Below are 68853 nucleotides of genomic sequence, written 5' to 3'. Positions count from 1 at the left end.
AAGTGGCCTCAATGGCCAACAGGGACTAGACCTCTATCTTGCTTTTCATTGTCTGCGGCATAGAGAACCTCTGCCTGAAGCAGCAGGGAAAGAAGAAAGTGGCTGTAGGAAGAGGTGTTGGCACAGGCTGGGAGTGGGGAACTCCAGTGGATGGGTTTGAGGCAGCACACACAGCCAGTGACAGGGCCCAGGACTGGTGTACATGGGCTGTTCATCTGGGTGTGTGCAAGGGACAAAATGTGTACAGAAGATGACCCTGGGGCCCTTTTCCCACCAGCTGCCTGAGGGCATGGGGAAGCTCTCCAAGCTTCCTGCAGTGCTGGAAATGCCAGCAGGTTTCTTTTATTACTGACTTTGCACCAGGGATGTCAGGAAATGACCAGACCCACTGTCAGCAGAAAGCTGGAACATGCCCAGGGGAGGGGGTTGTGGGTGGGTGTAGTTAAGCAAAGCATCCCCACTACAGGGATTTTCCTGTCTGTGCACCTGATTCCTGAGGAATTTAACCCTGATGCTCCTCCATGCACTGCACCCTCATGGCTTTACAAGCCCACCATGGACCTGGGCGGTCTGGTGGGCCAGGGAACAGCATCAACAGGGCAAAGCAGCAGCTGTGACATCCTCTATCAAATCAGGTCTGTGGTGTCTCCAGAGCAATCTGTCCCACAGGGCAGGCAGCACCTGGAGGGGACCCTGAGATAGGATAGAAAACTGCAGCAGGCAGATGGGAGCTGGAGGCAGCACAGGGGCAGAGCCCCACAGACAGGCCCCTCTGGGCACTAACACGCTGTGCTGCTGGGATTGCTGCAGCTGCAGAGGAGAGAGGGGTTCCACCTCCAAAGGGGCTGGACAAGGCACTTTGGGACTTCTGGTTGTTCTTTTTTCTGTTTGCTTGTTTCTCCATTAGAACACAGAGGACACCTCACAGCTGCTGCTGCAGCCACCGAATCCTTTGCCCAGAGGGCTGAAGCACGGCGCAGGCAGCACCTCGCAGGGGACTGTGCCATCCCAACCCAGCCGCTGTTCTGGGGGTTCGGGGTTGTCCTTTCCCAAGCTCTGGGCTGCTGCTGGCATTGGACTCTGCTCAGCTCCTTTTGCTCTTCGGGGTGTCGTACTTCCTCTTGCTCGAGTACCAGAGCAGCAGGGGGATCCCGATGGAGGGCAGGGTCATCACGCCAAATGCCACCCAGTCCAGCTAGAGGGAGAAATTGTTAAGAGAAAAGTCAAAACAATCCAGGCCAGAGGAGTCTTAGAGCAATGAGGTCAGAGGAGGAGAGTGAGGGGAGACCTCACACTGTCTGCAGCTTCCTCACACAGGGAAGCAGAGGGGCAGGCGCTGACCCCTGCCCTAGGTGACCATGACAGGACCCCAGGGAGCACCCACAGCTGTATCAGGACAGCCTATATTAAGGCTGGATATTAAGAAAAGGCTCTTTCTCCCAGACGATGGTCTCCCAGGCACTGGAAGAGGCTCCCCAGGAAAGAGTCACAGCACCGAGCTTGACAAGAGCTCAAGGAGTTTGGATAGGGCTGACAGGCGCATGGTTGGGATTCCTGGCATTGTCCTCTGCAGGGCCAGGAGTTGGACTCCACAATCCTTGTGGGTCCCTTCCAGCCTAGGAGGCTCTAGGATTCTACTCTCAGATTTTCTGGCTCAAATGCCACAGCGCAGCTCCTCCACCAGCGGGCGGCGGGGCAGCGCAGGAGGCGTGTCCTGCGCAGGCGCGGAGTCCCTGCGTCTGCACGGGCCTGGACTCCATTTCCCAGGGGGCATAGGGCCCCCGTGAGGCGCGCTTCGGTGCGTCATTTCCGCCGCGGTGGTGCTGCCTCGTCCTTGCGGCGTTGGCGGCGGCAGAGGCGGTGAGGGGCGGTGAGGGCCGGGGCCCGGGGGCCTCGGGACGGAGCGGGGGCGCTGGGGGGCGGCTGTAGGAGCGGGTTGGGCCTGGGCTCCGAGGGGGCGGGAAGGACCGGCCGGTTTCTGGCGCTGGAGCGTCAGAGTCGGGGTGTTCCGGGGGCAGCGGTGGGTGAGGCCGGGCGGTTCCCCGTTGGAAAGTGTCCCTGAGCCCCTCTGGGCCCCTGGGTGAGTGGGCAGGAGCAGCCTGGCTGCATGCGCTGCTGGGCTGCGCAGGGCAGGGCTGGGGAAGGAAGGGGCTCCTGGCACCCCCACTGGGACGGGCTGGGCAGGCGGGTCGGTGCCAAGCCCAGGAGGTTCAGCGAGGCCAAGGGCAGGTGCTCCACCTGCACTGGGGCAACCCGAAACGCAAACAGACGGGAAGAATGGATGGAGAGCAGCCCTGAGAAGGATTTGGGGGATGGGTTGACAAGAAGCTCAGCATGCCGTGGCAACGTGCACTGGGGGCCCAGAAAGCCAACACTGTCCTGGGCTCGTCCCCAACAGCGTGGGCAGCGTGTGAAGGGGAAATTCTGCCCCTCTGCTCTGCTGAGACCCTCCCCTGCAGAGCTGCCTCCAGCTCTGGGTCCCCAGCACTGGGAGGACGAGGAGCTGCTGGAGTGAGTCCAGGGGAGGCCACGGAGATGATCCAGGGGCTGCAGCCCCTCTGCTCTGGAGACAGGCTGGGAGAGCTGGGGGTGTTGAGCCTGGTGAGGAGAGGATTCCAGCAAGACCCTAAAGCCCCTTCCAGGGCCTACAGGGATTCCAAGTGAGTTGGAGAAGGACTTTGGATGAGGGCCTGGAGTAACAAAATAAGACTTGCTGCTGCCAGAGAGCAGAGTTAGATGGGATATTGGGAAGAAATTGGTCTCTGTGAGGGAGGTGAGTCACTGGCACAGGTTGTCCAGAGAAACTGGCTGCCCCATCCCTGGAAGCATCAAAGGCCAGGTTGGATGGGCCTTGGAGTGACTTGGTCTAGTGGAAGGTGTTCTTGCCCATGACAGGGGGTGCAATTGGACGTCCTGTCCAACCCCAGCCACCCTGTGACTGTGGAGTCCAGAGGCCCTGACATTGAAGCACTTTTTGCATTTAAAATCCCCATCAAATGGGGCTGGTCACATCTGTAGTGTTCCTGTTGTCTCCTTGTCCTCTCAGCAGGGTGGCTTCAGAGGCACTGTGTTTGGGTAAGATGGGCCACGTGGCCTGAAGCAGGGACTTGTGCAGGAGATCATAAAAGCCACTGGAGGGAGTTGGTGGTTCCTCAATGGGTGGAAATAGGGAAGAAAAAATGTTGGAAGTGAGGAGCTGTGCTTTTGAGAATAACTAATTCTGTTGTGTTGCCAGGCTTTGCAAGGGCAATTAACCATTAGTTGCTAAAACTGATGAAATTGTTAATTACCAAAGCTTTTGCACTGGAAGAGGCTCAGTGATCTGAAAGCTTTGCCCATTACTGAGATGTGCAGGGCCAGGGGTTGGACTTGATAATCCTTATGGGTCCCTTTCAACTCAGGATGTTCCATGATTCTGTAAAGGGCAGTGATACTGTCCAGGGCTTTGAAAGGGGAGAAGACCATCAACTTTTCTTCCTTGGCTGTAGGTCTGGGACACTGCTGTGCCAATTCTTACATCCTCACAGGCAAGTGCTCAGAGATTTCAGATGATCAGTGACATTCCATTTCCTTGCGTTTCTAGATGAAGCTCCCACTTCTTGCCGTGTTTGCCCTGGTGTCTGTGGCTCGCTGTGAGGATGGCGCCAGGCTCCTGGCCTCCAAATCCCTGTTAAACAGATACGCAGTGGAGGGCAAGGACTTGACTTTGCAGTACAACATCTACAATGTTGGCTCCAGGTAAGCCCTGTCCAGGCTTCAGTACTGACTACAAGCAAATGTTCTCATAGTCTCCCAATGTGTGGCTGCAGGGTACAAGGTGATTTCTGAGCTCTATGATATGTGATATCCCTCTAACTCGGAGCTTTCCAGCAGTGCCTGAAGGAAATTTACCTATTCCTTCCTCTTCCATTGTCCCTGCTTTCGCCTCATGGCTGCTCAAGCTGTCAGTCCAGCATGGTATAGTTCCTGTGGTGTCCTGTGACACTGCTCCCCCTGCATGCAGCTCACAAAGCTCTTGGCTTTGTGAAAATTCCTTTTGCTATCAGGACTTAACTAAGGACCCGACAAAGATAGAACAGAACTTCCACCATGCTGGTAAAAAGCTTCAGGCCAGAATGAAAAGCTGATTGAACAAAATATAGGACACTATTAAAGTGCTTTGGGATTTTGGTTTTAGATTTTTTTAAGGCAGAATAATGCATGCTGAATGCAGTACTGCTAAGAGAAGAATATGTGGTGCTGTAATGTTGGATTAATACAACATTAATGAGCTCCTGTAATTTTATATGTGCGATTTGGTTATTTTTTAGGCCAACATGTGTATCCATGGAATGGTATCTGAAGTTCAGCAAACTGCCAAATCCTATTGCGGAAAAAAATGGTGTTTTTCCTGTCATTGTTGTTGTTTCTCTCAGCTTTGCCTTCCTCCCTCTGCAGTCTCCCTGTAAGATACCTCAACTCTCCTCCCCGTCTTCTACCAGTGACATTTCATCTCTCAAAAATTAGTTCTTCTTCTTGGTCAAGATGGAACTGTCAGTGTACTTTGCTGCAGAGCCTGTGAAGCAGATGGCAAAGCTTAAGATTCCTGTCTCATCCCTCTCTTTGTTGTGTTTAGCGCTGCCCTAGATGTGGAACTGTCGGATGATTCCTTCCCCCCAGAAGATTTTGGCATCGTCTCTGGCATGCTCAGTGTCAAGTGGGACAGGATTGCTCCGTATCTTTTAATGTTTTGAAATTTCTCCCAACTCTCTTTCTTGCCCCTGAGCATCCTGCAGCTTTGTCCTGTTTTCATCTGCTTTCCCTGAAATTCCTTCCAGAGCCTGGACAGGATGCCACATCCAAACCCCTGCTCTTCTGGATGGTGCAGTGTAAAAATAAAGTTCCTTGCAGACAGGCCCAGGTCCTGGCGTAGTTCCTCTGCCTGTGGAGGAGCAGCTGGTTCAGCCTCAGGCAGGTCTGGCTGTCTGTGAGCATGAGCACTCAAATTTGTCAGCAGCACTGACTTTTGCACGTGGCACCTGGTTGCTCTTTCCCGTCTCCTCACTTTTCTTCCTGGGACGAAATACAGCAGTGTTCCTTAACGTCCAGCTCCCAGAGCGAGCAACGTGTCCCACACCGTGGTTCTACGGCCTCTCAAGGCTGGGTACTTCAACTTCACCTCTGCCTCCATCACGTACCTGGCTCAGGAGGGTGCCCCGGTGGTGGTAAGTGGCTGATTTATGGGATCCCTGCAGATACACCTGGCGGCGCTCCTGGAGGTGCATGGCTGGGGATGATGCATGTCCGTGTGCTCTCCCCCTGCCCAGTTGTGGAGAGAGGAGGAGAGGTGGCAAAGCCTGTCTTTTCCCTGCCTTTTCCAGGCTGGCTTCACCAGTGCTCCCGGACAGGGAGGAATCCTGGCTCAGCGTGACTTCGACAGGAGGTTCTCCCCTCACTTTGTAAGTACTTTCAATTGGCAATGGAGAAGTGCACCACGGCAGCTGCAGCTCAGTGTGGTGGCTTCCTGCTTGCACGTGGTGTGTGTGGCTTGCCCTGCAGTCGCCTGGAGAGCTCCAGTGGGAGCTGGAGTTAATTCCTATCAGTTCTCCAGAGGACTGTCACAGAAGCAGCTGAGTTTCCATCCCAGCTCCCTGTGTGAAGGAGCTGCGCTGTGGCATTTGAGCCAGAAAATCTGAGAGTAGAATCCTAGAGCCTCCTAGGCTGGAAGGGACCCACAAGGATTGTGGAGTCCAACTCCTGGCCCTGCAGAAGACAATGCCAGGAATCCCAACCATGCGCCTGTCAGTCCTATCCAAACTCCTTGAGCTCTTGTCAAGCTCGGTGCTGTGACTCTTTCCTGGGGAGCCTCTTCCAGTGCCTGGGAGACCATCGTCTGGGAGAAAGAGCCTTTTCTTAATATCCAGCCTTAATATAGGCTGTCCTGATACAGCTGTGGGTGCTCCCTGGGGTCCTGTCATGGTCACCTAGGGCAGGGGTCAGCGCCTGCCCCTCTGCTTCCCTGTGTGAGGAAGCTGCAGACAGTGTGAGGTCTCCCCTCACTCTCCTCCTCTGACCTCATTGCTCTAAGACTCCTCTGGCCTGGATTGTTTTGACTTTTCTCTTAACAATTTCTCCCTCTAGCTGGACTGGGTGGCATTTGGCGTGATGACCCTGCCCTCCATCGGGATCCCCCTGCTGCTCTGGTACTCGAGCAAGAGGAAGTACGACACCCCGAAGAGCAAAAGGAGCTGAGCAGAGTCCAATGCCAGCAGCAGCCCAGAGCTTGGGAAAGGACAACCCCGAACCCCCAGAACAGCGGCTGGGTTGGGATGGCACAGTCCCCTGCGAGGTGCTGCCTGCGCCGTGCTTCAGCCCTCTGGGCAAAGGATTCGGTGGCTGCAGCAGCAGCTGTGAGGTGTCCTCTGTGTTCTAATGGAGAAACAAGCAAACAGAAAAAAGAACAACCAGAAGTCCCAAAGTGCCTTGTCCAGCCCCTTTGGAGGTGGAACCCCTCTCTCCTCTGCAGCTGCAGCAATCCCAGCAGCACAGCATGTTAGTGCCCAGAGGGGCCTGTCTGTGGGGCTCTGCCCCTGTGCTGCCTCCAGCTCCCATCTGCCTGCTGCAGTTTTCTGCAGGGTATTGTTAAGAATGTGTTCAGTCTCCTGTGAAAATTTAAAAAGTTTAATAAAGGACAATATGAGACAAGGACAAGCAAAGGTTGTTACAGCTGTGTGTATCTTGGTACTCAGCCAAGAGTGCACTGTTACTTTCAGGGATACCCCTTAAATACCTTCCCCTTACCTCAACCTGTTCCATATTTATAGACCCTTATGCATATCCATATTCCCTTATTGCAGCGTGCGCCGTGGTGGGCGGCTGCGGCAGGGACTGTTCCCTGCGAGCTCTGCAATTCCCACCTATCGGCAGGTCTGGCGCAGGGACAGACAGCGATGACACGGGTCTTGGTGTAGAAAAGATGGATTTATTCCTGGGCTCCCAGACAGACTTGGGGCGGTGAACAGAAGTTTTTAGACAGCAGCTCAGGAGGAGGGTGTAGGAAAGTGAACCAGTGAGGATATGGTAAGGGAGGAATATAAGGTGGGGCAAATAGCTTATGAGCCTTATCAGGGAAAATGGGGAGGGGAATAATACACAGTAACAAATGGGGCCTCGAGGGCAACAAAACAGACAGAACTGGAGAAAGGGATGGGATAGGGATAGGGATAGGGATAGGGATAGGGATAGGGATAGGGATAGGGATAGGGATAGGGATAGGGATAGGGATAGGGATAGGGATAGGGATAGGGATAGGGATAGGGATAGGGATAGGGATAGGGATAGGGAGGATTGACAACTTGGAAGGGAGGAGGTTAGGGAATGGCTTGGGAAAATTGGCAACTGGGAAAGGGAGGGGATTAGGGAGGAGAACAGGACAAACATGGATTCAAAGCAAAACACACCACAACACCTCATGCATATACATATTCCATGAACTAGTGTACATGGCCCCTCCTTGGGTCTGCCTTTTTAGAGCATGCGTGTTTCTGGGCTGTGGTTTTGGCTCCTCTTTATCACTTCCAGTTTGGGCTTTGGTCCACAATGCCTTCAGCCAGTGGGTGGTGGTAGTTGGTAGATCTGTAGAGGTGTCCTCATCCTGTGTTCATTGGATGTTATCCCATCCAAGCAGCATTTTAACACAAGCATACTTGTGTCAGCTATTGCACTACTATGTCTAAGCTTAAGTAATAGCAGAAATACAAACTATACCTTTATAACAAAGTTGTTTTACACATAATAGAATCTATTTTAATTAATATTTATCAAAAGCCAATATTATAATATGTATCTATAACAATATCATATCTCAGGGTTACCTCCAGGTGCTGCCTGCCCTGTGGGACAGAGATTGCTCTGGTGACATCACAGACCTGATTTGACAGAGAGGATGTCACAACTGCTGCTTTGCCCAAAGGGGCACTAAAGGACGTCCCTGTTGATGGTGTTCTCTGGGTGGCCATGATGTATTTTGTTGAGCAGAGGACTGTGTTCCTGTTATTCTTTTTTGTTGTTCTGCATATGGTTGAGGTGTGTAGAGGTATTGAGGATTTTGTAATATAAAAAGAACACCATGACAGTACCCACCCTGTGTTTTGGTTTAGAGAAAATTCTAGGAGAAATATGTTCTAAACTGATTGTTTTTGTCAAAAGAGATAGGGCTTCAGTAAGTCCTCTTTCTTCTGTCAGTGAGAGAAATGGATACCTGGGGATGAGAGAACCCCCTATTTATTAACAGAAAAAACAGAATCGACAAAAAAAAAAAAAAAAAGAAAAAAAAAGAAAAAAAAAGAAAAAGAAAAAAAGGGAAAAAATAATTTGAATCTCAGACCCCGCCTTGCTATGTTGGCTGAGAGGCAGAGGTCGTGACTGCGCTTCTTTGTCTATGAGGACGGGAGCAGAAAAGTGTTCATAGAAGCTGGGAACCTGTTGGATTTCTGGCGTGGGTCTTCTTGCAGCAGCTAAAGTTGGTCGATTTTAATGTTCTTTCTCGTGTCGGTTCAGCTCCTCTGAGGCTTCGGGTCCGGGGCAATCCCGCCGGCTCCCCCGAGCAGCCGAGAAAGAAAAAAGACAGGCCGAAACAAAGAAAACAAATCGCTGAGAAGTTCCCGATACAGCCTCCAAGCTAGGGGAAAGGAAAGGGAAAAAAACTCTAGTAGCAAAAAACCCCAAACCAATCCAGCAAAAGGAGCAATGTAGCGTCGCGGTCCACCCGGAGCACCCACAGAGGGAGTTAGAAAAGAGCCCGCCCAGGAGCTCCGAACTGCCCACCACACCCTCTGGCTCCATATTAAAGCTACAGCATTCATTTTCTGGGCATAAAGCCGAGGTAAGGGAATAAAGCATCATCATAAAATCACCCCATGACACGTTGCTTGTACCAATGCTCTCAAAGCCAGTTGCCTGCAGAGTGCAGTGAGATGTAAATCTCTTCGGCCAGGCTCACAACAGGGGACTTCTGCTTCCATGGGCTCTAGTAGATCAGTCAAGTGATAATGAAGTAACAAGGTAACAGACTGCTTTTATTTGGAAGGGACTTTAAAGACTATCTAGGTCCAACCCCCTTCCACTAGACCAGGTTGCTCTAGGTCTTCTCCCAAGCTGGCTTTGAGCACTGCCAGGAATGGGGCAGCCCCAGCTCCTCTGGGCTACTGCCTCATCATCTTCACAGAGAGGAATTTCTTCCCAATATCTCATTCTCTGGACTCACCCCAGAGCGGGAGGAAGCTGTAACAAGGAGTGTCTCCAGAACAGACCAGAGGGGCAGAATTTCCCCTTCACACACTGCCCATGCTGTTGGGGATAAGCCCATGACAGTGTTGGCTCGCTGGGCCCCCAGTGCACATTGCCACGGCATGCTGAGCTTCTTGTCAACCCATCCCCTAGATCCTTCTCAGGGCTGCTCTCCATCCATTCTTCCCATCTGTTTTCATTTCGGGTTGCCCCAGTGCAGGTGCAAGCACCTGCCCTTGGCCTCGCTGAACCTCCTCGGCTTGGCACCAACTCCCGCCTGCCCAACCCGTCCAAGCGCAGGGATTAAACACAGACACAGCCTGAAACAATGTATTTATTTTGAGGCAAAGAGAATTTTCAGTCAGTAACCCTCACCCCGTAAGCAGTGCAGTGTTACCAACAGCCACTGCCTTTTCTCCATACCCAGGGTATTTTCCATCCCTCCCAGACTTCAAACAAACTTTTCCAGGCTCATCCTTGAGACCAGGCCACTGTGTTGAGCTCCTCCCCATGTCAAGGTCAAGGCAGTTGGTTCTCCTCTGTGAAGACGCAAGCTCTCACTCCTGGGCTGCCTCCGCCGCTGCAGGCTGCTTGCTTTGGTTGTCACCCTTCTTTTTGTGCCCCGAAACAATGTCGTCAATACGGAGGAGGAGAACTGCAGTCTGCAGAGAAACCCCACACCCAGAGCTCATCTGGAGCTCATCACAAAAGACAAAACCCGACCTGCCCAGCTTTCACACCACACAACCAACCAGCCTGGGTTGAAATGGTTCTTTCAGCATAGGAGAAAGGAATGGTGTCTCACAGGCCTGTGGGAGCAGCAAGGGGCTGCTTTTCCACCACCCTGGAAACAAGGACACCCATTTTTTCTTGTTGACTGACATAGAAGTGATACAGTATCCCTTCAAGGAACAGTCTTTGATCTAACACCAGCAAGGTAATGGCAGGATCTGTAATGAGAAGGGCAGCCCCAGCCAGCCAAAGGGATAAAGCTCCCACGACCACTGATGATTTCAGCATGTTGCTGGCACAGGATTGCTCACGCACAGCTTCCTCTGGCACTGGAAGCAGTGAGAGCACTCTGCACTGTTTGCAGGAAAAGGTGAGATGAAATATGATGAAATTCAGCTGCAGGATCAAAAGCCCTGGGAAAACCTGAGTCTGGGCTCCTACAACCCTCATTATCCCATCTCTAGCAACAACGAGCTTGGACACCAGCATGCCCTGCACTGGGTGTGATGCCCACCCAAACACCCCAGCATACAGGGAAGGATGTCCTCCTCTCCCAGATGATACCCACAGAGACTTTGAAGTTTCCACCTCTCCTTACCTCCACGGCTGTTTTGTAGGTCTGAAGTTTGACAGCCAAGGGCTCCCAGATCCCCAGCTCCTTCATGTCAACCAGGGCTCCAGTCTCCCCATTCACCCCCCATGTCTGGCTGCCTTCCTGAGTGTGCTTGGCCTGGAAGCAGAAAGACAGGTCACCACCAGTGGGGTGAGATGGCAATTTCCCCTCTGGAGTCTCAAACTATGGGCTGAGGAAACTGTAACAGGTCAGTAGAATATTCTTGGGTTTGGAGTTTATACAAGAACATGTTACTGATTACACAAAGGCACTGCTCTGAACAGTGCCTCATCCGAGAAGCTGGGTAAAACAGGCAAGGGCTGACTCTCTCCTGGTGCCCCTGGCACATGCCTTACCCTGAGTGAAGTCAGAACACGGATTGTACTGGCACCACAGTTCTGGATCAGCGTCCGGGGAATGACTTCCAGAGCCTGGGCCACTGCACGGTAAGGCCACTGCTCCACGCCTGTCATGCCCTTGGACCTCTCTGTCAGTGCATGGGAAACGGCCATTTCAGTGGCTCCCCCGCCTGGCACCAGCTGCGGGTCCATGAGGACATTGCGGCACACCTGCATGGCGTCCTGCAGGTTGCGCTCCACCTCCTGCAACACGGACAGAACCACAAAACTGTTGAGGCTGGAAAGGCCTCTAACATAATCAAATCCAAACAATCCCCCAGCACTGCCAAGGCTGCCACTAAACCAAGTCCCACGGTGCCACATCCATACATTTACTAAATCCCTCCAGGGATGGTGACTCCACTACTGCCCTGGGCCCTGTGCCAGTGCCTGACCACACTTTCCATGAAGAAATTTCCCCTAACATCCAATCTAAACCTCCCCGGTGCAACTTGAGGTCACTTCCTTTTGCCCCATCACTTGTTTCTAGTGGGCTAGACCCTTCTATCAGGCAGTACTAAATAGGAAGCAATAAGGTCCTCACTGAGCCCCCCAGCTCCCTCAGCTACTCCTTGTGCTCCAGACCCTTTTTCAGCTCCACCGCCCTTCTATTACCTGGAGCACCACAGCAGCTGGAAGTCCAGCCCAGTCTGCTGGCCATGACTCACCATGAAGGTGGCTGGCACAGGAGGTGAAGCAGCCCATGTACTCACCGCTAGGATTTCCTTGCTGGCTCCCCGCAGGATGATGGTGCAAGCCTTAGGATCTTTGCAATCAGTGATGAAAGCAAAATACTCATCTCCTATTTTTTTCACTTCAAAGAGCCTGGCACCCGTTCCCACATCCTCCTCCCGGAGCTCATCGGTGCGACTGACGATGCGAGCTCCACAGGCCCTAGCACACCAAAACAGACACTCACAAATCAGAACTGAGAAAGAGTGAGATCAGAACAATTCTGTGTCACACACAGAGGGAATGGGCTCCAGACAGGAGCCAACACCTACCTGGCAATCCGGTTGTTGTCAGTCTTCCGCACTCTGCGGATGGTGGTGATGTTGGCTCTCATCAGGTAGTGCTGGGCCAGGTCTGAAATCAGGTTTGTGTAGTTTCAGTAATTAATCAGCAGTATCATGACAAACTTCATCTGTTATCAATTATCAATCTAGTTATTTTGCTTTGAAGCAAAAGGGATTACAGGAGAAAAGCACCTAAAGGTAGCTTTTTAAACCAGGCTGCAAGGCAAAACAGTAGCACAGCTCTCGAGGGGTTAAGATTCATCTTCACTTGTATTTTGGTATCTTTCCCAAATGCTGGAAAAGCAAAGTATTATAGTAGGAGTCTACTTTCACAAAGCAACATCAAGGATGAACTTCAATACCTGCAGTGTACATCTCTTTGCTGGTGTACACCAGGTTTGGGAGTAGTTGTATTAGTTTGCTGTTGTGGTTTTTTTTTAATTTGGTTGGGTTTTTTCTAAGTTCATGAGCAGTGCAATTAACACGATGAACCTCACTGAGATGAATTCAACACAAAGGATTGCATGTGCCATTACCAGAAACTCCTTTTTCTGTGATGACCAGATCTGGCTTGACTCTTATCAGATCCTCGCACATCTGCTGAATGTACTCTTCCTCCATCTGCAGGATTCGGGCAAAGTCTTCCTCCCGAGTAATTTCAATGTCAGTCTGTACAAAAGAGGTGTAAACAGCTTAGGGTGCTCATTTCAACCTTCACCATATTAGACACACCTCTCCCAGCTTCAAGCAGCTCAATTCCTCCAGTATAACCAGGGAAAGAGTCAGGGATGAAAACCACTGATCAAATAAACTGTGATGCTGTGCCAGTTGAGCATTAACCTTAGCTCAAGCTCAGAAATATTTCTTTTGCTCTTGACCAACACTTAAGATACACAAATCACTGTAGCTGCTTCAATGAGTCAAAACCCTGTAGCCTCACTCCTATTTTTTCTGGAGCCCACAGCAGAATTAGCCCCCACATTCAACAGGCCTCTGAAGGCAGAAAACCTTACACCACCTGCAATTTTATCAAGCCACCTGCTTTTGTTAGTTTTAATCATTATAAATCAAGACCTGCAGATGTCTCCAGGAGGACTCACTTTACCTGGCTCTCTCCTTTCTTGTACTCCAGTGAACAATCCAGAAGGACAATACGTGGATTCTTAATAAGGCGACGCATTCTGGGATGGGTTACATCTTTATTCACCATAATTCCACGCAAAACGCATGAGTCTTCACTAAAACCACCTGGAATCTGACAGACGCAAGGGAGAAAATCAGGTGAGTCAGTTTAGTCTACAAAAACTTGTGTATCTGAAAGTATCTCCTGAAGCAGTCCCACATCTAGAAAAGGGAAAACATATCCCAAGTAACCACAGTGCATCCAGATCACTATACAAGTTTAATTTTAAGCACACACTGACTTAGATTTTAAGTGGGAAGCCATAAAAGAACTTAAACTTTTAATGTTCTATCGTCTGGCAACATGTTTCATTTTCCATCTTCCAAATCCAACTGAAATTATATTTTTGACAAGTACTCTAAAAGAGTTGAAACAGCAGTCACTGTTAGCATTGTAAATGAGTATGGCAGACAACACTGACTGAAATACCTTCAAGGATTATGTCTGTGGACTGCAGAGAAGTAACACAAAATTCTTCCCAACACACCCTACAATAAACTAGCTCAGAACAAGAAAGGAACATAAAGATAAAAAACAGTTCAAGACAATCTCACCTTTTCTACTTTTGCATATTTTTTAATATCAATTTCTTTTCTGCCATTTTCTTCAAACTCCACAGTCTTAACAGCATCAAGAGCAATGCTACAGGCCAAGTCAGACCAGCGGTTTATTGCCTTGGTGTTTATCGCACTCTTAATTATTTTAAGCATCATCTCTTTATTGTTCACATCCACTGGAGTGCTGATAAAGGAAAAACCAAAACGCAAAATGGCTCTTAATTGTAAGCAACAATCTAACCCTTTTGACTCCCTCTCCAATTTTGCTAAGTTGTATTTGACTAGCACAATTGCCTGAAGGACCAACTCGAAGCAGCAGAGAAAGTCCCCATCCCTCCTCTAACTTCCACCAGCCCATACTTACCCAATTTTCTTTAGAATACTGATCATGTCATCAAGAGCCTTACGATAAGCCCAGATGATCACAGTTGGGTGCATCTGCTGCTCAAGAAAGTGTTCAGCAACAGAGAGCATCTCTCCAGCTAAAAATAAAATTTAAAATAAATCAAAATCCCCCAAGTAAGTTAGCAGGATAATCAACAGTCAAGAAAGGAGAGCACATACCAGAAAAAATATATCTTCTATCAATGCAGAGAGCTCTAACATCACTTACACATTTCTTTACACTTAACTGTCGTTATCATGGGGAAAGAACAACTTTTCAAAGCGTGGAGCTGATCATGTTAGGGTGTCATCAACCTAGCATGCTCTGGCACAGTAAAAATCCCCCCTCCATTTCAAGGTTAATAAATAACTAAGATGTGTCTCATCATGGGCTGTACTTGCAAAAAAGGGAGAACTTCAGGCTTTATGCAAAGTGTTTTGAGTCTGTCTCCTTACCAAGAATTATGACAGATGTGGTCCCATCTCCAACTTCCTCATCCTGAGTACGGCTGATCTCTATCATTGATTTTGCAGCTGGATGCTGGACTTGAATCTATGTAGGAGCAAGGGGGCATAGATTTGTCCCAGAATATTAAAGCAGAAACGTTCACGTCACTCAATGGAACACATACCACACCTTTAATACAATCAACAGCATTCTGTCCAACAACAGCAAGGCTTTCTTCCTTTTTGAGACCAAAACCAAACCCTTGTATTTGACAGTATTGTGCCTCTTCATTGTTTTTCAGGCATTTCAGTTTTTAGGATGTTTTTTTACCAGCTCTTGCACCAGACAGACAATAATGATTTCTAGGTCTTGTCATGTGGCATTGTGAACACCATCTATTCAAAAGGTCTCAATGCAGCTGCTAATAGCTCCAATTACCAAAGAATTTGCATCAGTCTTGTAAACACTCCATGAAAACATCCCACTCTAGGATCAAACCTACATTTCCGCAGAGCAAGAATACTTGCCGAATATGTTTCTCTGCAGTGAGAACCTTTCTTGGAGCAGCTGGCTAGCACTTACTGGCTGTCAGGACAGGTGGGGAGATCACACAGCTCCACTGTCACTCAAGATTCAGGCACATACTGACACTATTAAGCAAGAAAATCCTTTAGGAGAAACTTACTTCTCTAAGAATAGCATTGCCATCGTTGGTCATCACAATCCCACCCATGGGGTCCAAAAGCATCTGCAACCACAAGAGAACCAACACTTGATTGCTCTGTCCCATGGGTCTCACTTCTAGTCAGCTGCAGCACAAATTCTTACCTTCATCATTGCTCTTGGTCCTAAACATGTTCGGATAATGTCAGCAATAGTCTAGGAGGAAACAAAGAAATGAGGTAATACAGGAGGGCATCAAAAAATCTAAAAAACTCCCATAGTGAAATCAACAGCCCCTGCAAAATTTAAGTCATCCAACAACTCTGCTGTGGTTGACATGCCATGGTTAAGAATTGTATGGAAATGAGAATATGCGGATTATCAAGACACTGGAACCACACTAAATTACTATCTCAGTCAGATGTCAAAATAGAGGCACTTTCAGACTTTGTGGAGAAAGGGGGTTTGGATGGCTAAATCCCTCCATGGTTATTGACAGGGTACCCATTACATGAACAATGCAGACATTTCGGTTTTATACAGAATTTTTATGTACTAGTATAAAAATCTTCTGCTAACATATAAAGTTATTTTCTATGTTGCTTCTTCTTCTACCCTATATTCATATCAAATAGAAAAAATGTGCTTCACATTCAGTTTGTCCCTCTTTAATACATAAATACACACACACACACAGAGAATCAGAACAGCTTGAGAATTTGGTACCTTTGCAGCAGTGATGTTTCCTGTCTGGACTTTTCTTCCAGACTCACGTTTTGTATTCTGACCTAAAGGATACAGAAAAAATAAAATGTATCAAGTACAATCAAGTACAAAACAACAAGGATGCAGTCACCTCTCAGTCACGCATTCAACATGTGACTGGTTTGAAATTCAAAGTTTACAATACAAATACTGCAGTCATGATAGATTGATAGACATTGATGGAAAACTGTCAGTGAAAAACAACATTCCCTATTATAACAGAGCTCCTTGTTAGCATCCTGAGACAAAGCTTTGCAACCCTGAAACAGGACCTATTACCTCAGAAAATCAAACTGCAGTGACTCACTAGGATCTGCCAGATCTCACAAAGCCAAGGAGCTGCTATTGTACAGTGGTCTTCAGTCAAAAAATGGTTACAGAGGCTCATGTACAGTAAGCAGAATTGGGTGAACATAAAGTTAATCCACTGGTGTTACTTTGGCACATGAGGGTGAGCAGCAGTTGGGGTACCAAAAGGCTCACAAGTGCTGCTGAAGACCAGCTGTCAACAAACTGAGCTCTAGGGCATATCTAGGCTCAAGGATGCTTTTCTGCTATTACAAGCCTGGCTTGAGCATGCCCAGATTTATTTAGGAGTGATGCATGTGCACAAGGAAGTGTAAGATAGAACAAAAGGAAACAACACCTTATAAGAGCAGCACCACGACTCAGGCAAGCAGGCTTATAGAAAAGGGGCGTGGGCTACGACAGTCTGCCTGTTGGGTTACTAGAGAACAGAATGGATGGAGAAGAGAATGAGATACCCGAACAGAAAAAAAGAAAACCTGGGAATACCTCATGTTGGTGGACAGTGAGAGAATCACAGAATGATCTGGGTTGGAGGGGACCTGAAAGACCCTTTCATGGGCAGGGCATGGGGTCCAAGCTCTGTCCAATCTGGCCTTGGACATTTCCAGGGATGGGGAAGCCACAACTTCTCTGCGCATTGTGTGCCAAGGCCTCACCACCATCACAAAGAATTTCTTCCCACCATCTCACCTAACCCTGCCCTCTGGAAGTGGGAAACCATCCCCTCCTATCTATCACTACAGGCCCCTACCTAAAGTCCCTTTCCAGCCCTCTTGGAGCCCCTTTAGACCCTGGAAGGAGCTCTAAGGTCCCCCTGGAGCCTTCTCCAAGCTCAAAACCCTCAGCTCTGCCAGCCTGTCTCCAGAGCGGAGGGGCTTCAGCCCTCGGAGCATCTCCGTGGACACGTCCAGACCCGCTCCAGCAGCTCTGGAGGCCCAAGAATTTGGGTTCACACGGGGCTGAAATGGGGCACTACAAAGCAATGTGCTGAGAAAGACGCGAGACCAGCCGAGAGCACGGAAGGCTGCCAGGAAAGGTCTGAGCGCAGCGGGGCTCCGAGATGGGAGCTATCAAGGGGAGCTGGGGCCGCGCCGGGGCCGGCAGCGATACTCAGCGGATCCCCGGCGGGACGGGGCCCCGGCCGGTACGGGCCGTGAGACGGCGCCCGGCCATGAGGAGACCCAACATGGCGGCGAGTCAGGCGAGCGGCAAAGCGGGGCGGCGCTCCGAACCCCCGGCCATTCCCTCGCCCTCCGTGCCGGCAGTCCGGGCCGGGCCGGGCCGGGCCGGCGGAACTTACTGAGAACCAGGACGGGGCGCGGGCCCATCATCGCGGCGGCTGGAGCGCGGCGGAACCTTCTGGAGCCTCGCAGCGCCGCCGCCCCGCGCACCGCCCCCCCCCCACCGCGGGCAATGGCGCCTGAGCGCGGCGCCCAATCAGGGCCGCGCCCGGCGCCTTCGGCAGGGAAGTGACGCCAGGCGCAGGGGCGGGGCCTCCAGGGGCTCCGCACGGGCGCCGAGGGGACGGGAGGGGAGGGGAAAGGAGGAGCCGTGCACAGCCCCGGAGGAGAGGCGGCGGGCACCGTGGGGCCGACTTGGACTGGACATTTCGCTGCCGCGTCTCCGTTCCATCCGGGAGGCACAGGGTCCGAGATGCCACGGGCGACCTCGACTCCTAAAGGCAGAGCTCAGTGACCCCCCCACCCTCGGTCATCAGGGTGGTCTCGCCCAGTCCGCACTGCAGGAGCCCAGAGAAGGACGGACGGTGAGGCGGCCCCGCCCGTCCGGCAGCGCAGGCCGTGCCCGTGTCTTGCCAGGTCCTCTGACCCCTCCGGACTCCCCCAAACTGCCTTAACCCCGCCCCGGGTAGCCGTCCCCCCGCCAGTTTTGTCCAGACCAAAGTATTTTATTTTATTTTATTTTATTTTATTTTATTTTATTTTATTTATTTTATTTTATTTTATTTTATTTTTATTATTTGGCTGGCGCCGCCCCCACCCTACCGCCCCGCAGCCCCCCCAGCGTGTTGGGGGAGCAACCCCTGTGCCCCAATAAACGGATCCTCTTCTTTCCGGGCCTGGCTGGTCGTGATTTGGGGCTGGGGGAGGGCAGGGGGCTCCTGCTGGGTTACAAGGGGGGGACCCCGATCTGGGGGAAGCGGCGACCCCACGGCCACGCGGAGGGGCGGGGCCACGACAAAGCGGCGGGGTCAGAAGGGGCGGGGCGGGGCAGTGAGAGGGGCGGGGCTGCGGTGGAGGGGCAGAACTGAGCTGGGGCGGGGCAAAGGCAGGGGGCGGGGCGTAGGGCGGGGCGGGGCCGTCGCTGGTGACTCTTCGGCGACCCCCAGGGCCGGGGGTCGCGTGTGTTGTGTCCCTGTAGGGGCTCTAAGGAGGTCGGTGCAAGGAGGGCACCACACGGGACAGGGGTGGGCACGCTGGGTGACACAGCTGCGCCAAGCCCCGCCTCTTTCAGACCAAGCCCCGCTCCTCCTGCCTGAGGCACCACGCCTAATTCCCCGCCCCGGCCCGTTCCCGGACACTGCGAGCTGTTGGGGCATTGCCATGGCTACAGTCGGTCCTGACAAATCGTGGCAGTGGCTTTGGACAGGAATACAGTCGGAGCAGACACATCCCAGCCGTCGGTTCCACCACATTGTGACGGTCGGCTCCAGGACAACAGGACAGCACCGACAGCCCCGGCGGTGGCAGTGTGATGGGAGCCGCAACTGCCGGCGCAGGATCTCGGTCCCTCCGAGCCCGCCGCCTCCCGCTTCCACCGCTGGGATTTCAGGCCGTCCGTCCCGATGTCTCCCCCGGGCTCCCCAGCCCCCCCCACACCCGCAGGATGTCCAGCTCCTCAGGCTGACCCCCGGCCCCTCTGTCCCCTCCGGCGTGCCCCCGACACCCCGCGGCTAATCCCGGCAGAGGGCCCAGAGCTCCTGCCAGGATCCGTCAGTGTCCGGGGAGCACCAGGTAGGGGGAGGGGTCCCTCAAACTTTTCTTTTCTGCAGGTCACGGGCTCCAGCGACCCTGTCGTGATGTCTCAGACTGTGTTAAAACATGCTCAAGAGCTGCCCTCCTTCAAGCCCAAGCTCAAGACCATCCAAGTCATCACCAAGGACCTGATCCGGGAGCTCATGTAAAGCTGTGCCCAAGCCCTGAGGGTTTTGGGGGAATGGGTGTTCAGTGCAGCATTCCAAAATCTCTGGGATTGGCAGTATGCCCTGGCCACCCCCAGGGATGCTGCCCCCTGCATCCCAGCCTGGTGCCACTTTCACCACACTTTCCCTTCCTGCCTCACCCCAAAACAAGACAGCCAGGTCCCCATGGCTTCCCCAGCACTTCCCAAATCGATCTGGGCTGGCTTGGTGGCTGAGTGGGCAGCTCAGGGAGCACAGGGAGCTGTTGCCATCTCCATGCCACTGAGCTCTCTCCCTGGGCTCCCCAGCATTCCCCAGGAGAGGCCCAAACCATCTCTCATCGTTGGAGAAAAGGAATACGAGAGGATCAAGGAATCAGCTCGAGCCCCGACTGAGGTGGAGCACTGGGACAGGCTGAAGACCCTGAGAGCCAGACAGGACACAGCTTTTGTAGGCATTTCCCTTCCTGCTTCCCCTTTTCCTGCTCCACAGCTGGGTTTGAGGGGTGGTGGCTCCTGCAGGGGACCCTCCCTCTGTCCGCCACATTTTGGGGCATAGGGGAGGCTGCAGGGCTCAGGGCTCCACTGAGAGCTGGGCAGCATCCCTGAAATTATGCCCAGCACTGCCAGCATCCCTGAAATTATGCCCAGCACTGCCAGCCTTCCAAAGGCACAGGATATCTGCTCAGAGGTGTGGGGAGGGGTGCCCATGGCTGTGGCAGGGCCCCACGAGCCCGACATGTCCCCACTCAGTGCTGGGAATGCAGCACCTGAAGTGTGACCCCTGCGGGCCCTCGAGGTGTCCAGGATTGGGCAGTGCTGTCTGTCCCTGCAGGAAGCCCTGAAAAAGGCCCAGATTGAGGAGCAGAGAAAGGCAGAACTGGAAGACAAGAGGGACCATCGGAGAGATGTGGAGGAGGAGCTGCAGCAGGAGGAGCAGAAGCTGCTGCAGCGGGCGGCAAGGATGAGGTTGGAGCAGGAGGAAGACGTGCGGGAACTGAACGCGGTAGGGCCAGTGCTCCCCGCTGTCACCTGGCACTGCCTGAGCCTTCCCTGCTCCTCGTGCTCCCAGGCTCTTCCTCTCCTTCCCTGGCCCTCCCTGCTCCCTGTATCCCAGTGCATCTCCGAGCCACAGACCCCTCTTGTCCCCGCAGCTGTTCCTCAATGCCAAGTGCAACATGATCCGGGACAAGCAAGTCCTGGAGAAGCGGATGATCCACAAGGAACTGGTGGAGGAGGAGAAGCGCCTGGACAAAATGATGGAAATGGAGCGGGAGAAGGGCATGGAGGTCCAGGAGGAGCTGGAGCGCCAGAGGAAGCAGGAGCTGATAAGGTGGGCAGAAGGCTCCCTCTTCCCCATGGAGGCATCTGGCCCATTCCAACCACACCAGCCCCGTCCATGCCAGCGTTCCCACGATGGGGAGCAGGATGGAGCCAGAGGAAACCCTTCTGCTCTCATATTCCCAGAGCCCGGCATGACATTGTGAAACAGATGGAGCAGAGGGCAGAGGAGCAGGCATTGAGGGCTGAGGAGCTGTACCAGGAGGGCCAGAGGCAGCTGGAGCGACTGGAGCAGATGAAGAGGGAGGATCGGAAGGTGGGAGCAGAGAAGAGGGGGGTGCAGTGAAGTTTCCACCTGGCTGGAAAGATTATTGGCAGAGCTGGATCAGCCACACCCAGGGAATAGGGACATCAGCCAGCAGGCTCAGAGCTCTGGTCCCTTGGGGACATTGTGACATCCCAGGGAGGTGGCCCAAAGCCTGCCTGTCCTGAGTGAGGAGGAGGAAGGACCACTCAGCTTGGTGGTCTCCAACCCTGCCTGGCATTTCCAGGCCTGGGAGCAGAAACAGGAGCGACTAAAGCAAATCCATGCAGATATTAAATGTTTCAACGTGGAGAGCCAGAGACTGAAGGATCAACAGCGGGAACAGGACAGGCTGGAGGATGAGCAAGTGCTGAAGCAGCAGCGGCAGAAGGCTGTAAGAGCAGCGGGCTCCTGGTGGGGTGGGCAGGGGCTGCAGGAGCTGTCCTGGGGCTCTGTCTCATCCCAGGGTTCTGTCCCACACTCTGGGACTCTGTCCCATCCCGGGTCTCTGTCCCCCATAGGAGCGTGAGGCCACCTTGGAGGCAAAGCAGCAACAACTGCGCCTGGAGAAGGAAAAGGAGCTGGCCCAGCTCAGGGCCACACAGCAGCGGGCCCAGGACTGGCAGGCAGAGCAGGTGAGTGGCCCAGGCACAGGTGACATGCTCCCCTGCCACCGTCCCTGTCATCACCCCAGCACCCCTGGATGTGGGGGGTCTGCAGGACCAGCCCCTGGAGCCAGGGGATGTCCTGGAGCGGTGCTGGCAGAGCCAAAGCCACGGCCAAGGGCTTCCATAGCTGCCCCTGAGGGGAGCCCAGCACTGTCCCCTATTTGGGCAGGATGCTCTGAGGGCCAAGAGGAACCAAGAGGTCGCAGACCGGGAATGGCGGCGGCGGGAGCTGGAGAAGGCACGGAAGAAGGCTGAGCTGGCGCAGCAGCTGAAGCAGGACTGGCTGGAGCAGGTGGCCCAGAAGGAGCAGTACCTGGCCATGCAGGTGGAGCAGGACCGCCAGGAATTCCAGAGGGTGCTCAGGTGAGGCACACAGGACTGAGGGATGGCTGAGGCAGTGGCCAGGCGGCTCCCAGTCCCAGCTACTGGCTCTGGAGACTCCGGTGCCAGCCCAGGTGCTGTGCCAGGTGTGGGGGGCTGTGGCAGGGTCCCTGAGCCAGCCCGCTCTCCTGCAGGGCCCATCAGGAGCAGCTGGAGCGGGAGAAGCTGGAGTGGGAGCAGAGAGAGCTCCGGCAGCGTGCCCATGCTGAATATCTCCGGCAGCAGATCCAGGAGCTGCAGCAGCAGCGGCAGCGGGAGCGGGCGGCCCTCATTGCCGAGGGCCGGCAGCAGCAGCAGGAGGTCCGGCAGCGCAGCCAGCGCCTCGCCCAGTTCAGGCAGCAGAAGCTGCAGGAGTTCAGGTCAGGGGCTGCCAGTGCTGCTTGCCTGGGCTCCTGGGGCCCTCCGAGTCCTTCCTGGTGTCCCAGCCTGGGCCACCTCCCAGCTCCCTCGGTATCCTCAGCAAACGGGACCTGCTGTGGGGCCATGGTCTCAGATCCATCGGGACCCTGATGGATTCTTTCCTTTGCAGAGCCACCGGAATTCCTGACAAATATTTTGCCCAGGTGGAGTGGAGGGCCCAGAGCCAAGCCAGCAGAGCCCCCTCCTAGGCCCAGACCCATGAGGAACCAGCTGGGATTCCCCACGGATTTGAGGCTCCATTTCCAATTGTCCCGGGTTACAAGGTGGGGTGTACCCAAACTGTGGTCTCCTCCCATCTCCGCCATCCTGATGAACTGTGAATGGGTGGGTCACTCCCTGTAGCTGCCTAGTGCACAGCTGAGCCCTCAGGCTGCAAGCTGGGTGTTCCATAGGGGAAGGAGGCAAACCCTGCAGGCAGCGTTCGTCTTCCCAAACTGACTCAGCCTGTGGAGATCTAGGCCATCAAGGATTCCCCAGAACATCCCATGATTCATCGGAATACATAATTCCACTGTGAAGTTCCCTGCCCTGGGGAGGTACTGAACGTTCCTGCCTGAATCTGACCATATATAATTTGGGCTCTTTGGGAATTTGGGATACCAGCACCGCTCAAGGGACCCAGGGGAGGACTAGACCTTCTACAGGACCACTCCTTTCAACAGGACTGCAGCCATCACTTCAACAGGACTTCATCCACCACCCTGACCGACAGGATGCCAGGTTGTACTCTGCCTTTGTGGTTTTAACCCAGTTTTTCTGTATCATTGCATTTATTGTAATCTTTCTATTAAATTGTAATTCTGACTTGAAATCTCTCTCAAGGAATTTGTGCAGTGTTAATTTCTCCCACTGGTTTACTTTCAAACCAGCACATCCACTGACTGAGTTTTCCAATAAATAATATTTTCTGAGCAGTTTTTTCCATGGGGCTCTTGCTTTTCTCTCCTCCTCCTCCCAGTGCTCCCAAACCTGTGGTTTTACCTGCAAGATCACAGCAAGGAAATGGGATGGAAAACCCCCCTGTGCCCTGGCAGTGTTATAAGTTGAGGCGAATAATTTGATTCAGCCTTTTAAGATCAATTAATAATTTTATTAATTACAGCAAGCGATAGCAAGCAAAACAGCGCTGGGTTCAGCTGGGAGCCTGGCTCCGCCAAAAGCTGACAGCCTTTCCTTCTCTTCAGTCCCTTTTTATCTTGCATGAGTGGGGGGGTGATGAGTCTCGTTCCACCGTGGTTATCAGTCCCAAAAACAATGGATTTCACAAGTGGGGTGGTGTGTCTTCTTCCACTTCGGTTTATCAGTTTTCAGCAACAATGGGTTTCCACTGCGGTTATCAGTTCCAGCCAGTCCTGCAAAATCTTTCACAATCTTTGTTTGTGGTTACCAGTCAAGCCTGCAAATTCCATGTCCCGACTTCCCCCTCTTTTATCCTAATTTCATACTTTTGATGAACAAACAAGTCAATGCAGTTTCTCACAGCAGCACATGGATGGGAGTTGAGAGGAACATAAATCTCCTCCAGTGTCCTGTGGGCAAGTCCTCAGTCAGAACAGGAGGGATGATGTTACTTCCCATCCTCTGGAAGGGACCTGCAGGTTATATTTAGGAGTGTTATAAATGAAAATTTGTCCAGCCAAATTAATATGAATAAAAAAATATTTATTTTGCAATCAAATTGAATCTAGCCAGCCACAAGGAAAGAACAGAGCCGAGCCCGGGGTCGGCCCTGGGTGTGCAACAGAGTCAGCCTCAGCAGAGGTTTTCCCCTATGCCCACACACCTCCATCCTGGCACAAGCGGTTTTTATAGGGAAAATTCCTCCTGAGGCCAAGATTGCAGCAGTCAGTCTTTTCTTCCATTCAAAGTTCATAGATTAATAAGATTTTCTTTTTTGGTGATGAAAAAGAACAATTCAGTGTCAGGAGTTGGTGAATCCCTTGATGAAATTTATGGAAACGCTGCATTCACATTTCCGTGATATCCGTCTCAGGTCGTTCACACGATGATCAGTGCCTGGGGTACCCCCCCACCCCGTATCTCTCCAGACATGGCCCATCTCCTGGCCTGCTGGAACCCCTGGCCTGGTTCAGGGGTCTTGTGTGGTGGTAAAGTCTCTCCTCCAACCCATGCTTCCAAAGAAAAACTCTGCAGCCTCTTGTTCAGTCACAAGGCAGTTTATTGCTAATTATCTAAAATTGTCTTCACGGGCTGCGGCTGTTTGGTCAGCGGCCCAGGCAGAGACACACACACCCTGACATCCTCTCTATCTGGTGTCCTCTTCTTCTCTCTCCCCGCCCAGGTCTGCTGCTATGTTTTATATGATATGTTACATGTTCCATTTTTATAGTTTTCCCCCAATACCTACTACCTATGTTAAAAGGTGCTTTTCTACTCTAAACCAATCCATAAGTGCCAGCATCACCAAGAACATGGAGGTAAGGAAGAAGGAGGAAGAACAGGATCAGCCCACTTTCCTCCATCTTAGAACTTCTGATCCCCATGTACAAAGTAAAAACCCCCTGGACAGGTGCTAAAACCCCCCTGTAAAATGCTAAAAAATTTTCCCCTCTACTTTGTAACTGCTTCTACTATACTATCTAACCCTTTGTGACTGCTTGTTCCACCTTCAAGGTTGGTAACTCATTCCGTGGCTCAAACTCAAAATCACAGCTGTTTCCAGCTGCCTGCCAGGGTCTAAAATGCTTCTGACCAAGGCCTGGAACCTCCAAGAATGTCTGAGGGACATTTTGAGTTTCAACATCTCCCCTCCCTGTTTGAACCAGAAACACCTGTTTTGCCACTTTGCTCAAGGCCCTTCGAATGCACAGGAAAATGCATGGCAGAACAAGCAGAAAAACTAAAAACCCCTATAAAAATATAAAATGCTACTTTCAAAAGCTCTTTCCACAATGGTGAGAGATTAAAAAAGTTAATGAAATCATCCCACCAGGATCCTGTAACTTTTTTTCATTTTGCTGATGCTGCTCTTTATTTGCTTTATATTTTCATTAATAGATTTTGAGTGATCAGACAAGTTCATGCAGCACATCCCCTCAAATTCTTTAAAACCAATGCCCATATGACAGCAGCAAATAATCTCATGCCGCCCTGTTTTGAAGTGTTGCTTGTCTTACACTGCTGATATCTGTTAACATGTCGCTCAGTGCAGATGAAATGGCATGAGTGTGTTTGCTCAACCAGCATGCCATGTGGTCCAGTTGTGTCAAGGCCACCCCTGATGCTGTTTGGGGTGAGAAAATTGCAACTGCAATTCTCCGAGCCTTGTCCCATGTATAAACATCATCATCACTATTTGGACTATATTGTTCAAGGGATCTTTTTTCCCTGTGTGTCTGCTCCCTTAAAATTTCCAGATCAGGTGTTATCAATGAGAGTTCCCCAATGCTGCATGGACTACCCTTGACTTTTGCAGGGATAGCAGGCCAAATTCTGTCCCTGCAGATTAAAAACACTCCCTTTGGTAAAATAGCTGGATGTTGAAGGGATGGTTCGCTCATCATTTTGGTGTAATTACACCAGGATGACGCATTTCTCTGAAAGAGCTGGTTTGGAGTGACATCTATTACATGATTATCTGTCTCTGCCACTCCCAATGGGTTAAATTTGATACAGAATTTCATTTTTGTTGACCCAAAAATGTCCAATTCAGGAGGTTCAAAGTGAGCCACAGGAAGGTACTGTGTCCAAACATACCATCCTTCCACAGGATCTGAAAATTTTAGAAACTTTGGCAGGATGCTTTTTGGGTTTGGCCATTCCTCCACTGGCACACCTACCAAGCATGTTGAGAATGGTTTCCCCGGTTTTGAATGGGTCAGACAAATACTGTCCAGACCTGCTGCCTTTGCCAAAGTCTCCCACACATTTTCCCTTGGTTGTTTCATGGGAAAGACTGTCCCATTGCCCAAGGCAACAGGCAAGAGAATGGACCACATGAACACTATCTGTCTGAATCCCATGTCCTTGTCCCCAACCTCTGCGAGAAACCCCACAATGCAGCAACACCCAAACTACACTTGATTCCCCAGAAAAAAAACCAAGTCTTTGGGTTATCAATCGTTGTCTGACAAGATGTCTGCAGTGTCGATGTCTGCCTCCGTCTGCGTGCTCTCTTCTTTGCTTCTTGGGTCCGTGTCCACCTGCGTCTGCACCCAATAAGGTTTCACGTGCCTTGCCAACACCCACTTCAGTCCTCGCTCTGTGGAAACACAAGCAAAACCCTTGCCCCAAGTTATTAATGTAAATGGACCTTCAATTTGTCCTGACTCTGGGTTTCTGATCAAAACGAAAGGATTTTCCCTTAGTTTTGCTTGTGTGCTATTTATAAAATGTCTGACAATTGGTGGAGTGGGCTTTGAGAAAGAACCATTAAAAAAATTCAACACATACAGAGCTTTGTTCAACCACATATATGGTGTTGTGCCTGCCTCTCCCCTTTTCTGTTTATCCGAGAGGGCTTTCAGGGTGTGATGTGTTCTTTCAATGATTGCTTGACCTGAGGGAGAATAAGGAATACCAAAAATGTGTTTGACTCCCCATTTTTTCAGAAATTTGTCAAGCACCTTGCCTGTGTAAGTTGGACCATTATCTGTTTTTATTTCTTGTGGCACCCCTAATGATGCAAATGCTTGTAGAAAGTGTCTGCAGGCATGCTCTGCAGTCTCCCCTGTATGTAATGATGCAAAAATTGCCCCTGAAAATGTGTCAACTGAAACATGAATGTTTTTGAGCCTCCCAAAGGATGGATATTTTGTGACATCAGCTTGCCACAGCTGAAGACTCTGGAATCCCCTTGGATTGACAGCCCCTGTAGATGAAGGGGGCTGCACAAGCTGACAGTCTGGACAAGCACTGACAATTTCCTTTGCCTGACTTTTAGAAAGGTGAAAGGATTCCATCAATGCCTGTGCATTTTGGTGGAAAAATGCATGGCTCAATTTTGCCTGCTCAAAAATGTCTGGCAGTGTCTGTGATATGGTCATTGTAAGTCTATCTGCGTGAGTATTCCCTTCTGCTAAAAACCCTGGGAGTGAGGAATATGCCCTGATATGCGCAACAAAATATTTGTGTTTTCTGTTTTCTAGGATTGTTCTCATGCGTGATAGGTATGAATATAAAATTTCATTGTCAGTGTGTTTCAAAAGCGATCCTTCTAATTGTTTGACCACATTTGCAACGTATGCTGAATCTGTGATCAGATTGGGGGGTTCCTGAAACAACTGAAAAACCCTGACCACTGCTGCTAATTCTACAATTTGTGGTGAGCCCTGTACCATTTTAATATCTGATTCCCATTCCCCTGTTTTTGGATTTTGCCATGTGACCATTGATTTGTGAGTTTTTCCCGAACCATCAGTGAACACTGTCACCCCTTCCAATGGTTCCTGGCTTATCTTTGGTTTTTTTCTGAAACTTATCTTTGCATTTAACATCCTGTGAGCTGGAAAATGAACTGTACAAACTCCTGGATACCCTAAAAAAGCAATTGCAAAATCTTGCGATTTTTGCATCACCCACTCAAAGTATACTTTCTTTAAAGGTAAATGAATGACTGAGAAATCTCTGCCTGACATTGTCAGCAACCTGGTTCTTGCCTTAATAATAATTTGAGCTATCATCTCTAAATCTGTGAGAATTGTTTTTGAGGGCCTGTAAGCTAAAAAAACCCACTCTATCAACAAAAGAGGGTCCACTTGAGACAAATCCCACTGAAAAATCAACCCATACAATGGTGCTGTTTCCCCCAACACTGCTAAATTAAAAGGCAATGATTCTACAAAGTGATGTGCTTGTCTCTGCTGAATCATGTCTGTGATCTTTTCAAGATCATTTTGTGCTTCAGGTGTCAGAGTTCCGGGAGATGTGATGTTGTTGTTCCCTCTCAAAAGGTCGAGCAATGATGAGATGTCACCATTGGTGATTCCCAGGATCGGTCTCATCCTGTTGATCTCCCCCAAAAGCTGTTGCAAGTCCTGCAGATTGGTGACTTTTGTGTTGATTTCCAGTTTCTGCGGCCTTATTGTTTGCTTTGTGATCTTCCACCCCAGGTATTTCCAAAGTGCAATTTCTTGTATTTTTTGTGCACTGATTTCCAATCCTGCTTTTGGCACCTGTGCAATCACACAGTCACAAACCTCTTGCACCTCCTGTTTTGTTGGTGCTGCAATGAGCAAATCGTCCATATAATGAATAATTTTTGGTTTTAGATGTTTCTCTCGTGCTGGATGCAAAGCTTGGGCCACGTACCATTGGCAAATACTTGGAGAATTTTTGAGACCCTGTGGAAGAACTGTCCAATGGTACCTTTGCAGGGGTTCTTCTCTGTTGATGCTTGGGACAGAAAATGCAAAGCGTGGAGCATCATCTGGATGGAGTGGAATGCTGAAAAAACAATCCTTGAGATCAATGATCACAAGCGACCAATCTCTCGGGATCATCGAGAGAGATGGAAGTCCCAGCTGGAGTGGTCCCATGTCTTAGATAACCTCGTTGATCTTCCTGAGATCGTGAAGCAGTCTCCCAGATCCTGAAGTTTTCTTGTGAATGACGAACACTGGGGAGTTCCATGGGCTGTCTGTTGGTTTGATGTGTCCCTTCTGCAGCTCTTCCTGGACCAGTTTTTTCAGTGCACTCAATTTCTTTCGCTCCAGGCGCCACTGATCCACCCAAACAGGATCATTTGTTTTCCAGGTCAGTTTCAGAGTGGCGAGTGCCACAGTGACCCCTGTTAAAAATCCAATTCTAACTTCAGTCCCCATTGTGCCAGAGGTCCCTTCCCCACACTGTGATGGGCTTTTGCACAATGAAAGGACGGGTGATTGCTGTTTTTCTTTCCAGGCTTGTGACAACGATTGCGTTCTCACTCTGCATGCATAGGGAACTTCCCCCTATGCCTGTGAGAGAGCCCAAAGCTGCAACCAAGTCCCATTCCCTGGGCCAAAAAATATATGAAATAACTGTAACATCTGCTAACCCTTGAGCATCCCCGTGATGACAATTGTTTTTTTGTTACAAGTCAACTGACAGGTAACGATGGATCGATCTCGGCTCAAATGTTTCACCCAAATGCATGCACTTCTGCTTGATCATCAGAAAAAGAGTCCTGCTTGTTGAACACTGGCATGATTTGCTTCTCTGGGTGAGATGGCAAAGCCATGGCTTGAGCAATTAGTGTATTTTGTGGAATTGTCAGAGGTGGTCGCAAGGCTTTTGCTGTGACCATCAGCTCTTCATTATGGTTCGCTGAAATCAAAGATGGATAAACAACAAGTCCAAGAATGCTACTTCTATCCCTGGCCATTATTAAAAAATCTTGCCTTTTCCAAGAAGTCCCTGTGACACCTGTAGGTATCACTACATGGCTGTTGTCCAAAAAGCACGTCAATTTGGAGGTTGCCAGGATGCATTGGAATCCTGATGGTACCAAGTCTGGGTCGCTGGGGATTTTGGAGATTGCTCTGCCAAGGGGTTCTGTTTGTTGTTCCCCGAGGATTGTTCCTGTTGGTTCTGTGTCACTGTCAGGATTTGTGTCGGAGCACGCTGGCAACGACTCGCGCTCCTTTTCCTGTTTCCCAGAATCAGAAGAGGTTTTCCATCCACATCTGTCTGTGAATGACACTCGTGAGATGTCTCCCTCTCCTGCATTGAGGACAAAGGTCTGGTGGCTAGTTGGGCTTTGCAAGTTGTGAGCAGTTCCTTGTGCCCCACACCCAAAGCACCATCTCTATGCACTGGTGTTGCTCTTTGTGTAATTTGCAAGAGCTTCCTCGACTCACTTCTCAATTCGGTCTCCCAACTGCTCCTCCATGATGGAAGCAACATGTTGTGGTGTCCCCACCTTGCTGCATGGCTTGATCATGTCTGCCAAGGTGGCCTGGTGCAGCCTCATGCTGATGATTCGTCTGCATTCCGGGTTGGCATTGGAGAATGCGAGACTTTTGATCAGATGTGGTTTTGCCCCCTCCTCGGTCACTTGTCGCTCCACTGCCTGGGAAAGATGATCCACAAATGAAGAAAATGGCTCTGAAGGACCCTGCTTGATCTTGGTGTAGATGTTGTCCTGGACCCCCGCTGGAGAAATCTGAAGAATCGCCCTCCATGCTGCCTCTTTGATGTCACTGAGCACGTGATGCCTGTTGAGTTGGATTGTCCTCAGGACGATCACTGGCAAGCTGCACCATGGTGAGGTTCACGTTTGGCCCGCCCTGGTATCTGGCTCTCAGCTCCTCCAGGGATCTCCTCCACGCCTTCTGCCACACAAGAGCTTGGGTGTCTGTAAGAACTGATGTTGCAAAATATTTAAGATCATACGATGTTAAATCGTACATGCCAAAAATGCTTTTCAACATCTGTTTGAAATATGGTGATGACAACCTGTTGTCCTGATTTGCCTTAGCTAAATCTTTGATTGCTCCATGATCCAGGCATTCCCACCTCGGGTTTTGGCCCTGAGCATCATAGGTCACTGGCATCATTATGTTTCCCGAGCCCTGCAATAAACCTTTCTTCTTTTCCAATTCTGCTCGAATGTCCTGCCAGTCCACTTTCATGTTCGTCAAAGCTGGAAATTCTGTGGGTACTTGCCTGTAGAGTGGAGTCATCTGTTGTGACTGCAGCTTTGGTGCAGCAGCACTCACCAATACCAACAGCATCTGCGGTATCTGCGCAGATGAAGGCTGGGAGCTTCTGGATAAAAATGGAACATCTGCTGTGGAGGAGAACACATGGCTGCCCTGAATTATTTGGAAAATTTTTGGAAGATGAACCAACAGTTCTGGCTGCGACTCCAAGGCTGTGCTTAAATACTGTAAAAGAACTCAACAACCCCTTTTGATATTAAAATTGACTCTCCCTGTCCTGGAATTTTGGCAGACCTTGATTTTGGAATTGTCCAAGCTGGGACACCCTCCGAAGCAGTAATGTGTATCATATCATCCTGTTGCTGTGCCTCAGCAGAAGTGTCCTGAGTCCCGCACTGTTCTGGTGTCAGTGGAGGTTCCTGCTGTCGTGCAGATGTGACCTTTTTCACCCTGGATTTTTTTAATAAGAAACTGGAAAAAGGTCCTGCAATGTTACAGTCCCACCACTGGGTGGCGCAGTGGCTTGGCTGGCCGAGTCCTGTAAACCTGCTGCAATGTTGTAGTTCTGCCACTAGATGGCGCTGCCGCCTGACCAACTGAGGTCGAGACTGTACTGTGCCCTCCAATTTGCACTTCTGATAAACATTAGAGCATTTCTTCTAATAACTGATTTGCAATCCCTGCAGTTGGTGAAACTGACTCTTGTGGTAATAACTGTTCTATTCTGGCAATGTCTGAAGCTGACAGGGATTGGCTGTGGGCTTGGGCTAGCTGTTGCCATGGGAACTGCAACGGAACCGTGGCCTGAGGGATGTTCACATCCTGGCCACGCCCCGTCCCTGCTGCGTCATCCTGGGGGTGTGGACACTTCTGCTCCGACACCGGCCATGCTTTCGCCTAGCTCCGGCCCGCACTGCCTCTGATTCAGAGCCACTGTCATCTCCCCCCGAGACTGATGTAATCACTCTCCTGATCCCATTCCGGCCCTGATATCTGCGCCTTGCTTTGCCCCTCTCCTGGCTCTTTGCCAGCACCTGCAGCCCGTGCGCGCTGGCTCTGCCCTGCCTGCACCCGTGCCACGCATTCAAGATGCGAAAAATCCCCTCCTCCTGCAACTTTTGGGTTCCGCTCTACCATCACGCGCATGCCCTCTGCCAGAGCTGCAGCAAGGGAAGCGTCCCGCTGTCCCTCTGCTGCTTCCCCGGCAGACGCGGCTGCCGCGGTCAGGGAGCTAAGTTCCCACGCCCTTTGGGTGGCCACCTCTGCGGCCTCACGGATTCTCGACACCGAACGCATCACCGGGCGCTCTGAGCGTACCACCACCGTGCTCGCACCCCCCGCTTTTGCCCCGGTCCGTCCCGCCCCCGCCGCTCTCCTCGGCTTTGCTTTCTGCACGGGCTGTTTTGAACTCTCAGACTGCGCGGATGTGGAGGCGCTTTCCTCTCCCTCTTCCCCCTGCTCTGCACTCATGTTCGCACCCTCCCCCACTGGAGCAGCTGCTGTAGCCACCGCCTCCCCCACCGTGGGTTTGGACTTGGGCAATGCCCTTTCCCTACTGAGGGCTGTGGCTGTGCCTGGCTTATCTGCCTCCATCTGGGGAGTTTCTGCATCAGAGGAGCTTAGGGATTCTCAGAAGTCTGAGGAACAGTGGGAGCCCGGGGACACAGGAGGTGAAGGGGTATCATCTCCCTGATTCTCCACAGGAAGCAATCCTGCCTGCCCTGTGTCTGTGGTGAGAGGGGATGTCCCAAGCGGCTGGACTGTCGCCTCTCCTGTTTTTCCCCAGGAGCCTTAGCTGCCCGGCTTGAACTGCCGCATTGTGAAACTGGCTCTAAAACAGTTCTTGGTGAAGGTAAAAGTTTTGCGGCAAGCTTATCTTTCTTTATAGCTTGATAATATAATTGCGTATTAATTTCCTGCCAAAAATTTGGCTCAAACAACAGATTTGGGTCTGAGTGCGGAAAATTACACCGCACCCACAATAGCAAAGCTTTCAGCTCCTTTTGAGCAATCCCTAATGGATGGGCAGAGATGATGCTCTGCAAGGCAGATACAATTTGAGTTTCCTCTTGGGAGAATTCCCCACCCATGTTCTTAAGTTTGACCTTTCTCAGCAAAAGCTGAGTCAGTCCGAGGTCAGTCCGGAGATGGCACTATTCACCGTCCAGCAGGTCACAAGTGAGAGATCCCAGGCGCGCTTCTGGGTCCTCTCCTCCCTGGAAAGTCCCCGAGATGAGTTGTCTTGGTGAAGGTCAAGTTGTTGTGTCATTTGTGTTATAGATGAAAAATTTAATGTCTAATCTTCTGCCTGTTTTATCTCCTCACAGTTCGGAAATCCCTTGTTAATTACCCCATTTATACATCCACCCCTATGCCCAAACTGTATTCCCCTAGTTAACTCCCTAAGTCTCTGTACCCCTCCTGTTATAAGTATTTTGTTAAAAATCCCCTTATGAAGACCTTCTACTTACCGGGTGTGTTGTTGTTGGAAGTTTAAAAGCATTTTCTGACCCCTTGTCCCACTGCGTCGGGTAGTTCCAAAGCCGCTCCCAGAAAACCACTCCCAGAGGAGGCCTCCGATTTCCCAGAGGGCCAAGCGAGCGTTGACTAATAATTATCAGACTGCTACGCACAACAGAATGGACTCTGACAACGAGCCAAGGACAAAGAGGACCAAATAATCTACACGCACCTGTAGAGAAACCTTCAGAGAACTAGAGAGGACTCTTAAGAACTCTGAAGGTGATCGCCATAACCTTAAGAGAGCAAGAGTACAAAGAGACCCCTAGACCAGCAAGCTACGAACGAGTCTCGGGACGTATCCCGTGAGGGCGCAGACTCCGACCCTGCCGGAATCGACAGGCTCGCTGACCCCTCCTCTGGGACGTCGACTCGTCTGGGAGCAGCGGCGGCGTCGCGAACCCCGCACCCCCACCCCCATAGGCTTTCCTATTAAATAAAGGCCTGTCAAGAGAGGAGCACAAGGTCTCCTGGCCCTTATTTTTAACAATTTGGGGGCTCGTCCGGGATCGGCCACGCCTACGAGGACCGGAGAGGACTGGCCACCCTCCTCGAGCCTTCGTGGGACAGCTGGCCCCATCCGGACGACGAGGACAGCCTACGGAGGAGGAGCCGACGACCAACGAGCGCCGGACTGGTGAGACCCTCCGGCGGCGGGATACGGGAGACGAGCGAGTGTGTGAGTGAATGAGACGGGGGCCGGCAGCTCGGACCCCCGAAGCGAGTGGGACCCCCTAGTACCGCGGTTCCGGACTCCCGCGAGGGGGCCGGCCGGGAACGGGGGGAAGCGAAAGAGGTCCGGTTCGGGGCCCAGAGAAGCGAGTGAGACGTCTCCCTCCAGGGATAGCTGGGTGGCTTCCCTGTGTACGGTGTGAGGTGGAGGGAGGGAGGACCCCGGGCCCCCGCTAAGACCGAGCCTCACGGGAGGTACGGGGAGGGAGTAGGGGCCAGGGTGGGCCCCCGAGACCTCCGTTAGGACCCGGCCTCATAGGTCAGGACCCAGGAGCGGCCGAAAGGGGGTAGCGCTGACCCCGCTGGGATCGGGCTCTGGGTTTCTGGGAAGGGGGGTTGCGGACTGGGGGAGGGATTAGCCCGTTTGGACCCCACTCCAAAAACTTCCCGACCGAGGGGTAGCCGCTAGGACCCAGCCTGAGGAAAAGGGTGTGGGAAGGGACCCCTGGGTTTTATTTAAGTTCAGGCAGTGTCCTTGGAGACGGGAGACTGCGGGTTTTTAGTTTCTGTGGACCGGTCAGTGATAGGCCACAGGAGGTAGACTTTTTTTCGTTGAGTTTTAGTTATAAGAGGAATAAGTCTAGTTTGGTTTTTGTGTTGCCCGTCAGTTGTTTTGCGTTCGGGTAGGGGCACGTTAGATTTTTTTTCGATAAGATGGGACAGTGTGGGAGTAAGAAGTCTTCCCGTGGAAAGAGAGCTAAGAAGGTCAGGAACATTCCCCCGGATAGCCCCCTCGGGAGAATGTTAGATGAGTGGGAGAGGAATGAGTTGACACGGGATTTAGACAAGATTAAAATGATTCATTTCTGTATGGAAATATGGCCAAAATTAGGTATCGAGTGGCCGTGGTTCGGGTCAGCAGATGTTTGGATGTGCAATCAATTGAAGGAAGGCTTGAGTAGCCAACCCGAACCAGATAGGGACCAACTAGTGTATGCGGAATGCTGGGTAAGGGAAAGACCTGGTGTGAGGTCAGCAAGAATGTGCAAATTGAAGGAACATAAGGAGGGAGAAGAAAGGGAAAGGGAGGAAAGGAGTAAAAACTGGGATCCTCTGGATCATTTGCCTCCTCCCCTCGAACCTCCCTCGCGACCCCGAAACCCCATTCCACTACCCCCTCCTCCGGACTCTACCCCCGTACCTTTGTCTCCACCCCAGATCCCACTCCTAACCCATGTTTCTTCTTCACTCAATTCTTCACCGTCCCAGTCCGACCAGTCAATACCTGCTGTGCCACCTCAGGCGATTCCTTCTGCTCCCCAGACGCCTCTTGCTCTAACTCTTGTCCCAATGTTCTCTTCCCCTTCTCAGGTTCCCCATCTTTTACCCCCACCACCTATCACTCCCATAACCTCTGTTCCCCTAACTCCGAAGGACCAGTCCCAAGTCCCAGCTTCCTCCCTAGTTACCGATCCTCTCTCTACCCCCGTCCTTCCCCCATATACCCCGAGTCCCTCAGTTTACTCTGGACACCTATCGACAAAATCGACCACGCAAATGTCTCAATCCCCCTCACCGAAGGTGGTCCCTAAGCCTCCCTTATTGTGGGAAAAATCTCAGCTTGTAGCAAATAACAAGATTGAACCTAAAGAGCCATCACCGCCCCAGACCTGTAATGAAATCCCAGGAGAGAGTTTAGACAAGGGCCCGTATTGCAATACTCGATCTCGGACCCTACAGACCGACAGACTATTCCCTCTGAGAGAGGTACCCATGGGGGGAGTCCTTGGGGGAATAGGGTATGTAAATGCACCTCTAACCTCTTCAGAGGTAAGAAGTTTTAAAAAGGAGTTAAGTAACCTGGTAGAAGATCCGGTCGGGGTAGCACAGCAGGTTGACCAATTCCTGGGTCCCAATATCTACACCTGGGGGGAGCTCACCTCCATTTTAAGAATCCTGTTTAGTCCAGAAGAAGTAAAGTTAGTTCGGGCAGCAGCCGTGAAGATTTGGGACAGAGAGAATCAGACCGGGGTCGCTGCAGAGTGTAAGCTACCAGTCAATGATCCGGGCTGGGACCCCAATAGGGAGCGGGACAGACGGAATATGGAGGAATATCGGACATTAATGATCAGGGGAATCAGGGAAGCTGTGCCAAAAGGAACCAACTCAAAGTTGGCATTCGATTGCTGCCAGGAAAAGGATGAGACCCCAGCGGCTTGGCTAGGGAGATTGAAAAGGAGTTTCCAGCAATATTCCACCATAGACCCAGAAAGTAGAGAAGGCCAAGTACTGCTAAAAGTTCAATTCGTGTCCAAGGCATGGCCGGATATCAGGAGGAAACTAGAAAAGTTAGAAGACTGGCAAGAGAAAGGGATTAATGAGTTGTTGAAGGAGGCTTTGAAAGTGTACTTGCGTAGAGAGGAGGAGAAAATGAAGAATAAGGCCCGTATGATGGTGGCGGTGGCAAGGGAAAGTGTGGGGACAAAGGAAAGTGTAGGGATGAAGAAGGAACCAGCAGGAGGAACGGGAAGTTCGAATCCACCTGGAGGACATAAAGCTTCAGCAGCACATGGCCATATGAAACCTAGGCAGCCCAGAGATCTAAAATGCTATTACTGTGGAGAGAGTGGACATTTTAGGAGGGAGTGTGAGAAAGCCGCCCGAGATGAGGTTATGATAAGAGAACAGGACGCCTTGGAAAAAGTGCTAAGGGGGGAAGATTAGGGGTGTCAGGGGCTCTACGTTCTGGGGGACCCCGTGTACCATCCTATAGAGCCCTTGATAACTTTAGAGGTAGGTCCCCACTTTCAAGAGTTTGAGTTTTTAGTTGACACTGGAGCAGATCGATCTAGCATAAATGCAGTTCCACGCGGAGTAAAAATTGGGGATAAAACATGTGAGCTCGTAGGGGCGGAAAGCAGACCTTTTTTTGCATCGGTATTGGAGAAAGTACTGGTAAGAGGGAACTCCCAAATAAGCCGAGTAGACCTGGTCTACCTCCCAGATCTAGACACCAACCTGTTGGGGAGGGACATCCAAATCCAACTGGGAATAGGGATAATTCCCCAGGGAGGGAGAATGGTAGTGAAAATGTTTAAGCTGACTGAAGTGGAATTGAGGGAAATAGATCAAGGAGTCTGGGCTGAGACAGGGAAATATGGAAAATTAGACATTCCTCCCTTGAAAGTACAAATGACAGAAGGACCCCCCGTACAAGTCAAACAATATCCACTATCACTAGAAAGTAGAAGGGGGCTGGAGCCCATTATTCAATCCTTGCTGAGTGAAGGGATCCTAGAGCCTTGCATGTCACCCCATAACACTCCGATTCTGGCAGTCCGAAAGGCAGAGGGAAAATACCGATTGGTACAAGATCTTAGAGAGATCAACAAGAGGACCATCACAAAACACCCTACGGTACCAGACCCGTACACCCTCCTAAGTAAAATTCCTTGTTGCCACGCCTGGTTTACGGTGGTAGATCTGAAAGATGCTTTCTGGGCCTGCCCATTAGCCCTAGAGTGTCGGGATTGGTTTGCCTTCCAATGGGAAAACACCGAAGGGAGTAGGAGAATGCAGCTGAGATGGACTCGGTTGCCGCAGGGCTTCTGCGAGTCCCCTAACCTTTTTGGGCAAACTTTAGAAAAGATCTTGGAAGTATTTGCCCCAGAGGAAGGAGTCCAGATCCTACAATATGTAGATGACCTTCTGGTCTCTGGGGAGAATCAAGAACAAGTCCGAAGGACTAGCATAAAGTTATTAAATTATTTGGGGGAAATTGGATTAAAAGTATCAAGAAATAAATTACAGTTTATGGAACCCCAGGTAATATATCTAGGACATATGATTGGACCAGGGTACAAGAAACTAAATCCTGAAAGGATATCAGGAATTACCTCCCTCCCACCCCCAAAAACAAAAAGGGACATCAGAAAATTATTAGGCCTATTTGGGTACTGCAAATTATGGATAGAAGGTTACACACAAAAAGTCAAATTTTTGTATGAAAAGCTAGTTCTCCCGGACCCAGTAGGATGGACAAAAGAAGATAATGAAAAGCTAGAAGGGCTCAAGCAGGCACTCATTTCAGCGCCAGCCCTGGGACTGCCAGATCTGAAAAAAGAATTCCATCTATTTATCAATACAGAGGAAGGGATAGCCCATGGGGTATTAACTCAGGATTGGGCGGGTTTTAAGAAGCCCATTGCTTATTTGTCAAAACTCCTAGATCCAGTAGCTCGGGGATGGCCCACTTGCCTCCAAGCCATTGCAGCCACGGCCCTTATTGTAGAAGAAGCCAACAAACTAACATTTCAAGGGAAAATTAAAGCATACACTCCCCATGACATCAAGGGAACCCTTAGCCAAGGGGCTCATAAGTGGCTCTCAGACGCCAGAATATTGAAGTATGAAATCATGCTGATGAGCTCAGACCACCTAGAGCTAACGACCACCAAGCTAATAAACCCGGCCCAGTTTTTGTCAGGTGAACCGGCATCAGGCTTTGAACATCAGTGCATGGAGGTGATTAGCCTGCAGACGAAAGTGAGGGCGGACTTAAGTGATATACCCCTAGAACGAGGGGAAATATATTTCAGTGATGGGTCATCAAGAGTAGTAGATGGAGCACGGAAATCAGGATATGCAATAGTGCAAGTATCTAGTAAAGGAGATCTAGAAGTTCTGGAAAAAGGGAAATTGCCAGCACAGTGGTCGGCACAGCTATGTGAAATATATGCTCTAAAGAGAGGGCTAGAGCTCCTAGATAAGAAGTGTGGAACCATCTTTACCGATTCTCGGTACGCTTTTGGTATAGTCCACACCTTCGGAAAAATTTGGGAGGAAAGGGGTTATTTGAACTCCAAGGGAAGAGATTTAATACACAGAGAAATGATCCAATCCCTCCTAGAAGCATTAAAAGGGCCTGAAGAAATTGCGGTAGTGCATGTGAGAGGACATAGGAAAGGTGATTCCTTAGAGGTAAGGGGGAACCGAGCGGCCGATTTAGCGGCAAAAAGAGTAGCTCAAGACCCAGAGGAGTCGATCAAAATCCTGAAACTAACCCGTGTAACTGAGACAGACAGGGAAGAGAATACCATGCAAGAAAAACTAATATTTACTGAGCAGGAACAAAAAGCAATAAAAGATCTAAAATTACAACAAGGGCCCCAAGGGGAGTGGGTACTTCCAGATGGGAGAAAGTTTATATGTAAGGCCCTGGCACGGAGACTCCTAGCTGAAATGCACCAACTTACCCATTGGGGGACCCAAGGGCTCTGTGATCATTTTTTGAGAAATTATGCGTGTAAAGGGATATATGACATCGCAAGAGCTGTCACCCAGGGCTGTATAACGTGCCAAAAAGTAAACCAGAAAGTAATGAGGAAACCTATAGCAGGCGGGAGAGAACTGGCCGAAAGACCATTCCAGAATGTGCAAATTGACTTTACAGAGATGCCTCCAGCAAGGGGATATAAACACCTTTTGGTAATCGTAGATCATCTGACCCACTGGCCTGAGGTTTTCCCCACTCGCAACGAAACCTCAGGGACAGTGGTAAAAATATTATTAGAGAACCTTATCCCCCGATACGGGCTAATAAATAACATCGACTCCGACCAAGGCCCTCACTTCACAGCCCGCATTCTGCATGATATTACTGAAGCCCTGGGCATTCGATGGAGGTTACATACCCCGTGGCACCCCCAAAGCTCTGGCAAAGTTGAAAGAATGAATAAGACTATCAAAACCACCCTTACAAAACTAGCTCTAGAAACGGGCCTAGATTGGGTACAGTGCCTTCCTCTAGCGCTACTACAAATAAGAACCCGCCCTAGGGCAGACCTAGGAGTATCCCCCTATGAAATGTTGTTTGGCCTCCCATTTTTACTCTCCCCTTATAGTACTGCTCAATATGTAGAAGGGGAAGAAGCCTCTCGGAAGTACTTAGAAACTATTGTAAAAACGCTAGAACAACTTAGGAAAAAGGGGTACCTCCCTCAGACTCCTCCCTTAGAAGTATGCACCCATAACATTAATCCTGGTGACTGGGTTTTGATTAAATCATGGAATAATGCTCCTCTTACTCCCCGATTTGAAGGACCATATCAAGTCCTGCTCACCACTCATACCGCGGTTAGGACTCTGGAGAAGGGGTGGACACACATCTCGAGAGTCAAAGGGCCTGTGAAACCCCCGAGTGAGGACACCGACTCCACAGAAACCACCCCAACCTGGACTGCTTTTCCCGCTGGAGCTCTAAAGGTGAAACTGAGAAAAACCCCTAAGAACTGATAATAGCAAACCACGCCAGTAACCTCTGCTACCAGTATAATTTCTACAGACAGAACTAGTTATAAATAAGGAAGTTCGTAAGTTTTCCGAATATATATTAACTGTTATTAGTGTTTGAAACCCCCAAGAAACAGCTGCACTTTCTTAGAAGTATATCGCATACCTTTCCTGGGACAAGTACCCCTGAGGAGAAAACAAATTCCAAAAGAGGGAGAAACGGGAGGGAGGCAGGGAGGACAAGGTTCGGCTCCCCAGTACAAGACCCAGGAAATAATTCCAGGAGGCAAGACCGGGGGAGGTCGAAAATAATGGCTCCTACCGGACTCCTGAGAAAAAGGGGTCAACCCTCCGTGAAAGCACTGATAATAGTAATGGTGTGCTTATATGGCACGGGAGGAATAGACTCCTGTATCAAGTGCTACCATCCATTGTACGATGGGGAGAACCTGGAATCTCTGATTAGAGTACACAGCAACCTGAGCCCTTCCTGCTATAATCAGTCACAATTAGAGACCTGCCAAGAGGGAGGGAAGATCTATTGGATCACCAAGAATACAGCCTCGTTTAGGCAACGGATCCTAGGGGAGTGTCCCATGAAAGATACTTGGTTATGCTTTGAAAAGAGAGGAATAATAAAAGGAGAAATAGACATCATTAAAGAAAGAAAGGTGGATATGACAATTAGTAACAAAGAGTGGGAAGATTTAAGTGGTAAAAATCTATTCATTGACTTAATGGAAAAGATCAGTAAAGAACTAAATATTACCAGATGCTGGGTTTGTGGGAGTACACAAATGTCAGATGTATGGCCTTGGGAAGGCATAAGCCTTAAACCTCGGGAAATTTTAGGACTCCAACTATCAGGGGAGGGACAAATGATGCCAGGCTATAGAAGAAAGGAAAAATGGGAATTGAAAGGCGAGGTGATCGGGGAAGAGTGTATCCTACGGACGGGAAACCAGTTTCGCACCTCAGTAGGCAGATTAGCCTGTAAAAGATACTTGCTAACAAAAGGAACACCTTTCCTTACTCGATGGGTCCCCCAAGAACCCAACAGATACTGGAGTTTAAATAAAAAGGAGAGAGGGTGCATATACCACGAAGGTTACCGTTTATTCGAATGTGCAGAAAAAGGAACAAATCCATTCAAGGGAATTCGCTCCATATCAAAATATTGGGAGCTTCCACACATAACTGATGAAAGTTTCTGGAGAGCTCCAGGGAACTTCTTCTGGATTTGCGGGAAAGCAGCTTATACCCAACTACCAGGGGATTGGACGGGCAGCTGCACAATGGGAGTCATAAAACCAGCTTTCTTCCTACTCCCCAAAGAGGCAGGTCCGGGGTTGGGAGTCCCTTTATATGATGATCTAGAAAATCATACAAAAAGAAAGAAAAGAAGTCTTATTAACCTAGGAGCAACCCAAGAATGGAAAGGAGAGACCTGGACACCAGAGAAAATTATCAACACCTATGGGCCCGCTACTTGGGCACAAGACGGCTCGTGGGGGTATCGAACCCCTATATATCTGTTAAATCGTCTAATAAGACTACAAGCCGTGATAGAAACTATTTCAAATAGGACGGCCCTGGCCCTAGAACATGTCAGTGACCAACTCTCCCAGACTCGAACAGTAGTGTATCAGATAAGGCTAGCCGTTGATTACCTATTGGCTGATGAAGGGGGAATATGTGGAAAATTTAATACTACTGAGTGTTGCCTTGAGATAGATGATAAAAGTGAAGTCATCCGTAACATCTCCAAAGAGATTAGAAAAATTGCGCATGTAGGAACCCAGGAGTGGACCCCACTAATTAATTCAGACTGGTGGGATAACTTTTGGTCTTGGAAAGGCAACTGGTGGAAAAAAGCAGCTTTCTTAGCTATAGCGGGATTAGTTGGATTAATGTTTCTTCCTTGCCTCATACCCTGTTTGAGCAAAATAATTATATCAATGGTCCGATCTAGCTATATGATTCCCATTACCCTAGAAACCTCTCAAAACAATAAGCAGACCAAAGTAATGATGCTAAAAAGTACAGAACAGGAAGCAGCAAAAGAAGCATATGAGCAATACCAAAGGGCTAAAAAGGTTCATGTTTAGGAGCCAAAAGTGGCTAATTGACGCGGGCTTACGCCCGGTCAAAATAAGAGAGGGGGGAATTGTTATAGATGAAAAATTTAATGTCTAATCTTCTGCCTGTTTTATCTCCTCACAGTTCGGAAATCCCTTGTTAATTACCCCATTTATACATCCACCCCTATGCCCAAACTGTATTCCCCTAGTTAACTCCCTAAGTCTCTGTACCCCTCCTGTTATAAGTATTTTGTTAAAAATCCCCTTATGAAGACCTTCTACTTACCGGGTGTGTTGTTGTTGGAAGTTTAAAAGCATTTTCTGACCCCTTGTCCCACTGCGTCGGGTAGTTCCAAAGCCGCTCCCAGAAAACCACTCCCAGAGGAGGCCTCCGATTTCCCAGAGGGCCAAGCGAGCGTTGACTAATAATTATCAGACTGCTACGCACAACAGAATGGACTCTGACAACGAGCCAAGGACAAAGAGGACCAAATAATCTACACGCACCTGTAGAGAAACCTTCAGAGAACTAGAGAGGACTCTTAAGAACTCTGAAGGTGATCGCCATAACCTTAAGAGAGCAAGAGTACAAAGAGACCCCTAGACCAGCAAGCTACGAACGAGTCTCGGGACGTATCCCGTGAGGGCGCAGACTCCGACCCTGCCGGAATCGACAGGCTCGCTGACCCCTCCTCTGGGACGTCGACTCGTCTGGGAGCAGCGGCGGCGTCGCGAACCCCGCACCCCCACCCCCATAGGCTTTCCTATTAAATAAAGGCCTGTCAAGAGAGGAGCACAAGGTCTCCTGGCCCTTATTTTTAACAATTTGCTTTCCGCTCCCTCTCTTCCTGGAATCTGTGTAGAGTGTGTGTGCTCTCTTTTTTTTTTTTTTTTCTGCTGATGAAGGTTGGAGGTTGTTTGATGTTTTGGCTTCTTGTTCTTTTTGTTGTTGTGCCCACCCAGGGACGCTAGGTGCTGGAACCCCCGGCCTGGTTCAGGGGTTCCATGTGGTGGTAAAGTCTCTCCTCCAACCCATGATTCCAAAGAAAAACTGCAGCCTCTTATTGTTTGGTCTCAAGGCAGTTTATTGCTAATTATCTAAAAGATTGTTTTCGTGGGCTGTAGCTGTTTGGTCAGCAGCCCAGGCAGGAGGCACACACACTCCTGACACCCTCTCTATCTGGTGTCTTCTTCTTCTCTCTCCCCACCCAGGGCTGCTGCTGTCTTTTATATGATATATTACGTGTTCCATGTTTATAGTTTTCCCCCAATACCTACTACCTATGTTAAAAGGTGCTTTTCTACTCTAAACCAATCCATAAGTGCCAGCATCACCAAGAACATGGAGGCAAGGAAGAAGAAGGAGGAAGAACAGGATCAGCCCACTTTCCTCCATCTTAGAACTTCTGACCCCCATGTACAAAGTAAAAACCCCCCTGGACAGGTGCTAAAACCTCCCTGTAAAATACTAAAAAATTTTCCCCTCTACTTTGTAACTGCTTCTACTATACTATCTAACCCTTTGTGACTGCTTGCTCCACCTCCAAAGTTGGTAACTCATTCCGTGGCTCAAACTCAAAATCACAGCTGTTTCCAGCTGCCTGCCAGGGTCTAAAATGCTTCTGACCAAGGCCTGGAACCTCCAAGAATGTCTGAGGAACATTTTGAGTTCCAACACTGGCCGAGCCACATCTTTTTACGTGTAAATTGGGTTTCAACATACACCAGGTTTCGCCTGCGAGGGTTGGGGGAAGTCCTAATACAAACATGTATACTCCAACAAATATTCAATATCACATATATCATGGTAGAAATGGCGCAAATTATATCTACTGCATATAACAGGAGTGAGCAGCAAATGCCAAGACCAGGACTAGAGGGCCCCTGGCTTCTGCCAGGTAGGCCAAAGGGACACTGGGATCCCTTGGACTGTGTGGATCCATGGCCTGGCATAGCAGAGCCACAGGAGCTCATGGCTTTCGGTGACCCAGGGCACAATGTCCCCTGTTGCCATCGAGATCTGTAGGGGTAGAATCCATCTCTATTCCTGTGGTGAAGGGGGATCCTAACCGGGACTGAGCTGGGAGATGAAGTGACCCTGACTGGGAATGGCCAAAACAGGCCCTTGAGACTGGACATGAGGCCCCAGGAATCCTTAGCACAGATTCTCTTGAAATACAGATTTTTGGGGTTCACTTAAGTTAACAAAATGAATGAAGCATTTATATGTTAGTTGTAGGGTTATGTGTTGAATTTTAACCTTTTACTTAAGAAACCTCTGCCATGGTACAAAGGGCATAAGAAAATGCAAATTTCTGAAGCATCTTGCATAAAGAGCAATACCTAGGGATGCAAAGAACCCAGATAAAGATAAACAAGCTCCTCTGTCTCCAATCCTACCAAGACTGACAGACGTACACAGATAAGCACCAAAGGACAAAAAGTGCACATGCAGAGAGGAAAAGTTCAAAAGTTCAGTCATGAGGAAGACCAAAATCTTCAGCTTCAGAAGACCCCCGTATGACCACCACAGCAAACCATATGTGCCCAGAAGGGTGTGGACCTATTTAGCATGAGACGCAAGGGCAGGCAGTACCAGGGCAACGTTGAATAAACCTAGAAAAGTTGTGCAATGTATTGCATATGGAAAACCTTGGGAATAAAGGTGTGGGTCAGACTGAGGCTCCAGGCACAAGTTTTCAGAGAGATATCTCACTTGTGCCGAGTGCTGACAATACATACTCACTTCATAAATACCCCAGGTTGTGGAATCTATTTATTTATTCCATGTATCGCTTCACACTCAGGAGAGGAAATTTCAGGGAGCCCAAACGGCATCATGGGGCTTTGGTAGAGCTGCTGTGGGGACAGAAGGAATTCAACTGCCATGGCCTGATCCCGACTGTCCTGGAAAAGGTGGAAGCTCCGGAACCCCCACAGGGCCTTTGTGACATCCTCAGGGCTTTCCCTGGAAATCGTTCCTTTTGTGACCCTTTGGATTCTGAACCTTGTTGCTGTTGCTGTTGGTTTTATTCTCTCTTGTTGCTGTTTCAGGAAATTGTTCTTCTCTCTGCCCTGTGGGATCTTTGTGCCTCCACAAGGAGGGAGAGTGGCTGTTTTTAGTGGCAGCACCCACAGGTGTGGGTGCCCATGGGTGGGACCCCCAGTGCCCACCAGTTCCCCCCGGTGTCACAGCACACTCCCGTAGATGTCACCGGGTTCCCCAGGTCGCTCGTGGGGTCCCCGCAGCTCCGCATAGGTCACCTGGGGATCCTGGAGCGTGGTGGCATGGGGGGACGCTGCAAGAGACACAGGCTGTGACATCTGGGTGGGGTGACACTTGTGGGTGACATGTCCCTGTGCGTGTGTCCCCCCCCGTACTCACCTCCTGCCCTCTCGGGGGTCACAATTTGGGTGTACAGCACCTCCCCCTCCTCTGGGCAGGCCGGGGGAACAGAGGGGGCGCTGAAGGAATAAAGGGGATGTGTGGGAAGGGATGGAGAGTTTTGGGGTTGGGCTAAAAGGGGACTCATGGCTGGAGACCACCACTCACCTTTCTTGGTGCTTCCTGGTGGCTGCAGAGGAAAGAGGGGAGGGGTCACTGTGGGGTCCCAGAGCCCTGATCCCTCTCAGGATTCCTGAACCTCCATGAAACCCTCAATTCCCCTCAGGAACCCTGAGCATCCCTGGAGCCCCCCAGAAATCATGAACACCCACAGTGCCCCCAAAAAACTCAGCCTCAACAACCCAAAACTCAGCAGGGACAGAGACCCCCTCAAACCACCCCAAAGGCCCCTGAAAGAAGCCCCAACATCCCTGCAGGACCCTTCAGCACCTCCCCAAACCCTACAGGATCCCCAGCCAAGGTAACAGTTCAGGGGTTCCCTATCGTTCCCAAATTTTGGTGGCCTCTACAGCTCCCTGGGATCCCCGTCACCCCATTGTCACCCACCCACACGGTGCCACCGGTGCCAGGCCACAATGACACCCACGAGCAGGACCAGGAACAAAAGGGCGCCACCGACCCCTGCGGCCACTGCAAGAAACAGAGGGGGACACATCAGGATCACCCATCACCCCAGGGGTGCTGCACTCCCTGGTGACCCTGTGTGACCCCACCTGTGTTCCTGTGTCCCCATGGTGTCACCTCCAGGGCCAGCTCTGGGCTGAGTGCATGGAACACACGGTGCCCATCCTGTCCCAGCTGGTTGGTGGCCACACACTGGTAGGTGCCCGAATGTGCCACCTCGACGTCCTCAAACTCCAGGAGGGGACCCCGGGCCACCTTTGTCCCGTTGTGCAGCCAGGTGAAGGTGACAGGGGCTGAGCCCACCTGCACCGAGCAGCGCAGGGTCACGGGATCACCTGTGCGCACCTGGTGTGCCAGGGGACTGGGGGTGATGGTGGCATTAGCCACAGGCACTGCGGGGACACAGACAGGGCTGGCACTGGGCGGGGTGGGATGGGTTGCCGTGGGTGGGGTCTGCCCCAGCCCGAGGGTCCCGCTCACCCAGCACGGTGACATTCAGGGGGTCACTCTCGGCCACGCTGTCCCCGTTGCTGACCCGGCACCGGTACTGGCCGCTGTCATTGTCCCCAACGTGCCGCAGCTCCAGGCCGGGCCCGGTGCCCAGCAGTGCCCCTGAGCCCTCCCGGTGCCAGGAGAAGGACAGGGGACCTGTCCCCTTGGCCACCGCGCAGCTCAGCACCAGGCGGTCCCCAAGTGCCACCTGTGCCGTGGGAGGCTGCGCCAACAGGGACACCCCCGAGGGCGGGACCCCTGTGGGAGGGGGACACCAGGGGACAGTGAGGAACCGAGGGATTTGGGGAGGGGCAGGGGGACCCCAGGGAGGGAGAGGGGGGCAGAGATGGGGGGGGCTTGGAAAGGAACTCCGAGGTTCGGGGAGGGGACACCGGGAGAGGGAGGGGGATGACACCAGGCAGGGATGAGGGGACCCAGGGAGGAATGGGGAGACACGAGCCGGGAATGGGGCATCTGGGAGGGAGCTGGGGTAGTAATGGGGGGACACACAAAAGGTGTCGGGGAAGGATGGGGATCCCCAGGCAGGGCTGGAGGAGCTGGTAAGGGATGGGGGGACCCAGGGTGGGATTCGAGAAGGGATGGGGGGACCTGGGACACAGATGGGGGACCCAGGAAAGGATGGAACGAGCCAGGGAGGGATGCGGGCCGTGATGAAGAGTGCTGGGGATGTTGTCAGGGAGGGCTGGGGATCCCCTGACAGTGTTGGGGGACCCTGGGCGGGTCCCTGGAAAGGATGGGGTGATTGGGGAAGGGATGGGAGGAAGGAGCTGGGGAGGACTGAGGGCACCAGGGCGGGACCTGGGAAGGGAGGGGGGGACCCGAGAAATGTGTCAGGCAGGGCTGGGGGTCCCCAGATGCTGATGGGGGTCCCCAGACAGGGACCCAGGGAGGCCCTGGGGGCTCCCCGTGCCCATCCCCGCACTCACTGCGCACCGTGACATGGAGCCTGGTGCTTCTCTTCCGCACGGCCCCCCCCTCGGAGCGCACCTCGCAGCTGTAATTCCCCGAGTGGGAGACCCCCACTTTGGGCAGCAGAAGCTGCGGGGACCCCTGCGGGCCCCCCACCACCTGCCCATCCTGGTAGAACACATGCAGGAGGGAGGCTCGGGGCCGCAGGGGGCTGGGGGTGCTGAGGCAGCTGAGAGCCAGGGGGGACCACTCGGTGGGCTTGGGGGAACCCTCCAGCACCGGCACCAGGAAGAGCTCAGGGAAGGCGAGGGGAGGTGAGGACGGTGACTCTGAGTCTGATGGGAAGTGGCTTTGGGGGTGCCAGGATATTGGAGTTCACGCTGTGGGGGTGCTCACCCTGCACTGTCACTGTCACTGGCAGTGACTCCTTCCAAGCCCAGTTTTCCATCCAGCCCTTGCAGCTGTAGCGGCCACTTTGGTGCAGCCGCAGCGGGGACAGGGACAGCTCGGTCCCCTCACGGAACCACCTCAGTTCTTTGCCCTCGTGATAGAAGGACACTGAGGTGACAGTGTAGTTCGACCAGCCCCGGCAACGCAGTGTCAGCGTGTCTCCCTCCAGCAGCACCCGCGCCGGCACCTGCAGCACCAGCCAGTCTGGGGGACAGAGGGGTCCTGTCACACCCCATGGCACCGGGACCCCCCATCGGGTCACACCAGCACACCAGGGTTCCCCAATTTCAGCACGGGGTCCCCTCAGAGCAGGGGACAGGCTCTGGGCACATCAGGGGGTGACCCATGGAGCGGAGCCCACCCAGAGCCCTTGGGGTTCCCATGGTGCCAGGCTGGGGACACCCAAACCCCTCTCACCGTCTGAGACCATCACAGGGGAGCTGAGCCCGGTGCCAGGTCTGTGACACTGGTAGGTGCCACTCTCAGTGACAGTGACTTGGTCTTGTCCCTGCTGGCCCCATCGCTTCCCATCCTTGTACCAGGTGGTGGCACTGGCGGTCCCCGAGCCCTGGCAGGTCAGTGTCACCTGGTCCCACAGCACTGCCGGCCTCCAGGGAGGCTCCACAAGGAGCTGGGTGGTCTGGGCACCTGTGGGTGACAGGGGACACCAGCCTGCCAGGGCCACCACGGGGCTGGGGACAGCGGGGTGGGGACATGGCATCCCCCGAGGACTCACCAGCGAGGCTGAAGGTCTGGGCTGGAAGGGAGAAGGGACAGGGCTGGGTGGGGGTGGCACTGTGGGGACAGTGCCACTGAGGGCAAAGGGTTTGTGTGCTGTCCCCAAAGTGTCCCCGTGGGGAGAACCTTCAGTACTTGTGGGAAAGTGCGTGGGGATGGTCCCCAAAAGATTTGGCGAGGCACGGGGACATGTCTATGTCACAGCCACCACTGCAGCACATCCATGTGGCACAGATGCCTTGGGAAAAGGGACACTGAGGCCACCCTGGGCTGAGGCAGAACATGGGGACACTGTGGACACCCTGGGCACCAGGACACCACGGACACAGCCCTTGCTGGCCCAGGTCACCCCCACCAGCTCCTGATCCCATCCCCATGGCCACATGCTCACCCCTCTTGTCCCCTTCTGTCCCTGCATCCCAGTTCCCTTGTCCCTGTGCCCAGAGCTCCCTGAGCCCAAAGGTGCCAGTCCCCACATTCCTGTCCCCACATTCCCATCCCCAAATTCCTGCCCCCTCTTCCTGTCCCCAAAGCCATCTGACATCCCCAGTCACTCCAAGCTCCACTGTGGGCAACAGGGACTGGCACTGTTGGCCTTGGGGACCTCAGGGGACCCCGCAGCCCCCCTGTGCCCCCTCCCCACCAGTCTCTGCCCCACCAGGGCCCATCCCTGGGCTGTCAGGCCTGTGCCCGGGGCACTCACCCCACAGGAGCAGTGCCACCTTCCCGGCCATCCCGGTGTCCCCAGCCATGTGGACTGGCTGTCCCTGGCTGCTGTGGCCACCGCTCCCCTGGCTGGCGGCTCTTCGGATGAAGAGGAAGGAAGCGAGGTCACGTCTTATCCCCACGTGGGGGTGGCCCATGCTGAGGGCAGGGTGGGGACAGGATTGGGGCAGGGTGGGGGAAATGAGACACAGCAGGGGACAGGTTGGGGACAATTTGGGATAGTCTGGGGACATGGTGGGGGATGCTGCTGGGGGCTTGGGGGTTGTGGGGAACCAAGGATGGGTGTCCAGGAGAGTGGGGCTCCAGGGGAATTGGCGTCTCCATGCCTGCGGGGATTCAGGGATGGGGGTGCTGTGGGAACATGGTCCCCAGGCATTTGGGCTCATGGCATGTGGGTGCCAGGGTTTGGGTTGTACGGGGGAAAAAAGAACCCTTGGGAAGAGGGGTTCTAGTGGAAGAATCAGCCACTGGGATGGGATCAAGGCAAGGCTGGTCCCGGGCAATGGCAGTCCTGGGATTGGGGTCCCTGGGAAGGAGAGACAAAAGTGATGGAGGTCCCATGGTTGGGGTTCCAGGAATGGGATGCCAGGGATGGGAAATGGCAGGGTGGACATGGGGGTCACAGCTCTTTCTCAGGGTGCATCAGATTTTGGGGTGACCCAGGGCCCAGCACAGCCCCCAGTCTGGGGAGCTCGTTTCCTAGGCAGTATCACATGGGGCTCCTGGGTTGCTGCCTGACTCTGTGCCCTCCCCTGCCATTGAATTTTCCCAGTCTTTATTTCTCCTTTAATTTTCCTCATTTTGTGCCATGCCCCCTGACCCCTGGTTCCTGGCTCAACAATCCAGGGAGCACATGAGCAGGGAATGGGTTGGGGGAACCCAGGGGTAGGGGAAAATGGGGAGTGGGGAGTTCAGGGAAGGGTGGGGAGGCTGTGGGGAATGGAGGTGTTGGGCTGTGCCCCTCAACACTTTCACTTTCTTTTTGCTGGACAAGAAGGAACAGGCTGTTTGTGCTGAGACTCTGATGAGAAAGGGGGAGGGGATTCTGTCCTGGGGGAAAACCAGGGGAGTCCTGTCCTGGGAGGTCCTTGTTTTGTGGAAATCCAGTCCAGGGGCGACACATCCTGGCATGGGGGGTCCTGTCCAGTGCGTGGCACTTCCAGAAATGTCCCTGCATATTCCTGGATGGCTGCCTGTTCCAGGGCTGGCACATCCTGGGCACCCCTGTCAGTGAAAGGCTGGAGCCCAGCCATGGCCCAGCCCCACTGCACAGGGGTGGCCACTGGCCAGCCCTGCTCTGGCCAGCCCCAGGTGGCAGCCAGGACCTGAGGGTCCCCCTAGTCCCCCGGCTTTGATTCTGGCAGCTTTAGAGCTGCTGCAGAGGTGAGAATCCTGTGGGGGAAGTGGCCTGCCTGTGGTTTGCTCAGCCCTGCAAGAAGCACAAAACCCAAAGGGAGCCCAAGCAGTGGCTCTGCGAGGGCCTTGGATGGTTTTCAGAGCAGGGCTGGCTGGAAACTGCCCCTGCAAGGGCAGCTGAGAGGGAACCAGTCCGGAAATGCAGCAATTAATCATTTTGTCTCTTGCAGCAAGGGTCTGAGATAGCTCCAGAAACCCTGCAAAGACAATAACGTTTTGCACAAGAACCTGACCAGGTCCCTCCTCCTTGCTCTCTCAAACCTGCAGCCCTGTGGACCATCATGGCAAGAATATTTGGGTTCTGGCTCGGCTGCCCTACAAGAGGGAATTGTGTGGAAACATCGAGCAATGTCTGTGTGCTGCGGCCGTGGTGGGGCTGTGGGGAGTGACCCTGTCTGGATTCCAGGTGTCCCCAGAGCTGCTCCATCCCTGCCCTCCTCACCTGCACAGGGCACGGGGAATAGACAGGGCTCTGCCCCAGCCCTGCCCCACCCCTGCCAGGGTACCCCTCCAGTTCGCGGAGCTGTGGGGACCTTACCCTGGTAGCACTCGCTCCGGACATGTCGCTGTAATGAACAAAGTTCCCAATGTCCCCAGGGTCGCCAGGCGGACAGGGCCTTCCTGGGTCCCATGTTAACACTGGAGCAGTGGCTACTTCTAATTAAGTACTGATATGGAATTGTTAATTAGCTAATTGCTCTGTTTGTTTTATATAAACCACGTGGGGATCACCTACCCCCCTGCCCCCGCTAACCGACACTACCATACTAGGACTAAGATGCAAATAGAGGAACCTCTGGAATCATGGGAGGGGGTTTTGCGGATAAAGACACCACTAAATGGAAAACTGAACACAGTGGAGGGGGCTGGACAGGTGTGCTGGCTGGGGAAAGGGAAACACATCCCTGATCGAGATTTGACCTGTCAGCATCACCTACAGAAGTTTGGACTGGAGTAGGCTGTGGGAATCAGGAAAAAAGGAGGCGGATTTTCCTGGACTTACCAGGAGGAAAGGAGGACAAACAGCTGCTGATCAGGATTTCAGCAACAGGCTCTGCACATCTCCTCACCCTTCAGCTAACAGTGTGCCATGAGGAAAGGAGAGGGGACAATTGCTGATGAGGACTTCAGATACTGACTGCACACCTCCCCACCCTTTCGGCTACCAGTCTGCCACATGGACTTCAGAGACAGACTCTGCATACCTTTCCCCCTTCAGCTACCTGGAAAAAACTACAACAGCGGGGGCGAGCTCCGTGTCGAGCCCCCTCCCCAGCTGATCTTTATTAATAAAGAGCAGAACATTAATAAAGGCATAAGCCGGGTTTGTTTCAATTTGGGGGCTCGTCCGGGATAGCCACACCTGAAAGGAGCTCCAGACAGCAGGACAGCTCAACCACTGCTTCAAGGGCCCCCCGGGAGTTGCTGTCTACCTCTGGACCCAAGGATCAGCGTGAGACGAGCAACGCAGAGGAGCAACATGGAGGAGCAACACGGAGAAGCAACGCAGAAGAGTGATGGATCGGTAAGAAAAACCGGGAGGCGAGAAAGCGAGTGAGGAAGCGAGCGGAACAGAGGAGTGATGAGGCATCTCCTTAGAGGTAAAGCAGGCCCTCCTCTGAGCTTGGGAGGTTCTCTAGGGGTAAAGTAAGTTCCTGGCAATCAGGGCAAGGGGAATGCCCAGAGCAGGGCAGGTGGGATGTCCCTGGCAGGTGGAGCAGGATGTCCTGGCAGGCAGAGAGCATGTCCCCAGCAGGCAGGACGGGATAACAGGGCAGGTGGGCTTCTGCCCACTGCCGGTGGTGGTGCCGGGACCGATTGGTGCCGGTGAGTTTGCAAAAGGAGCGATTTCCCCTCCTCCCTCCCTCCGAGGCCGCCATCGGCCCTGAGGGGATCGAGCTCGAGTGGGGCGCCCCCTGCTGGCCGGGAGCGCTCCCTGCAGCGCCCCCTTCTGGCCGTGGCCATAACTGCACCAAAGACTAACTGAGCCCTGAGTGGGAAGGAAAGTTCTGGGTTTGTGTTGTTTGTTCTGTTCTGCTTGATAAATTTCCCAGCAAAGAGATGCTATTTAGTTTTCTGTACTTTTGTCTATAAACTTCATCAGTTTTGACATTTAAAAAAATTTTAGACATGGGTCTTCTTATTCCAGCAGGGTTCCCACTTTCCTTGGCAGACATATCTCTTGTAAACCGAAAGGCATGATCACTCCTGGATTTCAATGTGGATGGGACAGACACCCCAAGAGGAGACAGAGTAAAGGTCTTGGCCACCTCATGCTCTGCCTCTTAAGCCGTTTGGCCTCTCCTCAGCTGGCACTTCTGGTCTCCTGGCCACTCAGGACCAGAGTTTGGTAGAGTGTCACACTGTCTCCAGTGTGCCACGGCTGATAGACTGATGGCGAGACAGGGCCCTGTCTCCCTAAAGCAAGGCCTGACCCATCCCTGCGACACAGAGGTTTTCCAAAATGTCTCCAGAAACCAAACGTTTCCTGTCTGTGACACCCCACCCTGTGCCATGACCGGATCCCGACTGTTCTGGAAATGGGAGAGGCTGCGGAACCCCCACAGGGCCTTTGTGACAACCTTCGGTGGGGAACATGAGGAGGGGATTGGGACAGAGGACAAGAGAATCCAGAGCTTCCTGAAGGCTGCTTTGGCCATCAGAGCAAGGAAGGTCCAGGGTCCTGCCAGGTTTCTCTGGTGAAAAAAACATGCTGGGGAAAATGTCTGGGGTTCGTTCCTTGTCAGGGCTTTCCCTGGAAATAATTCCTTTTGTGACCCTTTGGATTCTGAACCTTGTTGCTGTTGGTTTTATTCTCTCTTGTTGCTGTTTCAGGAAATTTTTCTTCTCTCTGCCCTTTGGGATCTTTGTGCTTCCACGGGGAGGGAGAGGGGCAGTTTTTAGTGGCAGCACACCCACATGTGGGTGCCCATGGGTGGGACCCCCAGTGCCCCCCAGTTCCCCACCGGTGTCACAGCACATTCCTGTAGATGTCACTGGGTTCCTGAGGTTGCCCGTGTGGCCCCCGCAGCTCCGCATAGGTCACCTGGAGATCCCAGAGTGTGGTGGCATGGGGGGACGCTGTGAGAGACACGGGCTGTGGCATCTGGGTGGGGTGACACTCGTGGGTGATGTGTCCCTGTGCATGTGTCCTCCCTTACTCACCCCCTGTCCTCTGGGTGATAACAACGTGGGTGTACAGCACCTCCCCCTCCTCTGGGGGTGCAGGGGGATGTGGCAGAGCCCTGAGAGAATAAAGGAGATGTGTGGGAAGGGATGGAGACTTGTGGGGTTGAGTAAAACGGTACTCATGGCTGGAGACCCCCACTCACCTTTCCTGGTGCTTCCTGGTGGCTGCAAAGGAAAGAGGGGAAGGGTGACTGTGGGGTCCTTGGGCCCTGACCCATCTCAGGATTCCTGAATGTCCATGGGAACCTCCTCTCCCCTCAGGAGCCCCAAGTATCCCTGCAGCCCCTCAGAATTCATGAACATCCCCAGTGCCCCCGACCAACTAAGCCTCATGAACCCAAAGCAAGGCAGGACCAAGATCCTTCAAATGCCCACAGGGCCCCTGAAAGAAGCCCCAACATCCCTGCAGGACCTTCCAGGACCTCCCCAAGCCCTACAGCACCCCCAGACAAGGTCACCTTTCTGGGCCTGTGAGTGCTGCCTTATTGCTCCCCAGTTCTGGAGGCCTCTTCAGCTCCCTGGGACCCCCATTCACCCATTGTCACCCACCCACTCAGTGCCACTGGTGCCAGGCCACAATGACACCCACGAGCAGGACCAGGAACAAAAGGGCGCCACCGACCCCTGTGGCCACTGCAAGAAACAGAGGGGGACACATCAGGATCACCCATCACCCCAGGGGTGCTGCACTCCCTGGTGACCCTGTGTGACCCCACCTGTGTTCCTGTGTCCCCGTGGTGTCACCTCCAGGGCCAGCTCGGGGCTGAGTACCCAGAACACGCAGTGCCCGTCCTGTCCCAGCTGGTTGGTGGCCACACACTGGTAGGTGCCCGAATGTGCCACCTTGACGTCCCCGAGCTCCAGGAGGGGACCCTGGGCCACCTTTGTCCCATTGTGCAGCCAGGTGAAGGTGACAGGGGCTGAGCCCACCTGCATCGGGCAGCGCAGGGTCACGGGATCACCTGCGCGCACCTGGTGTGCCAGGGGACCGGGGGTGATGGTGGCATTGGCCACAGGCACTGCAGGGACACAGACAGGGCTGGCACTGGGCAGGGTGGGACGGGGGTGCTGTGGGTGAGGTCACCCCCAGCCTGAGGGTCCCGCTCACCCAGCACGGTGACATTCAGGGGGTCACTCTCGGCCACGCTGTCCCCGTCACTGACCCGGCACAGGTACTGGCTGCTGTCATTGTCCCCAACGTGCCACAGCTCCAGACGGGGCCCGGTGCCCAGCGATGCTTCTGAGCCCTCCAGGTTCCAGGAGAAGGACAGGGGACCTGTCCCTGTGGCCACTGCACAGCTCAGTACCAGGCTGTCCCCAGATGCCACCTGTCCCCCGGGGGGCTGCACCAACAGGGATACCCCCGAGGGTGGGACCCCTGGAGATGGGGGGACACCAGGGGACAGTGAGGGACCCAGGGGAGAGGAAGAGGAGCAGGGAGGCCCCAGTGAGTGGGAGGGGGCACAATAAGGAAGGGGCTTGGAAAGAAGCTCGAGGAAGGATGGAAGGTCCAAGGTGGAGACAGTGGGAGAGGGAGGTGGGTGACACCAGGAAGGATTGAGGGGACCCAGGAAGGGGATGGTGGGACCTGAGGAGCATGCGTAGACCTTAGAGAGGGATGGGGGGGACCCTGAGAAGGGTGACGGGACCTGTTGAGGGATCGGGAGATAGGAGCTAGGAATGGGGGATTGTGGGGAAGGACCCAGGGCAGGGACGGTGAGACACAGAAAAGGTGTTGGGGAAGGATGGGGGTACCCATGTAGAGCTGGGGGAGCTGTGGAGGTACCCATGAGAGGAGGCATGGAGCCAGGGAGGGATCCTGGAAAGGTTGGGGGCCCAGGGCAGGGCTAGGGGTACCCAGGCAGTGATGAGGGACCCGGGGAGGCTGTGGGGGCTCCCAGTGCTCATCCCTGCACTCACTGTGCACAGTGACGTGGATCCGGGCGCTGCTCTTCCGCACATTCCCCTCCTTGGAGCGCACCTCACAGCTGTAATTCCCCGAGTGGGAGACCCCTATTGTGGGCAACAGCAGCTGCGGGGACCCCTGCGGGCCCCCCACCACCTGCCCATCCCAGTAGAACACGTGCAGGAGAGAGGCTCGGGGCTGCACGGGGCTGGGGGTGCTGAGGCAGCTGAGAGCCAGGGGGGAACCCTTGGTGGGCTCAGGGGGACCCTCCAGCACCGGCACTGGGAAGAGCTCAGGAAAGGAGATGGGAAGGTGAGGATTGTGACCCTGAGTCCACTGGAAAGTGACCTTGGGTCTGTCAGGATACTGGAGTTCCAGCTGTGGGTGTGCTCACCATGCACTGTCACTGTCACTGCTGCTGACCTTCTCAGCCAGGATTTCACCAAACCCTCACAGCGGTAGCGGCCACTGTTTTGCAGCTGCAGAGGGGACAGTGACAGCTTGTTTCCCCTGAGGAACCACCGCAGATCCTTCTTGTCCCAGAGAAATCGCACCCTGGTGACTGGGTTGTCCTGACTGCCTCGGCATCGCAGTGTCATGGTGTCCCCCTCCAGCAGTGCCTGTGCTGGCACCTGCAGCACCAGCCAGTCTAGGGGACAGGAGAGACCCATCTCACTGAGGGGCTCCACACAGGTCAGAGTTGCACTGGGTGGACACCTGGACATCTGGGTGGACTGGGGTGCACTGGGATGCTCCTGTTTGCAGGGGACAGGTTCTTGCCACACGAGGGGTGTGAGGTCACCCACGGAGTGGAGGCCACCCAGACCTATCAGGGACCACCCTGATCATTTAGGATCCCCTCCTCCCCATCTAAGACTCTCATGGTGGGGCTGAGCCCGGTGCTGGGTCTGTAACATGTGTAGGTGCCACTCTTGGTAACAGTGATTCGGTCTCGTCCCTGCTGTCCCCAGTGCTGCCCATCCTTGTACCAGGTGGCGGCACCGGTGGTCCCTGAGCACTGGCAGTTCAGTGTCACCCGGTCCCACAGTACTGCGGGCCTCCAGGGGGGCTCAACGAGGAGCTGGGTAGACTGGGCACCTGTGGGTGACAGGGGACACCAGCCTGCAAGGGCCACCAAGGGGCTGGGGACAGTGGGGTGGGGACATGGCATCCCCCGAGGACTCACCAATGAGGCCAAGGGTCTGGGCTGGAAGAGAGAAGGGACAGGGCTGGGTGGGGGTCACAGTGTGGGGACTGTCCTCGTAGGGAGAACTTTCAGTTATGGTGAGAAGGTGCATGGGTATGGCCCCCAGAAGATCTGGAGAGGCTGGGGGACATGTCTGTGTCAGGGCCACCCCTGCACCACATCCGTGTGGCACAGAAGCCTTGGGAACAAGGACACCGAGGCCACCCTGTAGTACATGGGGACACTGTGGATAGCCTGGGCACAAGGACACCATGGACACACCCCATGCTGGTCCAGGTCACCCCCAACAGCTCCTGATCCCATCCCCATGATCCCATCCCCATGACCCCATCCTCACCCTTCTTGTCCCCTTCTGTCCCTGCATCCCAGTTCCCTTGTCCCTGTGCCCAGAGCTCCCTGAGCCCAAAGGTGCCAGTCCCCACATTCCTGTCCCCACATTCCCATCCCCAAATTCCTGCCCCCTCTTCCTGTCCCCAAAGCCACCCGACATCCCCAGTGACACCAAGCTGTACTGTGGGCAACACAGACTGGCACTGCTGGCCTTGGGGACCTCAGGGGACCCCGCAGCCCCCCTGTGCCCCCTCCCCACCGGTCTCTGCCTCACCAGGTCCCATCCCTGGGCTGTCAGGCCCGTGCCGGGGCACTCATCCCACAGGAGCAGTGCCACTTTCCCGGCCATCCCAATGTCCCCAGCCATGTGGACTGGCTGTCCCTGGCTGCTGTGGCCACCGCTCCCCTGGCTGGCGGCTCTTTGGATGAAGGGGAAGGAAGCGAGGTCATGTCTCATCCCCACGTGGTGGTGGCTCATGCTGAGGGCAGGGTGGGGACAGGACTGGGGCAGGGTGTGGATCTGGTGGGACATGGGGATGATGGTGAGCCATGGTGGGGATGTGGTGTTGGCAGAATTTGGAGTCTGAGGTGGAATGGGGTGCCTAGGGATGGGGTCTCAGAAGAATGGGTGTCGCAAGGGCTGGGTGTACTCAGACTCAGGACTAAGGGTCCGAGCACTATGTGGTGCTGAGGGATTTGTGATCATGGGAAGGGGGCCAAAGGAATGGAGGTACAGGAGAACAGGGTTCCTGGGGGAATCAAGTTCCCCAAGGGAAGGGAGGTCAGAGAGACTGGAATTACTGGGATGGGGTTCCTTGGGAATGGAGATCCTGAGGAATTGCAATCTACGCATGGGGGCCCCAGTGAAATGGGGACAGAAGTAATGGGGAGGAATGGGGATCCCATGACTGGGGTCCCAGGGAAATGGGGGTACCAGGGATGGGCAGTGCCTGGGTGGGCACGGGGGTCACAGCTCCTTCTCTGGGTGCCTCAGATTTGGGGGTGACCCAGGGCTCAGCACAGCCCTCTTGGGGTGCTTGTTTCCTGGGCATGCATCACATGGGGGTCCTGGGTTGCTCTACCTCTGTGTCCTCCCCTGCCCTTGACATTTCCCTCTTGTTATTTCTCTTTTTCCCTTATTTTCCTCACTTTTGTGCCATGTCCCCTCACCACTGGTTCCCGACTCAGCGATCCAGGGGAGCATCTGAGCAGGGAATGGGTTGGGGGGACTCCGGGGAGGAGAAATATGGAGTGTGTGGGGGTGCAGGGAAGGGTGGGGAGGCTGTAAAGATGGGAGTGTTGGGCTGTGCCCCTCAACATTTTCACTGTCTTTTTCCTGGACAAGAAGGAAGAGGCAGTTTGTGCTGAGAGTCTGATGAGAAAGGCGAGGGGATTCTGTCCTGGGGGAAAACCAGGGGAGTCCTGTCCTGGGAGGTCCTTGTTTTGGGGAAATCCAGTCCAGGGGTGACACATCCTGGCATGGGGGGTCCTGTCCAGTGCGTGGCACTTCCAGAAATGTCCCTGCATATTCCTGGATGGCTGCCTGTTCCAGGGCTGGCACATCCTGGGCACCCCTGTGTCTTGGTTTGACAAGACAGGAGTCTGTGAAAGAGGGCAAAGCCTCCTGTGCAATGGAGAATGGTAAACCCCCTTCTTTCTGAATTACTAGGATTTTTAAATTAAAGGCTCTCAGGCAAAGATATGGGAGTGGGAGTAACAATTCTTTACTAGGAGAAAACTAGACAACAATTTAAAAAGGCAAATGCAATCGGTACAAACAAAACCAGTGAAAGAAAAAGTCCAGAACCTGAGGGATGCCAGTATTAGTTCTGCTGGGACAATTGCTTCCCTTGCAATAGTTGATGAATTGCAGCTGCAGTGGTGATCTTTAGAAGGGTATAGTTTTCCTCTGAAGATCTGGTGGCAGTGGGGCCGGTCTTCCTCTGCGCCGGGGTTGCCTCTGAGCTCCGCCGCCGTCGGCTTAGCGCGCGCCGGCTGCTTCGCTGTGAGTGCCGCCGAAGAGAGCTGCTTCTCCGGGAATCCCGCGAAGAGAGAGAGAGCGAGCTGCTTCTCTCCCTAAAAGCTACCCCTTTATACTATAATAGAGTGCTTGGCTTCCCCTCTGGGCGGGACCCCCCTCACTTACCAGCCCGGCAGGGAGTCAGTCAATAGTGTATAAACAAACCATTGCCTTTACGGGGCAAACCATTGTCTCTGAGAGAGATAACAAAACCTGTCCGACAGGTTTGCTTTTAACAGATGGCAAATAGAATACAAGCTTATTTTACAACCCAGGACATTATCCACCCCTTATTCTATTTCCATCTGCACACCATGAAATCTTACACCCAGTTTTCTCTTAAGACCAAGTTTCCCTGTGGTACACAGCGGGTCTCCCCATCTTTCTGCATTACCCACCAAGTGTAACCAGGTCCTTGAGCAAAGACAATCCCACGAATGGTTTGGTCTTTGCCTGAGGTGGGATTAATCCAAACAGTTTTCCCTAAAATACCTTTCATATGTACTACAGGGACCTTATCTCCATCTACTGCGTGTAAGGGTTCTGACTGAGCAGGGCCAGCTCGATTGACAGACCCCCGGGTGTTGACCATCCAGGTTGCTTTTGCCAGGTTAATTTCCTAGTTTCTAAATGTTCCCCCACCAAGTGCCTTCAGGGTAGTCTTAAGGAGTCCGTTGCACCGTTCAACTTTGCCGGCAGCTGGAGCATGATAGGGAATATGATAGATCCATTTGATACCATGTTCTCTGGCCCAGGTGTTGATAAGGCTGTTCTTGAAATGGGTGCCGTTGTCAGACTCAATTCTCTCAGGGGTGCCGTGTCTCCACAGGACTTGCTTTTCCAAGCCTAAGATGGTGTTCCGGGCAGTGGCATGAGGTACAGGGAAAGTCTCCAGCCATCCAGTGGTGGCTTCCACCATGGTCAGCACGTAGCGCTTGCCTTGGCGTGTCTGGGGCAGTGTGATGTAGTCAATCTGCCAGGCCTCCCCATATTTGTACTTGGACCACCGCCCACCATACCATAGGGGCTTCACTCTCTTGGCCTGTTTGATGGCAGCACAGGTCTCACAGTCATGGATAACCTGGGAAACACTGTCTATGGTTAGATCCACCCCTCGGTCTCGTGCCCACTTGTAGGTGGCATCTCTGCCCTGATGACCTGAGGCATCATGAGCCCATCGAGCTAGGAACAACTCCCCCTTATGGTGCCAATCTAAGTCTATCTTTGACACCTCTATTTTTGCTGCCTGATCTACCTGCTCGTTGTTTCGGTGCTCCTCATTAGCCCGACTTTTGGGGACATGGGCATCTACATGACGGACTTTCACCGTCAGCTTTTCCACCCGAGAGGCAATGTCTTTCTATATATCAGCAGCCCAGATTGGCTTTCCTCTACGTTGCCAGTTGGCCTTCCTCTACCTTCCCAGCCAGCCTCACAGAGCATTGGCTACCATCCATGAATCAGTATAAAGGTAGAGCTTTGGCCACTTCTCCCTTTTAGCAATGTTCAGAGCCAGCTGAACGGCCTTGAGTTCGGCGAGTTGGCTCGATCCACCTTCTCCTTCGGTAGCTTGTGCAACTTGGCGTGTGGGGCTCCATACGGCTGCTTTCCACTTCCGGTTCATCCCTACGATGCGACAGGAACCGTCAGTGAAAAGAGCGTAGCAGGTCTCTTCTGCTGGTAGTTGGTTGTATGGTGGAGCCTCTTCAGCCCTTGTCACTTGTACCTGCTCCTCATCATCAGTGAGACCAAAGTTTTTACCTTCTGGCCAGTTTGTAATTATCTCCAAAATCCCAGGGTGATTCAGGTTTCCAATACGGGCACATTGAGTGATGAGGGCAATCCATTTGCTCTATGTGGCATCAGTGGCATGGTGGGTAGAGAGAACCTTTCCTTTAAACATCCACCCTAGCACCGGTAGTCGGGGTGCCAGGAGGAGTTGTGTTTCTGTGCCAATTACTTCCGAGGCGGCTTGAACTCCTTCAAAGGCAGCCAAGATTTCTTTCTCTGTGGGAGTGTAGTTGGCTTCAGACCCTCTGTAACTTTGGCTCCAGAATCCCAGTGGTCGGCCTCGAGTCTCCCCAGGCACTTTCTGCCAAAGGCTCTAGGACAACCCATGGTTCCCGGCTGCAGAGTAGAGCACATTCTTGACCTCTGGTCCCGTTCTGACTGGGCCAAGGGCTACAGCATGAGCGATCTCCTGCTTGATCTGGGTGAAGGCTTGTTGCTGCTCAGGGCCCCAGTGGAAATCATTCTTCTTTCGGGTAACCAGATAAAGAGGGCTCACAATCTGGCTATACTCAGGAATGTGCATTCTCCAGAAACCTATGGCACCCAGGAAAGCTTGTGTTTCCTTTTTGCTGGTTGGTGGGGACATAGCTGTGATCTTGTTGATGACCTCAGTGGGAATTTGGCGCCGTCCATCTTGCCATTTCACTCCCAGGAACTGGATCTCTCGGGCAGGTCCCTTGACTCTGCTCTTCTTGATGGCAAAGCCAGCTTCTAGTAGTATCTGGACGATCCTCTCACCTTTCTCAAACACTTCTGCCGCTGTGCTCCCCCACACAATGATGTCATCAATGTATTGCAGGTGTTCTGGAGCTTCACCCTTTTCTAGTGCAGCCTGGATCAGTCCATGGCAGATGGTGGGGCTGTGTTTCCACCCCTGGGGCAGTCGGTTCCAGGTGTACTGCACGCCCCTCCAGGTGAAAGCAAACTGAGGCCTGCATTCTGCTGCCAGAGGAATGGAGAAAAACGCATTAGCAATATCAATGGTGGCATACCACTTTGCTGCCTTGGACTCCAGCTTGTACTGGAGTTCCAGCATGTCCGGCACAGCAGCGCTCAGCGGTGGAGTCACTTCATTTAAGCCACGATAGTTCACAGTCAACCTCTATTCTCTGTCAGATTTGCGCACAGGCTAGATGGGGCTGTTGAAGGGTGAGTGGGTTTTGCTGACCACCCCTTGGCTCTCTAGCTCCCGAATCATTTTGTGGATGGGGATCACGGCATCTCGATCCGTCCGATACTGCCGGCGGTGCACTGTCGAGGTCGCAATTGGCACGCGTTGTTCTTCTACCCTTAGGAGTCCTACTGCAGAGGGGTTTTCTGACAGTCCAGGCAAGGTGTTCAATTGCTTAATGTCTTCTGCCTCTACAGCGGCTATTCCAAAAGCCCACCTGAGTCTCTTTGGGTCTTTGTAATATCTGTTCCGGAGGAAGTCTATGCCTAGGATACACGGAGCATCTGGGCTAGTCACTATAGGATGTTTCTTCCACTCCTTCCCAGTCAGGCTCACCTCGGCTTCTACCAGAGTCAATTGTTGTGATCCCCCTGTCACACCAGTAATGGAAACAGGCTCTGCCCCCACATGTCCCGATGGTATCAGAGTACACTGTGCACCAGTATCAACTAAAGCATCATATTTTTGTGGCTCTGATGTGCCAGGCCATCGGATCCACACTGTCCAGAAGATCCGGTTTTCCCGTGCCTCTCCCTGGCTAGAGACAGGGCCCCTCTAACACTGGTTATCATTCCTTTCCTGGGCATACATACTAGAGGTCCCTTCAAGGGGGTCTGACAGATCGTACCCACAAGCTTGGTCACGGGAGGTTGAGGCTACCTTCACTTTGGTGGAACTCCCCCGGTTAGAGTTTCCCTCCTTGAGTTGACGGACCCGTGCTGCCAGGACAGAAGTGGGTTTCCCATCCTACCTCCCCATGTCTTCCCCATGGTCACGCAGGAAGAACCACAGATTAGCCCTTGGGGTGCACCCTCTCTCTCTAGCTGGGGATTGTTGGGTGCTGATTCTGGGGCCTGTGACTCTCACGGGTGCTGTATTAACCTTCCTTATCTCCTCCCTCATCTCCTCTTTAAACTCCTTAATCACAGCTGAGATATGAGCCTGCATTGGGCCATTAATCATACTTTCATAATTTCTAAGTTTGTTGGCAACAGAACCTATTGTCTCCCGGTGGGTGTCAGCATTGATTGTTGCAATGAAGGTGGCGTATTGAGATGGCCCAAGATTTGCCAGACTCCACAGCATTTGTCCCGTACACCTGACCTTGTCAGGGTCATTATTGTGTCGTCCATCCCTCCCAAAGAGTACCTCTAATACTGCCACTTCCCTCAGCTGTTGGATCCCTTCCTCGAGGGTCTTCCAGCGCATTCTATGATGGTGCTCTTGCATTCTCTCTCTGTGGACAAACCTCTCCCTGACACTCATTAAGAGCCGCTCCCAGAGAGAAAGGGACCCTGGTTCCCTTACAAAAACCTGATTTATACCCGAGTCCTGGGTCAAGGGTCCCAAGTTCCTTGCCTTACCACCGTCCAGCTGCACGCCTGTACCCACAAGATCCCAAACCCGGAGTAGCCAGGTAGCATAAGTCTCACGCCCTTGTCGCACAATGTCTTTATGCAGATTGCGAAGACTTTTGTACGTCAGGGACTCGGTGATCATAGCAATCTCTGGCTCCCCTGTGGGTTGTGAGGTTCTTCCATTCCTGTCTCTATCTGCAGGGTGCTCTGCTTTCACCTTAGACTTCCTTGTTTTTACTGGGGCCACTGCTGCTGACCGTGACTGCCCTTGTGGTTTAGCTGGAACCTGGACAGTTGTAACATCTGTGGGTTCCACAGCTGTACTATTAGACTGTCCCTCCTCAAGGCAAAGGGCCGGTTTCTCACCAGCTGGGGAAATGCACTCCTTCAGCATCTCTCGTATTTCCTTAACCAGAACCCTCACCCAATCTGGGCGGTTCATTTCTGAGGTGGGCTGTGGGGCAGGGTCAGGCTCTGGAGCAGCAGCATCTCGAGTCTGTGGTGTAGGTGTGAGGGTAGTTATCCAGGTTAATCTTCCCTTATCTCTGAATGCTAAATATAACAGGACTATCAGCAACACCACCCATTGTATGGTATCATTAGCACTTAGAAAGGATCTTAACCCTTTGAGAACTGGTGGAGCAGACCCAAAAAGATGGTTAAAAGGTTGAGAGAAAGTTTGCCCAGGTGCTATTTCCTCGCAGTAGGTACCGTTATTAAAGTAACCCCAAAAACATACAGTTAACGTGTGATAGCTATGAATCCATGTACCTGCCTTCCAGAGGAAATTAAAGATCCATGAATTCCTCACCTAATTAACCCAGAAGCCAAACTTGATAACAGACACCGTAGCCTTAGTTATAGGACCCATTTTTAGATAAGGGTCTGCAAATGGGAAAAGTATAGCTACGATCACATGCCACCCAAACCAAGGTAAACTAGACCACATGGTGATGCTGAAGATGTTTTTACACACAACAAAAAACCAAATTACTTAAGAACTGTTAATCCTTTTTCCCTCTCAATGCCCTCGAGCCCCACATTGGGCGCCAAATTCTGTCTTGGTTTGACAAGACAGGAGTCTGTGAAAGAGGGCAAAGCCTCCTGTGCAATGGAGAATGGTAAACCCCCTTCTTTCTGAATTACTAGGATTTTTAAATTAAAGGCTCTCAGGCAAAGATATGGGAGTGGGAGTAACAATTCTTTACTAGGAGAAAACTAGACAACAATTTAAAAAGGCAAATGCAATCGGTACAAACAAAACCAGTGAAAGAAAAAGTCCAGAACCTGAGGGATGCCAGTATTAGTTCTGCTGGGACAATTGCTTCCCTTGCAATAGTTGATGAATTGCAGCTGCAGTGGTGATCTTTAGAAGGGTATAGTTTTCCTCTGAAGATCTGGTGGCAGTGGGGCCGGTCTTCCTCTGCGCCGGGGTTGCCTCTGAGCTCCGCCGCCGTCGGCTTAGCGCGCGCCGGCTGCTTCGCTGTGAGTGCCGCCGAAGAGAGCTGCTTCTCCGGGAATCCCGCGAAGAGAGAGAGAGCGAGCTGCTTCTCTCCCTAAAAGCTACCCCTTTATACTATAATAGAGTGCTTGGCTTCCCCTCTGGGCGGGACCCCCCTCACTTACCAGCCCGGCAGGGAGTCAGTCAATAGTGTATAAACAAACCATTGCCTTTACGGGGCAAACCATTGTCTCTGAGAGAGATAACAAAACCTGTCCGACAGGTTTGCTTTTAACAGATGGCAAATAGAATACAAGCTTATTTTACAACCCAGGACACCCTGTCAGTCCAAGGCTGGAACCCAGCCATGGCCCAGCCCCACTGCACAGGGGTGGCCACTGGCCAGCCCTGCTCTGGTCAGCCCCAGGTGGCAGCCAGGACCTGAGGGTTCCCCTAGTCCCCTGGCTTTGATTCTGGCAGCTTTAGAGCTGCTGCAGAGGTGAGAATTCTTTGGGGGAAGTGGCCTGGCTGTGGTTTGCTCAGCCCTGCAAGAAGCACAAAACCCAGTGGGAGTGCAAGCAGTGGCTCTGCAAGGGCCTTGGATGGTTTTCAGAGCAGGGCTGGCTGGAATCCCCCCCTGCAGGAGCAGCTGTGGGGGAACCTATTGTAAATGCAGGTGAAGCTGGTGGGAAGAAATGATGATGTCTGCATCCAGTTCAGAAGGGAATGATTTTTTATTATAACTATACTATAATACATTAATATACTATTTAAAGGAGATACTAAATCTACAAACCTACTTGTTCTAACTACCATCTCTAACCAGGTGACAACTCGTGACCCTCTCTTGAGAGTCCAGACACAGGTGGATTGGATTGGCCATCAGGCTCAAACAATCCTCACCAGAATACAATCAAGCAATCACCCCAGGTCAACAATTCTCCAAACACATTCCACATGTGGAAAACAAGGAGCATAAATTGAAATTGTTTTCTCTTCTCTCTGTGCTCCTCTATGAAAAAAACCCTGAGAGAGAGAAGAATGTGCCTGCCACAGGAACCAGTCCGGAAATGCAGCAATTGATCATTTTGTCCCTTGCAGCAAGGGTCTGAGAGAGGCCCAGAACTGCTGTAAATCCCACCCCAATCTGCTCAACAACCTGACCTGGTCCCTCCTTTTTGAACAAAAACTGCAGCCCTTTGGAGCCTCCTGGAAAGAATGTTTGTGTTGTGGATGTGCACACCAGAAGAGAGGAAAAAGTGTGGAAATACTGAGCAGGGGCTGTTCACGAGGGCCTGGGGAACAGGGGTGTCACAGCCCGGTGACCCCGTGTGACCCCACCTGTGAGGCAGGGTGAGCCAGATGTCATCTCCAGGCCCAGCTCTGGGCTAAGAGGCCGGTGCCCATCCTGTCCCAGCTGGTTGGTGGCCACGCACTGGTAGTTGCCCGAATGTCCCACATCGACATCCCCAAGCTCCAGGAGGGGACCGCGGGCCACCTCCTGCCCCTTGTGCAGCCAGGTGAAGGTGACAGGGGCTGAGCCCACCTGCACCGAGCAGTGCAGGGTCACGGGATCACCTGTGCGCACCTGGTGTGCCAGGGGACCGGGGGTGATGGTGCCATTGGCCACGGGCACTGCAGGGACACAGACAGGGCTGGCACTGGGCGGGGTGGGATGGGGGTGCCGTGGGTGGGGTCACCCCCAGCCTGAGGGTCCCGCTCACCCAGCATGGTGACATTCAGGGGGTCACTCTCAGCCACGCTGTCCCCGTCACTGACCCGGCACAGGTACTGGCTGCTGTCATTGTCCCCAACGTGCCACAGCTCCAGACGGGGCCCGGTGCCCAGCGATGCTTCTGAGCCCTCCAGGTTCCAGGAGAAGGACAGGGGACCTGTCCCTGTGGCCACTGCACAGCTCAGTACCAGGCTGTCCCCAGATGCCACCTGTCCCCCGGGGGGCTGCACCAACAGGGATACCCCCGAGGGTGGGACCCCTGGAGATGGGGGGACACCAGGGGACAGTGAGGGACCCAGGGGAGAGGAAGAGGAGCAGGGAGGCCCCAGTGAGTGGGAGGGGGCACAATAAGGAAGGGGCTTGGAAAGAAGCTCGAGGAAGGATGGAAGGTCCAAGGTGGAGACAGTGGGAGAGGGAGGTGGGTGACACCAGGAAGGGTTGAGAGGACCCAGGAAGGGGATGGTGGGACCTGAGGACCATGCGTAGACCTTAGACAGGGATGGGGGGACCCTCAGAATGGTGACAGTACCTGTTGAGGGATGGGGAGATAGGAGCTAGGAATGGGGGAATGTGGGGAAGGACCCAGGGCAGGGACGGTGAGACACAGAAAAGGTGTTGGGGAAGGATGGGGGTACCTATGTAGAGCTGGGGGAGGCAGGGAGCGACCCATGAGAGGAGGCATGGAGCCAGGGAGGGATCCTGGAAAGGTTGGGGGCCCAGGGCAGGGCTAGGGGTGCCCAGGCAGTGATGAGGGACCTGGGGAGGCTGTGGGGGCTCCCAGTGCTCATCCCTGCACTCACTGTGCACAGTGACGTGGATCTGGGCGCTGCTCTTCCGCACATTCCCCCCCTTGGAGCGCACCTCACAGCTGTAATTCTCCGAGTGGGAGACCCCCACAGCGGGCAGCAGCAGCTGCGGGAACCCCTGCGGGCCCCCCACCACCTGCCCATCCCAGTAGAACATGTGCAGGAGGGGGGCACGGGGCTGCAGGGGGCTGGGGGTACTGAGGCAGCTGAGAGTCAGGGAGACCCCTCGGTGGGCTCGGGGGGACCCTCCAGCACCGGCACAGAGAAGAGCTCAGGGAAGGAGATGGGAAGGTGAGGACTGTGACCCTGAGTCCACTGGAAAATGGCTTTGGGGCTGTCAGGATACTGGAGTTCCAGCTGTGGGTGTGCTCACCATGCACTGTCACTGTCACTGCTGCTGACCTTCTCAGCCAGGATTTCACC

The 68853-nt window shown here is 52.6% G+C and overlaps 3 protein-coding genes and 2 long non-coding RNA genes across 7 annotated transcripts; 3 read left to right on the top strand and 2 right to left on the bottom strand.

The window, feature by feature from the left end:
- Positions 1–1783: 1783 nt before the first annotated feature.
- LOC110471592 (translocon-associated protein subunit beta) lies at positions 1784–6695 on the top strand. Of its 3 annotated transcripts, none has more exons than XM_021532311.2 (6): positions 1784–1860; positions 3584–3738; positions 4616–4714; positions 5096–5204; positions 5361–5438; positions 6121–6695. In XM_021532311.2, the coding sequence occupies exons 2-6, from the start codon at positions 3584–3586 to the stop codon at positions 6229–6231; spliced, it is 552 nt and encodes a 183-aa protein (XP_021387986.2). In that variant the 5' UTR covers positions 1784–1860; the 3' UTR covers positions 6232–6695. The 3 variants fall into 3 exon arrangements, with proteins under 3 accessions (XP_021387986.2, XP_021387987.2, XP_077645505.1); XM_021532312.3 differs by having other exon boundaries at positions 1810–1870; XM_077789379.1 differs by lacking the exon at positions 1784–1860 and adding an exon at positions 2063–2660.
- Positions 6696–9585: 2890 nt separating this feature from the next.
- On the bottom strand, positions 9586–17767 carry CCT3 (chaperonin containing TCP1 subunit 3). Its single transcript, XM_021532248.2, has 14 exons — positions 17636–17767; positions 15988–16049; positions 15427–15477; positions 15284–15346; positions 14607–14703; positions 14131–14248; positions 13764–13950; positions 13132–13281; positions 12563–12695; positions 12015–12096; positions 11724–11904; positions 10969–11214; positions 10598–10729; positions 9586–9929 (listed from the first exon to the last, which is right to left on the bottom strand). The coding sequence occupies exons 1-14, from the start codon at positions 17664–17666 to the stop codon at positions 9825–9827; spliced, it is 1638 nt and encodes a 545-aa protein (XP_021387923.1). The 5' UTR covers positions 17667–17767; the 3' UTR covers positions 9586–9824.
- A 1298-nt stretch (positions 17768–19065) lies between these two features.
- CFAP45 (cilia and flagella associated protein 45) lies at positions 19066–22834 on the top strand. The gene is made up of 11 exons (XM_021532313.2): positions 19066–19128; positions 19346–19473; positions 19783–19924; positions 20309–20479; positions 20628–20806; positions 20941–21070; positions 21306–21452; positions 21580–21693; positions 21896–22089; positions 22242–22466; positions 22637–22834. The coding sequence occupies exons 2-11, from the start codon at positions 19373–19375 to the stop codon at positions 22713–22715; spliced, it is 1482 nt and encodes a 493-aa protein (XP_021387988.2). The 5' UTR covers positions 19066–19128; positions 19346–19372; the 3' UTR covers positions 22716–22834.
- A 34-nt stretch (positions 22835–22868) lies between these two features.
- LOC144247792 (uncharacterized) lies at positions 22869–23441 on the top strand. The gene is made up of 2 exons (XR_013341317.1): positions 22869–23063; positions 23190–23441. It is a non-coding gene; the product is annotated as an uncharacterized LOC144247792 (long non-coding RNA).
- Positions 23442–41710: 18269 nt separating this feature from the next.
- LOC144247763 (uncharacterized) lies at positions 41711–43105 on the bottom strand. The gene is made up of 2 exons (XR_013341300.1): positions 42981–43105; positions 41711–41986 (listed from the first exon to the last, which is right to left on the bottom strand). It is a non-coding gene; the product is annotated as an uncharacterized LOC144247763 (long non-coding RNA).
- Between the last annotated feature and the right edge of the window lie 25748 nt (positions 43106–68853).

Source organism: Lonchura striata, chromosome 33 (genome assembly GCF_046129695.1).
Source record: "Lonchura striata isolate bLonStr1 chromosome 33, bLonStr1.mat, whole genome shotgun sequence".
NCBI classification, from domain to species: Eukaryota; Metazoa; Chordata; class Aves; order Passeriformes; family Estrildidae; genus Lonchura; species Lonchura striata.
This window is presented reverse-complemented; position numbering and strand designations above follow the sequence as displayed.

What these genes read in the sequence shown, in the direction of transcription:
- LOC110471592 (XM_021532311.2), top strand. Translation starts at nt 3,584, where the DNA reads ATGAAGCTCCCACTTCTTGCCGTGTTTGCCCTGGTGTCTGTGGCTCGC. An exon ending in ATCTACAATGTTGGCTCCAG is followed by an intron (nt 3,739 to 4,615) that starts GTAAGCCCTGTC and finishes TGTTGTGTTTAG; the next exon opens with CGCTGCCCTAGATGTGGAAC. An exon ending in AAGTGGGACAGGATTGCTCC is followed by an intron (nt 4,715 to 5,095) that starts GTATCTTTTAAT and finishes TCCAGCTCCCAG; the next exon opens with AGCGAGCAACGTGTCCCACA.
- CCT3 (XM_021532248.2), bottom strand. Translation starts at nt 17,666, where the DNA reads ATGATGGGCCCGCGCCCCGTCCTGGTTCTCA. An exon ending in GAAACATCACTGCTGCAAAG is followed by an intron (nt 15,478 to 15,987) that starts GTACCAAATTCT and finishes GTTTCCTCCTAG; the next exon opens with ACTATTGCTGACATTATCCG. An exon ending in CACATCTGTCATAATTCTTG is followed by an intron (nt 14,249 to 14,606) that starts GTAAGGAGACAG and finishes TTTTATTTTTAG; the next exon opens with CTGGAGAGATGCTCTCTGTT.
- CFAP45 (XM_021532313.2), top strand. Translation starts at nt 19,373, where the DNA reads ATGTCTCAGACTGTGTTAAAACATGCTCAAGAGCTGCCCTCCTTCAAG. An exon ending in AGCAGCAGCGGCAGAAGGCT is followed by an intron (nt 21,453 to 21,579) that starts GTAAGAGCAGCG and finishes TGTCCCCCATAG; the next exon opens with GAGCGTGAGGCCACCTTGGA. An exon ending in AGGACTGGCAGGCAGAGCAG is followed by an intron (nt 21,694 to 21,895) that starts GTGAGTGGCCCA and finishes CTATTTGGGCAG; the next exon opens with GATGCTCTGAGGGCCAAGAG.